The sequence below is a fragment of the Cavia porcellus genome, unplaced genomic scaffold, assembly GCF_034190915.1.
Source record: "Cavia porcellus strain 051 isolate PalLab524CR breed Dunkin Hartley unplaced genomic scaffold, mCavPor4.1 scaffold_30, whole genome shotgun sequence".
Lineage (NCBI taxonomy): Eukaryota > Metazoa > Chordata > Mammalia > Rodentia > Caviidae > Cavia > Cavia porcellus.
In genome coordinates, this window is record NW_026947513.1 from 15,508,451 (window position 1) to 15,580,539 (window position 72,089).

A 72,089-nucleotide genomic window follows, 5' to 3' on the forward strand; every position below is an offset into this window, starting at 1 on the left:
TTTTCAGAGAAAAATTTCTGCCAGAGAAATAGTAAGTCTAGATCAAACAGGATTTTATAAGAATATTTTGTCAGGGAATATAGTGCAATTGAATCCACGAGTATCTTATTAATGGGAAATTGTGTTAATTAACGTGATAAGCATATGATAACTTTGAAAGTGCTTATCTTTTCCTGACATGATTTTGTGGGTGAGTTAGTTCTTTCAGCGTTTTGTTCAGTGTGCATAGTGGATTTGATACTGTGATACAGAGAATGTGCGATTACATTTTGTGAGTTCATAAAGGTAATCTTAAAAAGTATCAGAATTTTTTTTTTTTTACCTAGTCATCCTCATGTTGAATAAGCTGAAACACGTCCAAGTATAGAAATATCCCCAAGGTAATCTTACCTATGCATCACTCCTATTTTATCTAGTTCATTAAAAAGTCTGTGATTCCTTATGATTGTGACATGGAAATATATTTCTAAAATACAGGAAAATGTAAAGAACATTTTACTAAGTAGTTGACTTAGTTTTCTGTTGCTGCAACAAAATACTCGAGGTTGGATAATTTACAAAGAAAGAGATTTATTATGACTCATTATTTGGAGACTGGGAAGTCTAGCAGGATGGCACTATAAGGGTCTTATGTCTCATCAAATCATGGCAGAAGCCTGAAGTGCAAGAGGGCATATTTGGAAGTGACAGAATACAAGGTGTGGCCTACTTGTGGCTTCTCTGTATGTCTTGATCCCTGTTCTCATAGCATTCAAAGAGAATGAAATTATTAATAAGTATTTCTAGAGCATGTAGTTTTAATACCAAAGAGGAGAAAAAATATATATCATCATTCTGACATTTTCTGTTGTTCGCAGATGTGTAACTTACCCAGACTCAAAAGAATGGAATGTAATATATCTCTCTTCTAAATGGCAAGCTAGAAAAAAACAAGACCTCTTAAATCTATAAACTGCAATTGGAAAAAAATAATAAATTTGAATGCCTGCACATATTTTCTTACAATAAGTTTTCACATCAATGTATTCCGCTGAACATGTACTTAACACAAATAATTACTTAAGCTGCCCAAACACACAGAAAGAATGGTTCATAATAACATTTTCTGTGAGAGAAAATGTAACATGTTTATCAATTGCAAAATTGATTTAAAAACTTTGGAATATTCACACAAAGGGTACAAAACATAGACTTGAACAGTCAATGAGAAACTATAAAGATAAATATAGGTTAAATTATTAATTAATAATAAATGAAAGGTCGTAGCAGAAGATGGCATTGTGTATAATTCCATTTTTATTAAGGGCAAAATTGAAAAACTATCTATTAGGTCATATGTTGATATAATGAATGAGTATGGATATTTGGGGTTAAGTTTCCTGTTCCTTTTAGTAAGTTCAAAGTTATGTTCAATTTGTAATTATACGTATACATACATATGTGAGTTTTAAATTTTTTCATTAGTGCCTGTTTACAGTACACCCTGATTTCATTCACTGTGGGAAGTCAGTACATGTACACGTATCTTAGGTCTTTTTACTTGCCCACTTCTGCCTGTTTCTTTTTTTATTTGTGTTGCACTGCAGTAACAAAGTCAGAAATATGAATACGAACGATGATTGCATATTAGCTTTGCTATGGCAGAGTAACATATACAGTACATCCTAACATAAGTTTGTTATAATATGGTTCTGGGGGTGAGCAATAGAAAATCAGTTCACTGGGCAAAAATAACTGTGTGGCCACGTAGAACTTTTTTTCTGGAGATTGTGGTAGAAAAATGTTTTCATTTGTTTTGGGTCTTTTTTTGTTGTTCCTGGAGGTTACCTGAGTCTTTTGGTACATGGCCGTCTTCCTCTATCTTTAATTATCAAAAATAGTTTTCAAACTTCACTGTCATTGGGAAGGTCCCGCTTTGTAATTAAATGCCACTTCCCAGAAAATCTAGCATAATCTTCTCACCTTATGGAGTGTAGGTTAATCAAATCTGCACAGCCCTTTAGCTAAGTAAAGCAATATTACATTTAGAGGGTGATTATTCTGCTACCACCTATATTTTTAACTCTAATTTATATCTATATCTTCTTTCTGGCTTCTTATCCCTTCCTATTTATAGTCTTTTTCTTGTACAGTAAAAGTTATGAATCCATTTCTTTTCTTATTTTTTAAGGTTCAGTTTATTAAGTGAGTCCTTATTAGAACTTTTTCTTCAGAATATTTTTTTGCTTATAGCAGACATAACTTACGAATGAATTGGTTATAATGTCATATTCAAAAATATGATGTTATTTTGTGTGCATTATCAAAATATATGACATGACAATGGGACCCTGTGTTTCCCAATATTCATCAAATAAGATAAACAAAACCCAGCTTAGCTTTTGAAGCAGGAAATATTGCAGTGAATGCAATGAGACACTCACGAAACTATTTTAAAAATAGTGCAGTGAGGTTCTTAATTGAATCTCAGGGACATAATCCTTTGAAAATCCAGATCATATCCACAAGAGTTATGAATAGTTCTAAGTTCCTCCTTATTGTTAAGCTGAATAGAGTCGAGTTTCACTGTAAACTCACTTCTTAGCTAATAGCAACTGCCAATAAACATAAGAGAAGAATCTGCCTCATTTGTGCTGTCCACATCGTATGAAGGAACATATAATTGAGAAGGTAGCGACTAATATGTCCAGGGAATGCATTTTTTACTTCCATTACCTTCCAACAGAAAAAGTTGAATAGCTATTTATTTCAGTGTATCAATCATAAGATGACTTCATTATTACTTTTCTAGGCTTTTTCCATCCAGGCTTTTCTCTAAGTTCCTGCTGTCATGCTCAGAACATAATTACAGTATGTGCCTTTACACTATTAAGATATTTATTTTCTTTAGCATTTTCAAAGAAATTACATTTATTACAGAGTCATCTTACTAGACCCATTGGAAGGAGGTTATATCTTCCATTCTGCTAAAAAATATATCTACTTTTAGCAAGTTCTATCTTTCAAAGGAAAGTTGATTAATTAACCGCAGAAGGTACCTCTTTATATTAATACTATTATTATGTTTTAACTTCAGGAAGAATTCAAACAAGGCTATAGTATTGTATATGGAGAAACTTCCATTACATTATAGATAGATATTACTCCTTTAAAGGAAAATAAACACTAGATATCAAACTGTTGAGATAACATTTATTCTTAGTTTAGAATGATATGACTTGACAGCATTCGTTTTATTGAATATTTGCTTTCTTTCTGTTAAATTCTGCATGGATTCATGTTATCTATCACATTTCTGAAGCTCAAAAATAGCAATCTTAGGAGGACATTTCCCTTTTGATTAAAATCTTTATCTTAAACAATTACTAATACTGCTTTTAAAAATATTTCTAATGATCCCCTTTATTTTCAGGTCCAAATTCAAGTGTAAAAACTTCTTGACAGGAATCAACGTTAACTGCAAAGAGGAATAAATGCTGGAATATAGACATTTACTGTGATCATATTTCAGAAAAATTTAATCCCATTTCTTTGATTCTAAGTGTCTTTGATTCTAGACACTCACCTTAGCAGCCACTTAGAGAATATGCTGTTAAAAGGTTTCGTATGTACATATAATCTAACAAGCCCTGAAACATTTTACTTTAAGTAAAAGACTTTGAGTTAAAAGAATAGCCTATAAATGAAACCAATATGTAGCACAAAACATGTAGCATGTTTTTATGAGTATATAATTTTTACTAATACATCTGTGTAGTACAGATTCAGATTCCGATTGGGCAATTGGTGCATATACATAATGCAACTGGAACTCTCTTTTTTCAGCCTCTTTCCCTTCCGTCCATTAATCTCTTGATCCCTTTTACATCTGTATAAATCTATCCTCTTCCCCAGTAATTTCACTTACAGAATTCTACCAAACGTGCACTGTGAAAGCCATGAAAATATATACATGCAAAGCTAGGTTTGGTGAACTCATTTGTAATAGCAAAACCCTGGTGAAAACTCAAATCTTCATAAATAAGAAATAGTTTATTGAATTCTTAAAATCTTTAGAATGTCAGGTGTGTAGCACATGCCTGTAATCCTGGCACTCAGGAGGCTCAAGCAGGAGAATCATTATTGGTTTGAAGCCAATCTGGGCTACATAGTGAATTCAAGGCTAGCCTGAACTATATAGTGAGACAGTATCTAAAAAGAAAAACAAAAAACAAAAACCTTTGGAGCTGTAAGCAACTAAGAAAGGGGAAATTAAGAGAAGTTAATTTCTACTTTATTAAGAAAAGAAAACCAGTATGACACTATCAGTATTTTGTTTGTTTGTTTGCTTGTTTACATTTGGTGATTATATAGAGTCAATCCCAGGCCAGACCAGGGCTCTACATGTAAGCTACATTTACAAGATTCAGGATATTAAAAATCACTAAGGAAGCTCACGCATACACATTTTGGTGGGTTGACAACCGGTGGTCAATTTGTAGCATGCAGCTGAACTGAATCAGTGTGGTGCTGGGTGTGGAAGACCATTAGAAGGAGAACTGGAGAGGAAGAGGGATGTACTTGGGACCCCTGGTTGTGGCTGATTCTCCTGCTGCCCTTTGGTCTCCTGGAGGAACTTGTCAAGCTTCTTTTGTGTTATGAATTTAGCTGTTCTCTTTGACGGAGGAACTCAGGACCTTGTTATTACTGAAAATGGCTGCAATTCACTTTGTGGGAGACCTGGTCTTTACTTTGAGCATCCCTCTTTGGCTCCAGAGGGGAAGATAGTGTGCAGTTCAGCCTCCTAGGGATGCTTGTCATGAGGGCTTCCTGATATGAACCCCACTATTCTCATCATCGGAGCTTGGGACATCTTTGTTGCTAAGGATGGCTGTGGTACTTTTGGGGAGCTCTGGTCCTTGTCTTGTGTGTTGCTTCCTGGATCCAGTGCAGATCCTTCAGCTTACTTTAATAATCCTTCATCCTGCTGGTACAGACTTTCTAGCTTCCACCACTGATGTTTGTATTTTGCTGGCAGAGATCTATGGAAGACTCACGTGAGATATTGTTGTGGGCCTCCAGTTGGACTCATGGGGACATTGTTATGGGCTCTGGGTCTCCACCTGGATTCATACAGGAAGATGTGAGATTCTGGCCCTCAGCTGGATTCTTTGGGGTCTCAGTGTATGGACAGATTTCCTGCCTTTTTTTTTTTTATTTGACTCTTTAGATGATTATTACAAAATATTCAATAAAGAATGTGTAATGTATTAAATTGTTTTCCTTGCAAACTCTGACTACAACACACATACATAAGTTTTCTTATTAAAATATCAAAGAAGGAGAATCATATTGTTTTAAACATTTGCTTATGGGGTAAAGAAGGGAATATATTGGAGAGGACAAGATTAAAACCTAGCTTTTTAGGAAAGTGTATAGCATCATATGTATGACTACGGAAGTATATAAATATTATGCGTGACTAGAAAATAAAATTAAATCCAAGAGACACAAATCTTAGAAATTGAAACAAACAAAACCATTTACAGTATCTTACCTCTTTTGGGATTTAACTTTCTCAAGATTTACTTACCTGCAGTCAACTTGAGTCTGAAAATATTAAATACATGATTTCAGAAATGAATAATTCACAAAGTTTAAACTGATGCCATTCTGAGCAGCAAGAGGAAATCTCACTTCATTGTGCTCCTTCTTGCCCTGGTGAGCCATTCTTTTACCCAGCATATTCACACTTCACCCACAGCAGGTAGTCACTTAGTAGGCATCTCAGTAATCAGATCAACTGTCATTAGTGTCTGAATGTTGGAATTCAAGTAATCCTTATTTGCCTTACAATACTCTCCACACTCCAGATTAGTGATGTTGGCAATTTTGATATAGCAAAGAGAAGATGTAAAGTGCTTACTTACTTCAAGTGAAAAGTAGAAATGTCTCTAAAAAAATCATTTCATGCTGACTTTGCTAAGATATGCAATAAGATTTTGAGAGAGGAAAAAAAGCAAACAAACAGACAGACAAAAAAAAAAAAAAATACAAGTGGTGAAGGCAGAGGGAATGTAAATTTGAACCTGGCCCAGGAAACATAATAAAGTCTATCACAAAATTTAAGAAAAATAAAATAAAATAAAATAAAATAAAATGAGTAACCTGAGTTCAAAGATCCTGGGTTCAATCCCCAGTACTGAAAAACAAGGAAAAACACATTGATATTGAAAGGATTTTGTGCCCTGGATGGGAAGCTGCAGCAGTGGGAGGCTGGGAGGCAGAAAGAGAGGCTCTATCTTGAGGTCATCTTTCCCCCCTAAGCAATTTAGCAACTTACTTGTGGTGCGAAATGAATTCCAATGGGCTACCTGTGCATCAGGAATGCCCCTCAGGCTCCACCCCAAACCTAAGCTACACGTATGCCCCCACACCACGTGTCAGACAGAGAGAATGCCAGACCCTGGAGGTCATGGAGTCTCTCTCCACATTCTTAAAATAAAGGCCACTTTTATTTCATACTTCTTATCTTTTTATCTTTTTAGCCGCCCTGAAAATTCTATCAGATATAACTTTTACTGTATTGTTGTAATTGACCATAAACAGTATAGTTTATTACATGTTAATCTCTTATTGTGCCCAATTAATAAATTGAAGATTTACTGTGTATATGAATTCATAAGAAAAAATGTATATACATACATTTGTGCATATGTTTGTGTGTGTATGTGTGTGTTTGTGTGTGTACATACACATATACACATACACACATTCACACACAGCTAAGTTATATCTTGGATTTCAGCCTCCCAATGAAAGCCTTAAATATATCCCTCAAAAATAAATGCGAAATATACTACACAATTATCAACCTGTGATATAACAACAGTATAGTGAGAGAGTCTAATTTACATTAAAATAATATAATTTGATTTTACACTCTGAAACAGTTCATCATAAAGATAAAGACATTCAAAACAAAACAATCATAGTTGCTCTTTAACTGTGTTATGTATAATGGAGTCATTTTGGGGGCTATTAAGTAGTAGGGCATAAAGCAATCAGATTCTTGCAACAAATAATTAAAGTTTTAGTGTGAAATAATAGAGATTGAAGGGAACCTACATTGAGATAAATTAGTTCTCATATAAGCTAGAAGTTAACTTAGAAATATTATTTCATTGTTTAAACATACATCTTTTCCAAGTCTCTTAGCTAAAAACCAAGAAATCTTGGCCTCATCTGTAGCCACGACCAGACTTACTACAACTTGGTCTCCCAAAACAAATTACCCTTAGAGGAGAAAAGTTCTTCGAACGAGAGCATAGGACAGAAGATGAATGGGAGTCAGATTCGCAGGAGATGAGTGTCTGGCACCGGCAGAGGTTGTTTGGGCCATATCAAAAGAACTCAAGGATGGGCCAGGATTTATTTAACTCAGAGGCACAATGCCTGCCTTGCAAGCCGAGGTCTTGAATTCGATTCCTGGAAAAAAAAAAAAAAAAAAAAAAACCTTCAAAGAACAAATATAGATGATTTGACCATCTTTGGGATACTATGGCTAATCATTGAAATAAACAAGCATATAAACCATGACTAAGAATGGTAAATAAAGGGAAAAATAGAAGTATTTAGTGTAACTTTGCTATACAAACTCTAAATCATAGTAATAAAAGCAGAAAGTTAAGAACATTATAGGAATATTGCAACTAATAGACAAAGCAAAATTACTTTAAATATTTCTATTTTGTAACTCCAATAAACTAATCTATATAGAAAACAGTTTTATCAAAAGTTAGATGAAGAGAAAATATTGTAGTTTCTGAAAGGTGTATAAACATCATTTTAACATATATTTTTATATATTGATCACCTATAGTGAAAACTATAAATCTAATGATTAATTTTTGAGAAATACAATGAAATGAGACAGACATTAATAATGTCATTGAGAAGTTACTGATATAATTCAGCAAAATTACAAAAGTTTAATAGAAAAATTCCAAAAAGTGAAATTATGAAGGAAGAAACCATAAATAGAGAAGTTGAGAATAAATTGAAAAATTACAATTACTTTTTTATTTATTCTTTTTTAGCTATGTAGAAAAGTAAGCAGTAGCCATGTGTGTTGATGCCTGCCTGTAATTCCCACATTCAGGGAGCTGAGGCAAGAGGATCATTGTAAGTTTGAGACCAGCCTGGGCTACAAAGTGAACTCGAGACTGATAGAACTGTGGGGGATCAGCGGCAGCTGGAAAGATAAGAAGTATGAAATATAAATGACCTTTATTTTGAGAATGCGGGGATAGAAACCCCCAGCCCCCTGGGGTGTGGCATCTCCACCCCAGGGCTGGATGGCTGGTTCACTGACTCTTAGATTTCAAAATAATGAGCAGAATTAAGAGATGTGTGTTACACCTCTGCAGAGGTTTAATAGGGAAACGTGCACAAGCCAAGGCTTATGGCATCTTGGCCTCAATGACAGTGTCAGTTTTCTTGGACTTTGGAATGAGCCTGTGAGTTAGTAGGAAAATAGACCCACCAAAGTCAGGCCAAGAGATCAGGGCGGGAAAAATCAAAGAACAAGCCATTGTAAGCATTCTCCTGGAGAGCAAAGATAGAATGGACCATTGTATACGCTTTTCAGAAGCTTTAGATTTTTGACCTGTGAAGCTTCTTGTGGGGGGTCTGGCTGCTTGTTCTTCCTGGATCTTGACCATTTAGGATATAGGCACTATGCAAGTGCAACAGTAGTCTCCACAAATGCTGGACAGAGAATGAGACATAGAGGGTTTACCTATGCTGCAAAGATTTGTTTGGTTTTGGTGTGTGACTGTGTGACTGTGTGTGTGTGCGCATGTGTATTTGGGACAAGGTTCCACTAGGTAGCCCAGTGTGGCCTTGAAATTTAAGCAATCCTCTTGCCTCAGTCTCCCAAATACTGCTATTACAGGAATGCACCACAATGCCCAGTTTGAAAATTTTCTTTTTGAAATGTTATTGCTATTAATATTATTAATGTTTTAAATTATATAAAATATGCACACTTCTTCTTCTGAAAATTCTGCTTCATATTTCCTGATTATTTTAATAAATATTTTTATAAATATTTATAAATAAATATTTATATAAATTTGAAGCAGGTTTGTGAAAGGTTGTCTTATGCACAGCTCAATAGCTTTAAATGCGACATTTATCACTCAAAACTTCTAGTTACCAAAGGCAGCAGACAAATGTGTACCTTCCCTATAGGGATTTCATCATACAACATGAAAAATGGCTGCAAACCATGTCTCTCTTTAGCTATAAAATAACAAGTTTGAGAGGCAAATACAGAAAAATTTAATTTGAAATTTTAAAAATACTAAAATGACATGATCTATATATGGTACTATTCCTTCATAATGTGTTTCTATATATAAATGTTGATATATTAAGTCACAAAAACCCTCAAGTCATTGTTATTAGAAAAAGTAACAAAGATTCCAATAACATACCATTAATATTAAACAATTTTTCTATTATAAGGTTATTTATTCTTATTCACATAAATACATGAATTTTGTGCCATAATTAATCATAGAATGTTTCTTTACTTCAATGGTAAATAAAAAACAAAAATATAGATATGTAATCTACTCTAATCAAGTGCCTAAAGGAAAAAGACATGCATATTGTATTCCTAAACTTGCTTTCAATATAGACTGCAGAAGAGATTCTTAAGCTTGAATTACAACAAATGAGGGGTGTATTATGAATAAGCACTTATTATTCTGAATAATGCAAAGTTTAGTGCATTTTGGAAACAAATTTTAGAGCATGGAAATTAATTGATGCACCTTATAAAACAAAATATATCACAGGTTGACCGTGAACTTGCTATATAGCCCATGATGGCCTCAAATTTGTGATCTTCATGCCTCAGCTTCTTGATTATTGAGACTGCAGGAATATGACATCAGATTAGGCTTTACATAAAATGTTCTACATACATAATCACGACTTTGTTGGTGATTTCTTTTGGTTTGCAAAAAGGTTAATTTGATATGATGCAATTTGCTAATTATTCATATTCTTTCTTGTTCAATTTGGATTCTGTTCACAATGCTTTCGTATGTCTTTGTCTTCAAGAAATTTACTTATTTTATCTTCTAGCACTTTGAATATTTCTGTTTTTACATTTTGATCTTTGATCCATACTAATTTTAGTTTAGTACGTGATGGGAGAGATGAGGCTAGATTAAATCTGAATGTGGGCAGCCAATTTTCTCAGCACCATTGTTAAAAGCACTATCTTTCTACCAGCCAGTGTTTTGGCATCTTTGACACAAATCAGACAGCTGAATGTCCCTGAGGTTGTTTCTGCGTGCTCTATCCTGTTTCATTGATCCACTGTTAGTTTTCTGTCAGCATCATGATGCTTTTGTCATTGTTTTCTTGTGATATCACCGAAGACTGGGACTGCAAGGCCTCCTGCTTTGCTCTGGTTGTCCTCCTGCACAAATATTATCAGTCTATTTTCATTTTTCTGCATGACTGTAGCATTATTTTACATAAATGCAATTATTATGGTATAGTTCAGCAAATATTAATTACAAAGTCAAGAGATACATTGTAATAGTGTTTCATTGATATATATTTTTGTTATAAGAATTTTTTTTCTTTTCTTCATACAATTATTATAGCATGTGTTTTACATTTTTTTTTTAAATTGCATAATGTCTGACATTTTGCAAGTTGTAGTTTTCAGTGTGTGTGCATATGTGTGTCTGTATGGGCTTCTGATTGATTGATCATTTTTATTTGTTGCAAGCATGCATCTACTGGAGGCTTTGTTCTTCAGGCAGCTCTGTTCGCTAGCCCTACTCCACAACACCGTTTGTATTTCCCTTAGGTTACATTCTTATTGATCAGTTTACTGCATTCCATTTTTCTATCCTATCAACTTCTTAGTTTTGTTAGAGAAATGACAAGCAATTTTTAAGAAGTGTCATTCTGAAATAAATTTTATGAGAGTATGTTACTTCATCAGTTGAAAAATAAAGTATTTTAAGAGCTCTGAAATGAAGATACATTTTTACAATCGGTGGTATCTTACAATCACTCTCAACCAAGCAACACATTTGATACAGGGACTATTATTGGTGTACACACAGAAATCCCTCCAAAAGCCATCTGTTGCTACATTCTTGTGGAAAACACTATTATCTCAGCTAAACTTACCTAACAGATAATGGTTGTTTTCCAGCATCATCATTATTTTGATGTTGTGGAAAACAGTACAGTGTAATAACTGTACTGTTGATACAGTACAGTGTAATAACTGTAAGACATTGATTAACATAGATATAGAAAAATCACACTCAAATTTTAATGGACTAGCCATTTTAATATTTGTCCAGGTTATTGTAGAAAAAATTTGTAGTTTTCACATTCCTATAATTTATTGCAATACATACTTGTCCATCATAAAAAGTCATAAAGATTGTTTTGCATCTCAGGATGTTATCTTGTGACTTTTGTCTTGCTTGAGTCTACCGCCAGAGTCCCTGGAAAGGTGGATAAAACAGAACTCACAGGACCTTACAACTATGTTGTTTTAGTGAAGTAGTCTTGGCCACAATAAACATAGGGACCACTAAAGTGCTAAGAGTTTAGGATGTGAATTGTTTTCTTTGCAGGAGTGATCCTACTGATGGAGATGATTAATAATGCTTATCATGATTATTCCCTGATTGTCAAATATTTGATTCATACTAAACAGATTGCCATGACATCCACTTTTCAAAATACAAACACCGAATCCCACTTATTTTCAATGTTAAGGTTAAAAAACAACAGTTCTCATATCCATTAATTTTGTATAATTCTCAAAAATAAGCAGTTTTTTAGACTATTAATTCTTTATGGCTCACAATAAAAAAATTGGAAAACCAAAAAGGTGATTCAGCTCCCATATCCCAAGTTCCAAAATCCACGAACCTATTCAGCAATTGGTCACATGAAAACAAACCAGTTATGGTCCATAGCATTCTGAAAACTTAATGTGCTATGAGTTTCTTACGCTAGGGAGAAAAATTCTCCTACTTTAACTCTGTGTAGCTTCCTCTATTGCTTCCAGAACTGTTGGTTATTCTCCTTGAGATGGTGTTTCCTTTCTCCTTACTGTCTTTCTCGGCCTATGTGAAGTAGACAATGGAAACTGTCCTCTGAGCACACTCAACTTTCTTTCTCTGCCTCCTGCTAAAATTGTTCTAGAATGCATTAGTCCAGTCAAGATTTCTTTTAAAATCCTCACTTTTATTGTACTCCTTTCTGTTTTTCTCTGTTTAATTGGGCGGACAATTTTAATCTTACTGAGGTTTTGGTGAAAGTTATGTCCTTAGGCACTTCTTTGTCCTGAGGCACTGCAAATTATTTAAAAGATTTATTAGGCACAACACTTCTATTTTATCTGTATTGCAGAGATTTGTTCATCTGAAAGACTCTATTGCATGCTTCCTTCTTATGTGCTTTCTCAAATTTATTATTTCCTCTTTAGGATAGAGGTCAATGCTTTTTACAAGTCTGCAAGTCCAGAAATGTCTAGTGTTTGTTTGAGTTTTTAAAAATTTTGTTTGTTTCTTCTTCTGATTTGTACTGATAAAGGCAAATTTTTACCAACTTACATTTATTCTCATAATGACTTTTAAGAAAACATGATGTTAAAAAGAGTATTAGCACTTCTTTCAAATGTTACCCACTTTCCATAGTTGTATGAGCAGTAATTTTATAAGATGCTTTGACTTCCCATAAATTTTATCAGTACCTCTGCAGCCATCATCTAGGTTCCTTTCTTATTTAATGCCCAACCATATATTTTGGAGTTTCTGTGAATTTTCCACAGTGTTGTGCTCATCTGTGTCATGGCACAGTGGCTTATAGTAGGCTACAGTAACATAATCAGTGATTCAATGCAACAGACATTTATTATCACTCATATCATTGATTTTACAAGCTTTGTTCACTTTCCAGGGCAACTATCTAATGTGTGGTAAAGCAGTGTTTCATTCGCACCTGTCCTGTGGTTCCAACATTGATTTATGTGAAGTTGCTATGGCAAGGGACAATTACGACTGGAATGTGGCATGTACATTTTTTCACTTCTTCAGAGAAGAAAGTACAAAATCTGCTGTATCATTCAATTTATAGTACAGCCAGTCCTCGCTGTTTGTGATGAAAATTCCTCTTTCACATATGCAGAAGTGGAGGATTAGCTGATGTTAGTATGTTTGGGAGATCTATGCTAGCATTAATTTATGCCACTTATATGTTCTCTTCAAAAATGAAAGAATCTATACTTAAATGATATTTAAAAATTTGTCAAGAGGTTCAACCTAAGCATTCTGTTAATAGTGTTTGTATCACAGCCATTCTAGCACTGTTTTCCTCTTAGTATACCATAAAAAAATTTTATAATAAGTGAAACATCTGATGAAATATAGATAGATGAAGATCTATTTAATATTTTATCTATAATTTACATGTGTATTAAATTTGTTGTAATGTAAATATTGATAAAAGTAGTAATGTTTTTAGTATATACATTTTTATATCTTGCTTATTAAAATTGGATTTATTAATCATTTACTATTTGTCAGTAATTATGTAGAATGATGATGAAAATAAATCTTTTCATTGTCATTTAGTAATATTCTGAAAACTTGCAGGCAATTAAAACAAAAACAATATTCTTGTACAATAAGGAAATTTTTTTCACTTGCGATGACGGAACTTTTGAACAATGCAGTATTTTAGACAGAATTGATTGAAATAATATAGAACTTCAAAATATAAAATTTCAAACACAATAATTGTCTGATTTACTTAGCATTTACTGCTAAACTGTGTGAATCACAAATATAGGGACTCATATTTACATACTTTTGAGGTAGCTATTAGAAAATGGAAATATGTTAATGTTATAATTAAAAAATGCTATAATGTTATAATCTAGGGCTGGGGATTTAGCTCAGCAGCATAAGCGCCTGCCTGGCAAGTATGAGGTTGTGAGTTTGATTCCCAGTACCAAAAACACACACACAAAAAAAACAAACTAACAAACATAAAAAGATAATCTGTTGAGTTTTCTATGATTTATTTGTAAAAAATAGTGGGGTTTGACTTTTTAAAAATGTTACAGATCTGTCAAGAGAAAAACTATATCTACCAGTATACTACAAGCCACAATGTCAAAAAATAATGAATGAACAAGGGTCTGAATTTTTTGATGGTTTTCATGCCTACATTGCATTTGAATCATAAAAAACTTCCTAAAAAGAAAAAAAAAATCATGAATTTCAAGTTAGAACAAAAATATTAGAATCTATGGAACCAGCATACAGAGACTTGAAATTTTCAAATGCTGTATATAATTGTAGTATAAATTCACTATCAAAGATAGCTAACATTAAAAAATCACAAAAAAGAAAAAAAATACTACTAATAAAAAAGTAACACTTGTAATAAAAAGAGCCTGAGATTAACTTTTTTTTTGCATTCTGGGAAAAATTGTCTAAATTATATAAGACAAATTTTCCTCTACTAAATAACTTCTATTAATAAAAATTATTCTGGATTTCGGTTTAATTAACATTACTTTCATGTAGAGAAGAAATCTGGACTCATGTTTACCAGAATCCTCTTCCCTTTATGATGCTTAATTAGAGCACTAATAAGATACATCATGTTAAAGTCTGTCAAAAGGAATGAAAATAAATTATCTGATTGCAGAGAAGTAGTGGCCAACAGGAAATTCACCCAGGGTTGTGGTTGTTTATCCTCCATCTTCTTTCGTGTGTGTGAAAGACAGGTTATGATAGATGAATCAGGAGTGTAACATGTTTCTTTCATCATCACGTGTTCCGGCACGTGAGGTTCATGCCTTTCATCTAACCTTCCTTGACTTGATTTCAGTTATCATGTTCTTCATTTGAGGTTTTCCTTTTGCTTTCCTATCTTCCTTTGGATACCCTACTGCTGTGTTGAAGCATTTCATTTTGTTTTACCTGCTGAAGGAAGACTAATATGGCATTATGGGTGAATTTAAAAAGATAGCATGTATAATATTGACCACTAATATTTACGTATAAGTCATCTGTTAGGGTGAAATGCATTCATCATCAAAATATGCTGATACACTGTCACCTGAAAAATGAACTAAAGAGTTTGTAGCTCTGTGAACATTTAACAAGGTATTCAGATCTTCTCAGTACTGCACCAGCTCCCTAGAAAAACCCACAAAATGGACGGCCTCAAATCCTGATGGCAGTATTAAAACCTTTATTAGATACATGCTTAAAAATGTATCTAAAATCATACTATGTTTACGCTTCATTATCATCGTAGCAAGAGCTAATAAAATTCTCTGTATTTTATATTATTCTGTTAATTATTGAAGCAAATACTATGCAAATTTGATCAAATCTGTTTCTTGTTTCACTTTGAATTAGCCCCTGCAGTCAATACTAAAGTTTCAAACATTACAGAATCATTTTTTTAAAGAAACAAAATTGTCATTCTGTTCCCAGAAATAGTGACATCATCAGACTGTGGATGACTTTTAACCTTCAAAATCTTATACTTTTCTATTTTATTAGTTACCTTGTTGTCTTGGATCTTGTACCTGGGATCTTTTACTGCAAGTGTGTGTGTGTGTGTGTGTGTGTGTGTGTGTGTGTGTGTGTGTATGTATATATGTTTATTTTTTTCTATTTTTTTTTTAACTGGGAATCAAACTCGGGACCTTGGGCCTGGCAGGCAAGGTAGAAAAAGAAAACAAAATGCTTTATTTCTTAGGTAAAACTCATGTGAATGTAGTGCAAAGCCTTATTTCTGTTTATTATTAGCTAAAATAAATATATTTACTAATTAGAATTAGTTGCAACTGGGTCCAACTAATGTCCAAGAAAATAGAAAACATATTCTGAAATCCTAACATTGAAGATTTCTGAAGAAAGCAGTACAGATAAGTTAAGAAGCTTCATTTTTTGAGAACTTCTTTGCCCAAATTTTAGAATGCAAATGTTTAACAGTTTGGGCTTAAGATGTATTTTTGTATAAATTATATAAACTCAGTTTTATATGTTTGGAAGTTATGAGTTATCTTATTGACTTCAGATCAAGGTAGAGAAATAAAAAATTAGGTGCTCCGTGAAGTTTCAAGGACAAATTATCCTGGGTTTTGGCTCACTCTTGAAATTCCTTCATCTACTATCTACTTATTTCTAATCTGATTGTGGGATGGTATAAATAAATAAATACTAAAAAGAGGAATTGCGAAGAACTTTGCTACACATAGTCCACCAGGGACCATGTCCTTCATGTCTCTGTGTGTTTGTCCCATGACCTCATATAAATACTGAGAGGACAGTAAGTTTGTGTCACATGGAATGAGGAAATGTGAGATAGGAAACTTGTTTTATGGTAGTCTTCAAACAACTTTTACCAAACAAACTTTTGCAAGCAACATTTGCTTTTGCATATATATCACTGTGCTATGATGTTTTTAATTTTCTGGAAACATACTCAGAAGGAGAATAGGTGGGTGGAATGTGACCACTAATCCTAGTTTTATTAAGGAATTTCCACATCAGTTTCCATACTGGCTCTACAGTCTACACTCCCACCAACAACAGAGAAGAGTTCCTTTTTTGACATATCCTCTACAGCATTTGTTACTGGTTGATTTCTTGATGGTAGTCATTCTTTCTGGGGTTAGATGGCATCTCAGTGTTATTTTAACTTGCATGTCTCAAGTGACCAGTGATGCTGAATATGTTTTCATATATTTATTTATCATTGTTTTTCATCTAAGAAGTGTGTATCCTTTCTTTGCCCATTTTTTGCATTCGGTCTTTGAATTTGGAAATGTCTCATTTTTTCCAACTCTTTGTATGTTCTAGATAGAAGTCTTTTTCTGAAGGACAATTGGCTAAAATATTTTTCCCACTCTGGATTATATTTTCAGTCTGTTGGTGGTTTCTTTTGCTGTGCAAATTCATTTTAATAACATGAGATTTCTGTTATTGATTCTTTAAAGTATTTCCTATGCAATCTGGTTTTATTAATGAGCTTTTTACCTACACTTATTCTATGATGGATTGACACTGGTGGCCAGCTTGTAACATCCAGCTGAACTGAATCAGTGTGGTGCTGGGTGTAGATGACCCACTTCAGAATTGCTGTCAACAACATAAAAAGGAGAACTGGAGAGGAAGAAGTGGTGTTTGTAGTTCTCCTCTTACCATGGGTCCTCTGGAGGAGCTTGTTGAGCTTCTTTCCTGACATGAACTTGACTGTTCTCATTGACATAGGAAGGTGGGATCTTGTTGTAGCTGAGAATGGCTGCAATTCACTTTGGGACAGTTCTGATCCTTACTTTGAGAATCGCATCCTGCCTCAGGAGGCAAAGATGGTGACTATTGAGTCTCCTTGAGAAGCTTTTCATGCTGACTTCCATTATGAACCCAGTTGGTCTCATCGTTGGAGAAGCTCAGAACCTTCTCACTGATGATGGCTGTGGTACTTATAGGGGGAGCTCTAGTATTCACTATGGGTTCACTTCCTGGCTCCAGTATAGATCCCTCTATACTGGTGGGAGCTGGCACAGATCTTTCATTATGTTGACGCAGACTTTCTAGTTTCCAGTGCTGATCTTTGGGGCTTTCCCAGTGCAGATACACAAAATAGACTTTTATGAATCATTTTCATTGACTCTACGCTTCCAGATGGACATGTCGAGGGAATTGTCATGGTATTGTGGTTTAAATGTCTGCCCAAAATCTTGGGTAAGCCATGGAGGTGGCTGAATCTAGCATTTGTGATTGGTTTGTTGTCTAACACTGGGATGGGCAGTGTGAGTGCTGCACTCACCCGGGGGTGGGAGGTGGCACACAATATAAGGGAGGGAATGAGGTGTGCTTTTCCCCTTTTTACCATGTTTGCTCTTGTTGTTTGCAGCCACCATGAACTGCGGCCTCTCAGCAACACCATGCTGTCTTGGAGCTCATTGAGTAGGGACTGAAACCTCCAAAAACTGTAAGCTAAATAATCCTTTCTTTGCTTCTCTTTGGGTATCAGGTATTTTGTCTCAACAATGAATAAAAAATAATCAACACACAAAGGTTCTAGGTCTTCAGCTGGATTGATGCAGGTCATTACCATGGGATCCAAGCCATCAGCGGGATTCTTGCATCTTAATATGTGGGCAGATTTCCAGCACATTTGTGTTTGGAATTTTTGGATGACTATTATATATTATAATATCTATAAATTATGTGTCCTATATTAGATTGTTTTCCTTGCAAATCCTTACTACAACATATGTCTTCAAGATTTCTGCCTACTTTTTTCTGATAGATTTAGTGTATCCGTTTTGACTTTAGTTTAGTGCATTTTGATAAACATAGGTCTAATTTTAGTTAGTTTAGTTGGCATTTGGAAAGCCAGTTTTTCCAACCCTATTTATTAAAAAGGCTATCTTTCTTCAGTGAGTGTTGGCCCCTTTGTCAAAGATAAGGTGGCTGAGTGTGTTTGTATTTGTGTCTGCATCTTCTATCCTGTTCCACTGATCCTCAGGTCTGTGAGTTTTTTTGTTAGTTTCTTTTTGTTTTTTGGATTTTGTTTGTTTTATAGTACCATGCTGATTTCATCAAAGTAACTTTTGTAGTATGATTTCAGGTCAGGAATTGTGATCCCTCCCTGGCTTGCCTTTGTTGCTCAGATTTGCTTTTCCTCTTCTAGATCTCTTCAGTTCCAAATGTAGGAATGTTTTCTCTAGTTATGTAAGGTAAGGTGAGGGAACTTTTATTGGGATTGCATTAAATGTATGTAACAATGTTGAATTATGGCCATTTTCAATATGTTGCTTCTTTCTATCCCTGAGTAAAAGGACATGTTTCCATTTTCTGATATCTTCTTTTTCAGAATAGAGAAATTTTCAATGTATAGATCTTTTACTTCCTTTGCTAGTTTCCTAATGCTTTTTTTCTTTCTTTCTTTTTTTCTTTTAGTTGGTTTTTTTTTTTTTTTTGGATGCTATTATAAATTATTTGTTTTCCTAAGTTCTCTCTTGTTGAGCTTATTGTTTGCATACAGAAAAGTTGTTTATTTTTGAATCTTTGATTTCATTCAGCTATGCTAACAAATTTGGTTAATAAATCTAGATACCCTTTTTGGAATTTTTGGTCCTTCTGTGTAGAATATTATGTCACTTGCTAATAACGATAATTCTTCTTCCTTTCCTATCTTTATTCATATCATTTCTCTCTCTTATCAATTTCTGAGGTAGATGTTTCTAGAACTATATTGAGTAGGAGTGGTAGTAGTGGACAACCTTGGCTTATTCCTGATTTTAGAGTGAAAGCTCTAAGTTTTTACCAATTTATTATGATGCTGGCTGTTGGTTTGCCATAAATAGCTTTTATCTGATTGTTATAAAGACCATATATTCTGATTTTTTGTAGGATTTTTTTAATCAAGAAAGACTATTCAGCTTTTCTGCACCTGTTGAGATGATAATGTGATTTCTTTTGCTTGGCTTTATTAATATGGTGTGTTCCATTTTTTGATTTGTGAACGATGAAATATTCCTGTATTCCTGGGATGAATTCCACTTGCCTATGATATATAATCTTCTTGATGATTTGTGCACTCTTTTTGCTACTATCTATTTGCATCTATATTCTTTAGGGAGACAGGCCTGTAGTTCTCTTTTTTGGTTGAGTCTTCTCTGATTTTTGGTTATAAGGGTAATACTTGCCTCAGGAATGAATTAGGGACTGCTGCTTACCTTTCAACTTCATTTAAGAATTTGAGGAGTATTGACATTCAATTTTCCCTGAATGTCTTGTAGAATGCAGCAGTGAATCCATTAGTATCTGGACATTTCTGTTTTGGTAAGTTTTAAATGACATGTTCTACATCATTGATATTGGGTTATTTCAAAATTTTATATAGTCTTGTTTCAGCTTTGGTAATTTATGCCTATCTAAACATCTGTTCACTTCCATGTGTTATGTTCTATGAGAATAAAGATTTTCAAAGTAGGTATTGATGATCTTCTGTATTTCCATAGGATTTTCACTCTTCATTACTTGAATTTGAATCTTTTCTTCCCTATTTGTGATAAGATTATCTAAGGTTTTCTCAATTTTGTTTATTATTTTAAAGAGCCAATTGCTTAATTCATTAATTCTTGTATTATTTTCTTAGTCTGAATAGCATGAATTTCTGCTCTTATCTTTATAATTTCCTCCCTTGTATGGACTTTGTGCTTGATTTCCCCTTATTTTTCTAGAAACCTGAGGCGTAACATTAGGTTGTTCATTTGTGCTTGTTTTGTTTCCTTGGGGTGAGAATTCATCACTATAAATTTTCTTTTTAGGACTGCTTTCATTATGTCCAATAGTATCTGCTATTTTTGTATGTGCATTTTTGTTCAACTGTAGATATTGTTTATATTATTACTTTCATCTGTGACCCAGTGGTTCTTTAGGAAGATTTTTTTTTTAATTTCCATGTTTGTATGGATAATTTACAGTTTCTTTGGCCATTAATGTCCAATTTCATTGCACTGTGGTCAAATATACATGGGATAATATAATTATTTTACATTTATTGAGTCATGTTCTATGAGCTAGTATATAGAAAACATCCCATGTGAATCTGAGCAGAATGTTCATTCTGATATTGCAGATTGGAACACTGTAAATATTTACTATATTCATTTGTTCACAAGTTTGGTTCAGTTCAGATATTTCTTTACTCATTTTTTTGTTGTCTTATGCATCTTTTTATGACAGTGGAATATTAAATTCCCCCATTACAAGTGTCTTATTATTTGATTTTTGATGTGCATTAATATTTGTCTTATATCATTGGGTACTCCTGTATTGGTACAAACATATTTATAATTATTATCTTTCCTCTAGAAATTTTCCTCTAACAAGTATATAGTGATATTCTTTTTCTTTTTTGATCATTTTTTTTTTTTAAAGTTCACATTGTCTACAAATAGAGTAGTTATTCCTGCTTTTTTATGGGTTTCCACTGCATGGAGTATTGTATTCCAGCCTTTGACTTTTAGTCTGTGAGATTTTCGTTAAATGTGTTTTTTATATCTAGTTTATTTTTGGATCCTGTTTTGTGATTCATTCTATCAAACTATTTCATTCCATTGGTGAATTGAAGCCGTTTACATTGATGGTTATAATTGATATATATTGGTTTATTTTTATCATGGTATTTTCCTACTGTTGTTCACTGCTTTTCCTTGCTGTTTAATTGCTTGTCCTGCTTGTCATTTTCTTTCTGTTGTTTTTCTTGGAATTATGGTAATTTTTATCTCTGTCTAGAATATCTATCTTTGTCATGTTTTTTGTTTTTGGTGGTCATGAATTTCTTAAATGGTTCTTTGTCATGGAAGTCGAATATTTCCATTAATTTTGGGAGACAATTTTTCATTGTGCATCAATCTGTGTTGGAAGTTGTTTTCTTTCAGGACTTCAAATACTTCCACCTTTTCTTGACTTAAGGGTTTGTGTTGAGAAGTCTGCTCTGATTCTATTGGGCTTTTCATTATGGGTGATCTGGTTTTTTTTGGTTTTTGGTAGTTGTTTTGTTTTATTTTCTCTGAGAGCTTGTAATGATAATTTCTTGTGCTTACTTTCTGGGATTTTGATTATTAAACATTTGGTTATAGATTTATTTTGGTATAGCAAACAAGGCTTTATGTGCTTTCCTTATCTAAGTGTCAGATTTTTTTAAACATGTTTGGGAAACTTTCTGCTATTACTTTTGCAAATAGTATTGTTATGTAATTTGTGTTGACACCTGCTTTTTCATTGACACCAGTCGGTCTTATATTATTTGTCTTTGGATTGTTTTGCAGCTATTGAACAATTATCTCCTGATCTTTTATTATGTTAAGAGATCTTTCCTTTCATGATTCCCTTTAGTTATCCTGTCTTCAAGTCTGTGTTCAGTTTTGTTCAAGTGGTTTTTTCAACCTTCCATGGAATTATTAATTTCCAAGATACCTGTTTGAATCTATTTCATGTATTCTGTTTCTTTCCTATATTGATCATTTAAGGTTCCCATCTTTTTCTTATCATCATCTATTTTTTTCTATCTCTTATCAAGATTTGCTGAGCAATTCATTCATGAATGTTGACATTTCTTTGTTTACCTGTGAGATTATTTCTGATCGATTTCCTCTGTAGCCTCATTCACTTTATATACCTTGGTTGCTATCATTCCAGAAATTTCAAGTATACATCTTCCACTTTCCTCTGTTTCATTATACTCAACTTGTTCTGGGTGGGCTAGAGGTTTTTAAAATTATTATTATTATTATTTTTACTTTGATACTTAAAATTTTTGTGTCTTTAAGATTCATCACTAGTATCAAGGCCATTCTATGTATGGTTTGCTCTTTAGGGATGCCTTCTTTGTTTGTTTGTTTGTTTGTTTGTTTGTTTAAATTTTATTTAAGGAGAAAAAAACCAGAAAATAGTTATACATAATTTCAAAAAGAATAAACAGTAGGAAATCACTAGTTAATAGATTACATATTGTCATCTTAGAAATAGTTGTTCAAGTTACAAACTTAAAGCATATAAAGTGGACATTCAAATAGTGAGACTGCAAACAGTTCTGTTCAATGAGCCAACAAAAACTCAATAATATGGTTATCCATCTTCTACACTTAAATATACATGCAGTTATATTGTTTAGAGCACTTTCTTTTCCTCTCTTTTTTACAATGACAATTACACATTTTGGGTTTTATTACTCCCACAGTTCTTGTTACTTTTTTTGAAGAGAATAAAACCAAATGTAACATAACAAAACAGTCAGTCAAATCAAAAGGAGTGACATAGTACATAATGAAAAATCAGAATACAAAGTGATCAACAATGGTTAGCATAATGCCTCTTGCTATCTTAAAAAGAATTGCCTATATCATCAGTTATAATAAAATTGAACAAAACAGTAAACAACAAAACCAATAAAACCAAAACATTGGAGACATTACAGGACTTCAAAAGAAGATAAGAGTCAAACCAAAATGGCCATCATAATGAATCTTATTGTCTTCACAGTTGTTGCCTATGCTCTCAAAGTTGGTAGTATCAAGCAAAACAGAATAGAGGAAAGTCAGTCAAAACAAGATGGTGAGAGCAACACAGGGTTTCAAATCAAGTTAATAGGAAATCAAAGTGGGTTACTATAATACAACCTGCTATTTTTTATTTATTTTACCCTTAATTAAAAAAGATAAAAATAAATAATAAATAGGAGATTGAGACAAAAGAGGACATAACAAAACAGCGCAAGTCAGAACATAAGCATTTAAGCAAAAAGTGTTTCACACAAAATATCTCGACATAAAAATAGTTACCATAGTGTCTCTTTCCTTGAAATCTTTGAATATAACTTTGTGTACTGTAGCATCAAATGTATCGAGACAATGTAAAACCATTCAAGAGAATGACAGTATTGCAGGGTATTTAGAACCAATTAACAGAAAATGAACAATGGTTTCTTGTATAATCTCCTTGTCTATAAAAGTTTTTGTTTATATTATCACATATAAAAAAACCCAATAGATACAACATGTTAAGACCAATGGAGACAGAAAAGCAAGAGCTTGATGGGACTTCAAAACAAGATGATATTAAATCATCACTAGCTATTACAATATCTTGTTTTCTCGAAAATAGCTGTTCATACCAACCTTCTCTGCCTAATTTCTGTTGAGCTCTTTTTCTGTCATTAGTTGTCAGTTTGTCTTCTTCATTTGATTTCTGCTCCATTCATTGTATCCTCTCTGCCTCTGTTTCTGGAATCTTGGTATTTTTCTTTTTTAGAATGTGCTGCAGTATTCTCTGTGGAGTTGAATTAGTGGTTGCAAATTCCCCTAGTTCTTCTTTATCCTGGAAGCACCTTGTTTTTCCTTCAACTTCTAGGGACAGTTGTGCAGGATATATCAATTTTAGCTGGAGGTTATTATCTTTCAAAGCTTGATTTATTTCCCCCCATGCTCTTCATGATTTGATGGTTTGTGCCGAAAAGTCTGCTGTAATTTCTGATGGGTGTTCCCTTGTAAGTGATCTGTTTCTTGTCTCGGACAGCTTTTAATATTGTGTTCTTATATTGGTTTTCTAGAATTTTGATTATTATATGCCTGGGTGTAGTTCTGTTTGGATTGTAGGTGGCTGGGGTCCTGTATGCCTCATATCTGAGTATCTTTACCTTTGCCCATATTATGGAAATTCTTGATTATTTCTGTGAATAGCCTTTGCAGTTCATTTGTTTGTATCCCTGATTCTTCCTTTGCATTCTTAATTCTTAATTCTTAATTTATAGATCCTCTTATCATCTTCTAGCCTTTGTATTTTTACTTATTATTTTTATTTTTCCTTATTATTATTATTTGTATTTTTCCTTATTATTTTTAAGAAGCTTTTCCTTTCATGCTCCCACATTACAAATCTGTCCTGCAGTTCAGATAATCTATCCTTATATTCTTTCAAGCTATTATACCAGCTTCAATAGAGTTTTTGGTTTTCTGGTAAACTCTTTGAACCTGCTTCATGTTTTCTATATTTTCTCTATTTTCTCCATCAAACAATTCTCCCCTTTTTTTCTGTTCTTCCGTTCCACCATCTGTTTTTTTCTTGGGAAGTGCTTAGCATTTCTTTAACTATTCTATTTATATCTTGTTTTACTTGGTTAAATACTTCACTTTTAAACTCATCTATGAGGTCCTGGAGATATCATTTTACGTCTATTGGTGCTGCGTCTGATATTTCATGTTCTCTGTGCTCATTCTCCTTTGCATTTACCTTTCCTAGATCAATGTTCTCAGGATTGGGGACTGAGGACCCTTTCTTGTTGTTCCCTCTTCCCATACTTTTTGTTCCATCCATACAAGTCTATATAGGAAGCCCAGTTTCTTTCTTTGTCAGTTACAGTTTCTTTGAATCATGCCAGCTAGGTGTTCCCGCCCACTGCAGTGTACTAGGGAGACACAGACCTGGGCAGCCTATGCTGGGCCCGCCCTTCCAGGTCAGTCAACCTGCTGAAAGTTTCATTGTATTAGGGTGCACTGCCAGGCCCAGAGACGTGGTTTGGGCTCTCCTACTGGGTCTTAGTCTGCAGCATCACCCAGGTCAAGTGCTCCCCACCAATCCCATTTGAGAGGGGGATATGTGACTGAAGTCACTGCAGTGTCCTGTTCCAGCTAGTCTGCCCAGTCCCAGAATGCCCTCTGTTGGAGCCTCCTAGTCTATGGAAGGGTCCTCATTTCTCTCACTCACAGCAGGTCAATGCAGGGCTCCCCACCAGCTCTGCTCTCAATTTGGTTCACTGATTCCCACTCTCAGAGCTTTTGTGTCTTTATCCTTGCTGTGCCAATTCAGATGCAGTGACAGCAGTGGCAGCAGGAAATTCAAGCCTTGGTTTTCAGAGGTGCAGGTCCCAGCTTCAGCACTGAGACTTTAGCTATTCCAGTCGTAGCACCAGGATTGCATTTCCAGTTGGTTTCTCTCAGCTTAGTTTGTTCCTGGGTTGGCAGGGTATGTCTCCCTTGCTTAGGACTCCCCACACTGCACCATTCCTGGAATCTAAGCTGACTATCTCAGAGATCCTCCATAGCTGCTGTTATCTATCACCATGTTTTCCCAGAAGTCCCTGGAGCAATGATCTTAACACAGTCTCCTGGGCTGCAGATAGAGAGCTGACTCACCCCAGGCCCCAGCTGAGTTTCCTGGTTCCGAGTTCCAGAAAAGTTTGCTGGGTGTGTCCTGGGCAGGCCTGAAACCTTCCAGGTGAGCACAGCCTAGTGTGGCTGGGTTCTGGGCCAGCCCTTGAGCTCTGAGAGCAATGATCTTAACACAGTTTCCTGGGCTCTGGATAGGGAGCTGACTCACCCCAGCCCGGGATGCCTTCTTTGTATAGGACATTCTTAATTTTCTCAAATTTTCCAAGATCCTACATTTCCAACTTATTAAGATTGAGATGTTTGTATCTGGCTTTAGTTCCTAGTCATTTGGTGATGGACTGTGGTTAGACTGTTACCCCAGAACTTCCCAGTATTGTTACAAAAGTGAGAAAAATTGATTATAACAGATATGGCATTCTAGATAAATTAGTATATTTGGCAGTAACAATAGCACCTATCACAGAGTAGAAACTGAGAAACTGTGGTACTGTTAGTTTTGGACTTTTAACCATAGAAGCAAAATCTACAGTTATATAACAGAAACAATCATAAATTGAGGACTTATAGATAAAGTATTTCCCCTTAGTATAGAGGTTTTACCCTGTGTGTGTGTGCACAGGGAAATTTAAACTGGATAGTGGCTAGAGATAAGTGAAAAGAAATAGAGTAAACCAGGCTGGAGGATGAAGAATGACCACGCAAGCCTTGAGAAGGTAGAGGACAGATCAGAAGAGAAAGAATAAATGAGTAAGAAAGGGATTATTGAAATTGGCCAGAAAAGTTAGAGACTATTCACTCATATGAAAATATAATAAATTCTAAAGAGACAAATTGAGGAAAAGGGGAAAGAAGATGAATATATTAGAGCAAAAATATGGGTGAATAGCCCAAACAGGGAAAAAGAAAGGGAAATGAATCAGCAAAAAGGAAACAAAATAAAATGAAATAAATTACCACTGCCAAGCTTGCAACAGAGGTTGTGCAGCACTTGAGGCTGATCTTGACCTCTAATTTTGAATGCCTGGGTCCAGAGTTTTCAACCAGTACTTTCAGTGGGTCCCTTAGTGGCCTCATACTTACCCTGATTCTCTTGGTGGATTCTCCCTCTCAGTTGTTGTGCTATGTTCAAACAGAGACTGTGGAATTTTCTCAGTCCCATGTACTGTCAGCTCCTTTTTGTCCTTGCTCAAACTTCTGTGTTCCTCTTGCACTGGTGAGTCTCTGTCCTCTCAAGTCATTTATTTTGGGGGGAGGAGGATGCTGTCATGGGGTCTGGTACTGTCCTTCTGTTGCATTCCAAGACTGTTGAGTCCTAATTCTTACTCCTCTCCTAAGATAGGGTGCTATCTTCACATTCATTGCTTTATAAATTCCATGTCACTGTCACTCACCTCTGCTGTGATCTGTAACCTCTTCAGGTGAGATGGTGGTGCTGTGGGGTGCCCTTCTGACCCCACATCTGGCAGCACGGAGTCAGCCTGGGGCTGCACAGTCCTGATGTATAAGAAGGTTTAATTCTGTATTAAACACAGGTCACAGGGGAGGGCTCTTCCATTTACTACACAAACCTGTAGTCTTTAATCTTATTCCTGATAGTTGCAGATAATGATTTGGTGTACAAAAAAAGAAGAAAAGAAAAGGAGAAGAAAATAAAGAAGGAAAAAAGGAAAGAAAAGAAAACATAGAAAAAAGAAAAAAACCAGGCAATTGTCATAGAGGGAGCACCTGTGTTGGCAGAATTTACAACTTCTTCCATGTGGAAGAAGGCAAAAGAGGCAGAGGACCCTATATCCCAAGTCTACCCTGTATGGCTCAATTTAGCCACACTGTTTTAGTTCATCCTGTTCCTCCTACTCCTCCGCCTACATCTTCTTCTTCCTCCTCCTCCTCCTTCTCCTCCTCCTTCTTGTTCTTTTTCTCCTTCTCCTCCTCCTTCTTCTTCTTGTTGTTCTTTTTCCCCTTCCTGTTCCTTCTTTTCTTCTTTTTTTCTTCTTCTTCTTTTCCTTTTCCTTCTCCTCCTCCTCCTCTTCCCCCTCCCCCCTCCTAATTCTACTTCTTCTCCTTCTCCTCCTTCTCCTTCTCCTTCTCCTTCTCCTTCTCCTTCTCCTTCTCCTTCTTCTTCTTCTTCTTCTTCTGTATGATGGGTCATCTTCCAGATCCAGTGACCCACCAGCGGCCAAGTAGACTGCCTGATCATTTTATTAATTCAGATTGATTTTAGTTTCTGCATGTAAGTCCCTCCCCTTTCTTCAGTTACCTGTGTTTTAGTTGAATTTTTCTAGTAGCTCAAAATAAGGCTCCTCATTCTATCCAGCCATGTTGTATCCTTAAGTGCATGCTCATTTTATTGCTAAACAGACATTTCATTGAATATGGATTAAGTGAAAACTATTATCAATCATATAAGAAAGAGTTTATCCTACCATGTGAGTCTTTAAATATTAAAATAAAGGAAGATAGATAGATGCAAGGAAAAACGAAATTAATAAATGAAGAAAGGAGTCCAATTAATTCAATGCAGTTGCCCATTCATATTTAACATTAAATGAATTATTGACATGTAATTCTATTAAGAGGGAGATTAGAAATACTTAAATTGAAATTTTAGAAAAAAAAATCTGCTGCTTCACTTCTCAGTCACAGAACTATGTGCCTCTGATTATATGGATAGAGTAAGTTTGGCTTCTATACTGATGGGTGTGGATCGTAAAAGAAGAAATTCCCTCTGTCAAAAGAAGAGGTTTGAAGAATGCTTGATGATCAACATGAGGACAAATTGCTATTCTGCATTTCTATTCATATGAAACTCTCTGAGTTTAATTTGATAGCTGTCATGAGATGGGTGTGAAACGTTACCTTTGGTATAGAGAATTCCTACTTTTCACCTTTCTCAGGGTTGTCAACCGGTCTTTGCTAGAACCAATACCTAGGAGACAGTTTGGTTCCTTCATTAGTATAAAGATACACAGATGCTGCTACATTGACTCAGCTGTTTAAATATACATTTTCAAACAAAATATTTGCAGCACAGATGCCAAATTCCTGACATTCACAATAATATTAAATTGGACTCAACCAAACAAGAGTGACAAATTTGAAAACAAAGTTTCATCTAGGCTTTATCTGGTTTAATGTTCCCTTTCAGTTTTAAACATTTTCTTTTGGTTTTTCAGTCTGAAAAAGAATTTGAACACATGATTGAAGTTGCACAGCCATTAAATAGAAAAGTCATGTTACTACTATTTAAAGCATCTTTTAGCTTAATGCTAAATTGTCCTTAAAGCAGTTTGAGTTTAAGCCTGCAAAAATCTTTACAATGTGCTCAGTCTCTTGTAGAATATTTTCTTGGAGGTTGACTATAAATTACTATGACAATGTCTTCAATATTACTTAAATAAAATTTTGAAATCTCATGGAATATTTTTAGTGCATGTACTTTTCTGTTATGTTATATTTATGACTTAAAAAGATGAAAGAGTTTTTTTTTTTAAATTAGGCTCACCTCAATGTAACTCTTTTAAATAACCACATAGAGAAGATATATTAATAAAAAATTCAAGTGATACTATTAAAACTTTCTTTCTCTCTGATTGTATTTACCTACTTCAGAGCTATCAGACAATAAATTTCATTCTTTTATACGTAGATATTCCCTCTGACTTCTTTGTTTATGCCTGTTTTTATATTTGCTTCCTGTAACATAGTAAATATGTCCTAAATTTTATAGGATTTTTATAAACATAAAAGGAAAAATAATACACCAAAGATAACACAATGGCAGGAAAGTATGAAGAAAGTATGAAAAAGTATGAAGAAATAATTGCATGTTTTAATATTTTAATGGTCATGCCATGGCCACAATGAATGTACTATGTTGAGCTAATGAAATGAACTGTTATTCAAATTATAAACCTGTGGCATATAGCACTACGCAGCATTTATACATCCATACTGAAACTGAAGAATTGATAAATGCATACTGTCTGTTTTTATGGAAAATGGATCTACTCATTGATTTAATTCATAATCTTATGAATGTGATTAAAATTATTAGAAACTATAAAATTTATGAAGAAATCGGGCATTTGATATAATGATCAGAAATAAAAAGTGCAACATGATAATGATTCTCTGTGTGAAATGGAATCAAGATTAAAATGCTTGAGCTCAAATAGTAGTTATATTTCTTCTTTGCTAGATGACTTTAGAAATGTTACCCAATTGTTATATAAATATTTTATTCCTTTTGTATAAAATTTCCCCCATGTAACACAATTTATAAATGATGATGAAGGTGAAATTAAAAATCAAAGAATTGATGACAAACATTTAATGTAATAATTGAAAACTTGTTTTCTTTATAACTTTAATACTATCTAGTTTTATCAATTTAGACTCACTTATTTTTATGATGTCAAAATAGGGAGCTTCTGGGAGTGTAAAATGATGTTTATACTTCAAAGTACAGATAGAAAACATAGAACAAAGAAATAGAATTTATTTATATGTTATAACTAAATAAATGTTCACTTGTTACCTGCTTTCTTTCATTTATTTTCTCATTATATAGAATACGTTACTGAAATAAATGACAATAGTATTTACCATATAAAGGTTTAACCATAAAGACAAGAAACTGAAAGTTACTAGTTAATGTAGTGTGTGTATATATATATATATATATATATATATATATATATTAAAATTTTCAGATGGAATAGACATAAACTGCAGGAGATTTAGAGTGTTCAATTTGGGAGAGAAATTTGTAGTTTTAAGTAAGCTAGACTAGTGTATTGGTCAGATTTCCCGTCACTAGAACAAAGTATGTAAGAAACACAACATAAAGGTGGAGAGATTTATTTGACTTTCATTTTCAGAAGGTTTAGTCCAAGGATGACTGACTCCAAAAAACAAATCATATGCAGAAAGAAATGATAGAGATAGACATAGAGGCAGAAACAGAAACAGAGGAAGGGAGGGAGAAAGGGAGGGACAGAGAGAGAGAGAGAGAGAGAGAGAGAGAGAGAGAGAGAGAGAGACAGAGAGAGACAGACAGACAGACAGACAGAGAGATAGGGAGGAACAGAGAAGAACAGGGCAGAAGAATACATCCTTCCTAGTCACGGCATCAATGAATCTCTTGCTCCAATAAGGCCTCACTTCCTCACGGCTCATTCAGCTAAATAATCAACACTGAATAATCTACTCATAATATACCAACACCCTACTTCAATCACATTTCTAAAAACTTGAAAATATGAGATTTGGGGAACATCTAAATCTAAAACATAAAAGCACAAGCATAAAAGGTGGTTTCATATTTAAAGAAAATACTGGAGTTAGCCACCTGAATAGTTTGTCTAACAAGGGTATAATCAAAGGAAATGCTCACGGAAGACCCATTAAGGTGGCTATATTCTTACTGTATTTTACATTATGGAAGAAAACCAATATCAATGGATATAAGCAATAAATAAACTTAAGTGATGAAGTCAGATATTAATAACAAGTTGACTCCTCCAAAATAATGCAAGAATTGTAGAAGGATATTTTAGGCCATTTTAATGACTGAGATCTGTGGAATGAAATACTTTTTGAGACCCTGACCAGAAAAAAAGAATGACTCACTTACTCTTCCTGAATCATCAAGTTCTATCTTGATCAAATTGAGTTTGAGATATACAATAGTTGTCCACATAATACAAATGCATTCTGATATTTGAGAGAAGTGTTTTATTTGACCCCTTGTCCAAATTAAAAGATCAACCTTTTTTTACGTACATGGAATAGAATTTAGGAAACTGCAGTTTCCAGACAGGCATTGTGCTTCTTAGCTATATCCCAGGCCCAAGGACAAACTTTAGATAAAACTATGGATAGTTAGCCGCAAAGGAAGTGTTAGTAGATAATTATGTGTAAGTATGTGGATATGATCATGAGAGTCCATGCCATGGAGTTGCTTTCAATTCTCCAAATGTTGTAATCAGGCTTTATAAAGGAAAATGTTTAATACAGGACACATAATTTATAGAATTATTTTATAGTGGTAACACAAATATTCAAAAGCAATGGAGTGCAGATAATCTTTCCATGTAGTAGAGACACAAAGAATCCAAGTGGAGGGCCTGGATCCCATGGCAGTGTCCTACGTGAATCAAACTGACACTTGTAACCCATGACAGTGTCCTCAACAAGGCCATCCAGACATTTAGAGGCCATGATAAAGTTTCAAGCATGGTTGTATCAAGGATATGCAATGGGAAGGTCCAAGGGTCAGTGGTAGGTGCTGTACCAGCTGGATGAAGTATCTGTGCCAGCAGGCTGAGGAATCTATACTGGAACAAGGAAGCAATGTTCAAGGTAGCATAACACCCCCAAAGAAAACCACAGCCATCTTAGCTACCACAAATACCAGATCTCCTCCAATAATGAGAACAGTTAAGTTCATGACTGGAAAATCAGTCCTAGTTGACCATTAGTTAATCCATCACACCCACTAAACTATTAAGCAAAGACATCAGGAAGATGAGAATGTTGAAGGAAATATTGAGTTATAGATACCAAGGAAACTGAAATAGTGATTATTGATAGGGAGAGAATAAATGAAATAAGAAGCATAGCTTGAGAATAAGGAAGCATATAGGATTAACACATCTATTAAATAAGAACCAGTATATCTGCTTGTCTGTGCCTCTTTTTGTCCTGTTGACTTCTATAGGAGAAAACATAAAATAGACAGAACTTAATATTTAAGGGTTTTGGTTTGTTCAAGATATGCCAAAACATGTTTTGACAAAAAATTTAATCAAGAGAGGAACCATAATAATGATCAACTATAAAATTTATACCAGGTGAAAAGCAAATGATGTCAATGACCAAGATATACTGGTTTGGAAGAAATTTCATCTGTACACACATTAACTTTTCTCTCTATCTCTGTGTATTTCTCAATGTCTATTTTTATGTTGGTATCTATATTATCTGTATCTAACCACAGGATCATAGAACATAATTTTTTAAAGTGACAAAGTAGAGTACCCCACGGTTGATCACTCACACATAATTCTTTTTCCATAATGGCTGAGCTAAATCATGGCAAAGATCACAGCAGACCCATGAGACAAGAACATCCACACCTCTGTACCTGAGGTGTCCAGGAATATCTCCTTTTCCATAGAGCCTTGGAAATCACCATACCACTCAGAGTGAAAAATCCTCAATATACTCAATACATCAAAGCAGATACATCTTGGTGAGGTTCTGTGCAGTATACTGAATTTACTCTTACTCACTGTGGCATAAAGGTAGGAAGATTAACTTTAGGCACCAAATTTAATCATCATAATCAAAATGAAACTCCTTCACATTGCTAAATATTTAAGAAAGTGAGTGAAAAGGAGCTTTGGACCCCAGAGTCTAAGAAGATAACTCTGTACCAACAAAACCCTGAATTTCATTATCAATTACTACAAAGTTCTATAAATTATATTATGTAAGCCTTTGGTAGTTGAGGTATAATGAAATTGAGTTTTTGCTATGAAAATAATCTGTTTTTAAAATAAAACATATTTGGGGCTGGGGATTTAGCTCAGGGGCATAAGTGCCTGCCTTGCAAGTGTTTGGTCGTGAGTTCGATCCCCAGTACCGATAAAAAAAGAAAAAGACAACAACAACAACAACAACAAAAAAAAACATGTTTATAATATAAAAATGAAAATTAAATAATCTTATATAACTTCATTTATAGAATAAAATTCATATCCATCACAGATATTGCAAAGTGTGTCTATGGTACATAATTGTTAATGCTTATTAATGTGAGAGATTAGATTATGAACCAGTGATAATTAACAACTTTGTAAAGTTTTTTTTTTTTTTTTTTTTTTTTTTTAAGAATATTGACTAGGGGCTGGGGATTTAGCTCAGCAGCATAAGCGCTTTCCTTGCAAGTGTGAGGTCATGAGTTCGATCCCAGGTACCGATAATAATGAAAAAGACAAAAAAAATATTAAATAAATGCATACAGATCAGTATGTTTCTGTTTTCAGTATTGTAGAGTATTGTAGGCTACTCTTTATTTTTTTTCATTTTCCAGGAATAAAAGTATTCACAAAATGCACAATCTTTCCGTATCACCATGCACAATTATTTAGGGAAAAATAAGTAAAGAAATTGAATTTTTATTCTATTACTCAAAAAGAGGACAAAGAAAACATAAAAGTCAAATCTCCAAAAGAAAAAAAAAAATATTTCTGATGAAACATAGTATCATTCATAGTAATAATTAAGTATTTAGACATCATTGTAGTCAGTGTTTTCACAATTGATGTCTAAGTATTCTTTGGAGAAAGAAAATGAATAGGAAAGATTTTAAAGAAGACAGAATAATTTAAAGGTATTATTTCTTACCACCTAGGGGCTAACAGCCGGAAATGTAGGTGAGCTGGTGGTTCAGTCTTGATTCTGAAGGCTCAAAACTATGCTTCATTGTCTGAAGGTAAAATTTCTTTTGGAAAACGTCATCTTTTAAGTCTTTCATCTAAAGCAGTTTGCTTAAAAGGAAATTATTCAGTGTTAAAACTTCACATAACACCTATACTATGTGTTTTCCTATACATTCTTATCTAGGATAAATTTCATTTTTTAAATGTCACAATAAAAATGTAACAATAATAAAATAGAAAAATTATGACAACATGCTATAAGAAAGCAATATAAATGTGATAACTTTCTTACATTATAATGTGTTCACATTTTCGATGATCAGAGATGATACAACGCATATGTCATAAGAAGAGATGAATGAGTAGATTTTGTGATATAGCATTAAACTGTTATGATAAGTATTGTGCAAATACAATCACTGAGACACTGTGACAATTTATCCGATTACCAAATTAGCTAATACTAAATGACTAATAGTGTTATGGTTTGTGTCTAGATGTCCCCTAAAAGTCTCATACAGTCAAGGGGTCCAGGCTTTTCATAAGTGGCTGAATCTAGAGTTTGTGATTTATTTATGGTCAACGCTGGGATTGTGGAAGTCCTATGTCTGTCCCAGGATGGGTATTCTGTATACAAATAAGGAATAGAGAGAAGCTGGCCCTAGTTATTATCTCTATTATTGCTTTTTCTGTCTTCTACCACCGTGAACTGTTGCCCCTCTAATATGTGCCACCCTGCCTTGGAGCCACCCAACTATCACCTGACACTTCCACAAACTGTAAGCTACTACTCAGCTATAAACAATGATTACATTGAGATATTTATAAATAAATGGATGTAACTTGTGACCATACTCATAAGCAAAATAAATCAAACTCACATGTACAAATACTGTATAGTTTCCTTAGTGTAAGAAATGGTAAGGGTACATAAGATTTTATGGTAATCACGATTCCCCATTACATTGTTTGAAGACTTGCAATGTTTCATTCATTAGTTGGAATGGTTTTATCCTGGTTTGTTTCATTTTATTATGTGTGATGGTATGAACAGCTATTTTGAAGAAAACAAGACATTAAGGCAGCCATTGTGATTTAATATTATCTTGTTTTGAAGTCCTACCATGCTTTTGTTCTTCCATTTCTGTTGGTTCTATCATGTTGTATCTTAATGGATTTTAATATGTGTGATAGTATAAATAATTTTTATGGCAAATGAGATATAGTAGCCATTGCTTATTTTCTGTTACTTGGTTCTGAATGTCCTGTAATACTTTCATTCTCTTGAATGGTATTATACTATTTTGTTATGTTTGATACTATTGTATTTGAAGGTATGCTCAACTAATTCAAAGGAAGACACATTATGGTGGCTACTGTTAAGATTGGGTTGTCTTGTGGTGAAGTACTGTGTTGCTTACATTGTTCTGCTCTGATCTGCTTTCTCCTGTCCTCTTTTGTTTTCATCTCTAAAAAAATAATGAAATAAACCTTTCACTTTTTAAATTTGAGTGTCAGGTATTTTATGTCAGCAACAAGTACCTAAGACAAATAGGCAGGTAAACAGTAGAATATGGATATTCTAGACAAAGGGAAAATTTAAGACCTGGACAGAAGAGAGAAGGACCATGGAGTTTCATCACACTACTAAGAATAGTGCGGAATTTAAAATTCAGCAATTATTTGTTTTGGTAATTTTTTCCATTTAATAGTTTCAGACTGTGGTTAACCATAGATAGGTAACTGAAACTATGGAACATAAAGCTGTGGAGAAGAATGTTTATGTTATAGATGATGCTTTGCTTAACTGATTGGAGAATAAAAGTTATTAAAAACATTAAGCTTGAGAGGAAGTATTTTGATGAGGACTAATGGCAATGCGTCTGCTACTGTGGTAATTTTTAAAATTTTAAATTCCATGCTTTTCAAGCACAACTCATGTTATTTCTTCTGTCTGAACTACAATAATCAGTCCCTTCTATTCCTGTTTTACTTTACCTGGAAAAATAGTGAGGTAAATTCTGTAAAGTAAGAAAGTTTAAGTGTCATTTGATCTAATAGACCATGCATGTTGTCTGCTATTATTCTACTTCAGTCTGACTTACTCTTAGTTCAGAGACAAAAAAAAAGAAAAATGTTTGATTTGCCAAGAAAAGTGTTGGTTTTAGGAAAGAAAATATCCAGTAAAGTTAATAATATTAATTAGAAATAATCATAAGTGATGTGGTTCTGTCAAAGACATTTTCTTATTCAACCTTCATTTTAAAAATTTTTATCAAATATACTGGAGTTATTTTGCCATATGCTGTGCCATTACATAAGAAAAATTTTAGGAAGAAAACTGAAAATAAAGAGGTCCTTTTTGATGAGAAAATTAAGTTGAATGACAATACTTTCCATGCATTCAAATCTAAAGAAACATTTTCATTATTTTGATTGCTATAACTTATGTTGTCTGACAACATTTTACTGTAGCAGAATCAAATAGTTGATTTCAAACTAAAAATAGCATCTAATACTGATCTGAGGTTTAAGTGTTGTTCAATTTCTTCCTATGTTCCCAAAAAACATTAAATGATACCGTTTCACTACTCTTTTTTCTAAATCAGAAAAGACTCATGGATTTTCTTTGTTCTAATGTGTGAACCACATGAAGAACTGAAGATTGAGCCATTGATTTTTTGTATTGACGAACATTTATGAATAAATGGAAACACTTCCTAAAGACCCTGCTGCCTCTAACAGTTCTACCAAATGGTTCCATTGTAACAAAAGAATTGCAAATGCTTTGCGATGTCTTGTACTATTTAGTAAGATCTTGAAAACTGGTTGTCTAAGTATATACGGCCATGATTTACCTGTTTCTTTTTAAAGACTTCCTCTTCTTGCTTTGCCTAAGGTTGTACATTACAGGGCTGTTTGCTCTCTGTCCAGTGGTAAGACCTGGAAGGACAGAACAGTTCTGATGGAGATATAGGGAAAAAATAAAGCTATTCCCCTCCTTTTCTCTCTCCTGTCTCTCTCTTTCTTCTAACTGCTTCACTTGCATCCTGTATTTCTTCTCCTTACCGCAGTCGCACTGTGCAGCCCTTGTCTGTGGTCTCACTTCCTGCTTTGGCTTTTAGCCCTCCCCATAGAGTAACTCCGGGCTCTCTTTACATCATGTCTTTCAAGTGTCCAGGGCCTGGGAGTGGTGATGCTTCCTGCTGATTCTAATCTCTTTCTTACTTTCTCATACATTGAATTCCTTTGGCTTTCAGTCACCCATGCAACCAATTCCTGCTGTTGCATTTTCTCTCATTGAAACACCTAGAGGGTTTTAAGCGTCTCTTCATACAAATAAAGTGTTGTTTCTTCTTTAGGCATAAGGAAAGACTCAAGAAACTATAAAGGAGTGTTTTTTTCTGCTCATGGAAAAAGCAGTAATGTTTGGTAAGGCAGTATCCCCAATTTATCCCTCAAAGAAGGATTGCAATTGAATATGAATAGGAATTCATAGAAATTGAAAAAAAATATTTCTTTGTATTTCATATGTAAACATCTACAAAAAACTTTTCATCACTGTAGCCTTTGATAACACTTGATATTTTTTTTCTTTTAGATGTGTAAAAATTTTAAAACCAATGGTCTTCAACTAATACATTTCTAGTGCTTTTTATGCACTTTATAAACAGCCATTCTGTTTGCCGGAATTCAAGAATATAAAAGACAGTTTCTGTCTTCAAGGATGTAGTGGAGAGAAACATGTTAATGTAAAGTTAGAAAAACAGAGTATTGGATGGAATAGACACATACATATGTAATATATTAGGCACAATAGCTAGAAGTGGCTAAGGAAGGCCTTAAAACTTCAGTGAATGCTGGGAACCTAAGTCTACTTTTGTAATCAGTATCTATAGCCTAAAAGTCCTATGTATCCATATCTATTATAAGAAAATAAAATCCTGTATTTTAAAACCTGATACAAATTCCAATGCTTTCTACTGACACTAACAGTCTTTCCTCATTAAAGAATTTGTTCACATATTAATATTCTGTATATTTTCTTTTCTTCACTGGGTATCCAACTCAGAACCTTGTACTGCCAGGCTGGTGCTGTGTTACTGAGTTATGTCCCAGCTATTCTGTATATTTTCTTTGCATCTTTACTTCTTAGTGTTGCCATTGATTTATAATACATTTTCTTGAAGTCTTTCTATGTGAAAATTTTATTTTGCTCCCCCCCCCCGCACATGCCTGAGTCTTGGGATATTAAGTTGGAGTAGATTCTACTTACTTTACCTAATGATATTTTCTCAATTTATTATATGGTGATACTTATATAACAACTTACACTATTTCTTTCTTCTGCTACCTCATTCTTATCATTGTATGTTAGATCTGAGAAGGGGAGGATGGAGAAGGAAGGAAGGAGTGGAAAGAGTAGAGTGGAGTGGACGGTCGTGAAAGGAGTGGACGGTGGTGGCTGCAAAGATAAGAAATATAAAATATAAGTAACCTTTATTTCGGGAATGCGGGGAAAGACCCCCCGGCCCTGGGGTGCAGCATCTCCACCCCGGGGCTGGCGGTCTCTCTCTGGAACACTCACACACACGTGGAGTGAGGCCCTAAGTAGCCTCTGTCTGGGGTGGACCCCAAGGGGCATTAGGGATGCACAGGTAGCCCATTGGCACACGTTTGGCGCCAGAGGCAGGTTCTTAGGGGTGGGGGTATAGGGTTACAGGTAAATCTCTAAGGGGCGGGGCAGGCAGGAGCTCCTTAATTTGGCTGAGGCTTCTCCTGGTTAAAGTGTCCGGTCTGGGCCAGCAAGTCTTTCAGTAGACACACGCTTTTGTATTTTTAGATTTTTAAATGCCTCCAGGCACTCTATTTCCTTAAGCTACATTTAAGCTGCTTCACAGAGATGAATTGAAGAAACTATCCACAAGTGTATGTCCTTTTTTCTTATCTTACTTATGTCTTAATATTTCTTCATTCAAATTTGATCTCTTCTGTTGGAGACTTGTCCATCTTTCCCACATTTCTAGTTATCTAAACTCTATGATCACATTTGCTCCCATGTGTTATTTTTTTTTTATCACTCATATATATTTGGGGAAATTAACGGTATAGTTTTTATCTTCCTTTACACTTCCAGAGGTTTTCTATTTTACATATTTTCCTCCTCTCTTTGGTTATGCTCTCCTTTATTAGTCAGTTGTCTGGGATGAAATACCTGGTATTAACAGCTTATGAGAAGGGAAATTTGATTTGGCTTATAATTTTAGAGGTTTCAGTACATGGTAAATTACCCCTGTAACATGGAGCAAGTGGAAAGTCAGTGTCTCATGCTAAGTAGCGACTGGTGGAGTAAAGATGCTCTGCAAATGATGGGATGGAAACACGGGAGAAAAAGGAAGGGGATGATGCCCGAAACGCCTCTTTCAGGATGCAGGCCTAATCAGGCAACTTGCTTCCACTATGCTTTTCAGCCTAAAGATTCTCTTCCTTCTCAATATTGCACAATCTGATCATAGTTTTTTAACTCTCAAGTCTCAGGGGTATACTTCAGATCGAAACTACACTCCCTCTCTTCAGCTAGAAATTCAGATCAATTTTAATGTGTTTTTTTCTGTTACTATATCTATAAACTCTACAGGGAGACTCATTTAAGCTCCTAGATTTAAAAGCAACTGTAATCTTAGCAACAATAGGCAATTTACAATTAATTATAATCTATTGTTCTGTAATTCTAAATCACAATGACATTCTCACTCTTCAGCACTGGTTAAATTTTCAATAAATTTACTTACTTGCATATTCAGATACTAACTTCTGATCTTAGATTGCTAATAGATGTCTCAAACTTAAATGGCCCTGAAACAATTGTTGATTATTTTTCCAATATATATATACCTCTCCAGTGTAAGAATGCTCTTTCTTCTAAAATAAAACTCCATCAGGATTTATATTATTCTTCAAGCCATAAGTGTTTCCACAAGAAAAATGTAAATTCTTCTCTGACATTAATATATCAGCAATTTATTTAGTCTGAAATTCCACAAAATATCTGAAATTCATTCAATTAAATCTATGAATCCCTCTTACAATGGCGAGCTCCTCTATTTAATCCTAATTTCTTTCCATAGTTAGGTATCACTTTCGAAAGTAAGGCTTCAACATATGAATTTTAAGGAGACATAACTTTTTAACTTATAAAACATTTATATGAATAAAACATATATTTCTCATTTTTCCCATTGTATTGTAAGTTACGAGAGAAAAAATATTTAGTCCTATATGTATATATATTTAGAGCTGGATAAACATCTGTTGAATAAATGCATAATTCAGTGAGCCATCAGAACAATTCATATGTGCAGAATTAGAGATTGAAACTACAAATTAAAATTGAAGTTATTGTTAATACATGTATAATTCTTACAAGAAGAAGGAAACATCATAAAACATATTATAGTGATATAAAATGAGAACCATGAGTCCACAGACTCAAGGATATAGTGAATTTTGTTTTCATCCCTGAAAGAATTAAAATTATCAGATTACAGTGATACAATTATACACTGGTTTTTAGGAGCTCAATTTATAATATCTAAATCTTGAAAATGTCTCATATGCCCATAAATAGGAAATCGGTAAAGAAAATTTAGTATTTGTACAATGGAATACCATTCTGTCATAATGGAAGATAAACTTGGGACATTCATATGTAAGTGAATGCACCTTGAGAAGATAATATTAAGTGAAGTAAATCAGACCCACAAGATTAAATACCAATGGCTTACATTATATTATATGAGAAATCCAAAATGTAAATACAGACTAAAATAAAAGATAGGTGATGGGAAATAGGGAAATCTTTCTCAAATGAGAAGTACAAGAAATGGAGTGGGAGAAAGGTAGAGGGAATTATAAAAAAGAACTAGAGTTTTTGCAAATGGAAAGGGAACTGAGAAATTCAAGAAGCAGGGAAGGATGTGGGATATGAAAGATGAAAAAGAACTAAGATGTGCTATGTCCACGTACCAACTCCTCACAGTAAATGCAACTTTTATGTTGGAAACAAATACTAATAAAAAATAAAATAAAAATCAGGAACAGGCAAAAAGAAGTAATAGCCTCTTATGTTTTATGTGAAACGTTTTTAGTGTTCTGGCCTATTGAGTCAATAATTAAGTAGTAACAGTTAATGAATGGAGAGAAAACCCAACTCATTTTAAGTGTCTTAATTTATTTCAAATCACCTGGAATAAATCAATGGATGATGCTTATCATCAATCTTATCTATGTGAAGAACAGAAAACAAAAGAAAAACAAAAACCTCAATGGTTTTCATGAGCATCTATATTTTGGTTTTGATTTCCATTATTCTAACAGGTTTTCAAAGTTGAAAATAACTCAGTCTATTTTTACTTCAGGTTGCAGTGCAGTTTTGGTATTTATCTCTAGGCTGTTGTCTATTAGTTGCTTTTGCAACCTGAGACCTAGATTAGAAATAACCCCAGGGGCTTTTAGTCTTTGTAAGGATTTATTTTTCTCAGCAATGTTAATTGCTGCAGTTGCAAACTGTGTCAAAAGAAAAAACACATGTACACATCATATAAAATTACATCTATTTGGAGTTTTATTTTAGTTACCAACATTTTACAAACATCTTCTAGCAAAACATTTAGTAAGCAGAAATGTCATTTCAATGTGTAACTTAAAATCACAATTATGTCAAAAATCAATAAGAATTTATGATTTTGCAGCAGGTCGGGGGTCAGGGAGAATTCTGATGTGGCAGATGATTTTCTGTTTACGTGAACAGAGAATCATTGTTTAACAATGCTAATATTGTACCAGTAAAATATTACATGGATCAAAATAAAAGAACCATCATTGTTCTAGAGTGTAGGAACCTATAGAGGTACAAAAATGAAATATTATTCAATGGGCATTGTCATGCATTTGCAAATATCCTCCAAAATCCTGATACATATATCTGTTAACCAAAGTGGGTTTCAGCAGCCAGTTAATTACATAACTTCATCCATTCAGAATCTCCTTTGTCCTCTGCGAGCTGCCTAACCCAAGGTCATTTCTCCTTGTGCAGCCAGCCAAAGGTCAATGTCCTAATGGAGAATAAATAATATCCACAAAGACTGTGAAATAATTGAACGACCTCAGGTCCTTCTATTGAGATTCACTGAGGCCTCAGCTACACTGTTGGATAAATACTTGCCAGTTTTTCTTCAGTTTCTTAGAGGTGCATCTTTCCTCAGAAGAGTTTCATTATGAAGATGTTCATTTCAGATTGTTTTCAGGAAAAAATCAAAGTAATAAAGCATCAGAAACATTCTTCATTTAGTAACCTGTTCTCATAGTTGAAAGGATGAAATATAAACCTGTGGAAAGTTTAAATATATTTTAATATACAGTAAAAACATTTGTAGGTGAAAGAAAAATGTAAACAAAAATCAAATATACGTAGAAAATTGTTAAAATAATTTGAATTACATTTTACCAAAAATCAAAAAAAAAAGGAAATGAGTTGCAGAATTATGGATTACTGTCTCAAATTTTTCCAAAAATTTTTCCACAATTTTTCCAAAAATTATAAAAATTAGGCATCAATCTAAGAATGAGGAATTTTAATAAGCTCTAAAAAAGATGAGTACAGAAAACAGAAAATCTAATGACTTAATCCTTTAAAATAAAAGCAAAAAAATTTAGATATTTCCAGAAAAGTGAATAGCAAGATGAAGAACTGATACCTAAGTATATCGATAATTAAAACATACAGATTTTCACATTTGACAGTATTTTATTCTTGATACAAAAAACACAATGTACCTACAAAAAACATAAATGATGTAAATGAAATACAATCGTGCTAACACCAGTCAAAATAATTATCAGGAAAAGTACATTTTTCAAGCAAGGGATAGTACAAGAAATTGATCCATGTGTCACACCAATGGTTAAGAATTTAATTCAACCAAATGAATTATACCATGGAAATTTACTTCATTTAATATCAGAAATGTAGAATAAGTCAAGAGAGTCTGGCAAGGAAAGGTAAGTATGCAATTATCCAAGATTCTAGCAACTCTTTTTACAAACTATTTACACCAAGTCAGCAAGGTTTTTAACATTAACAACAACTAAATCTATTAACATTTATAGAATGAATTATTAAAAAGTAGATTACACATTCTTTTAAAAGTGCACATTGTGCTTTTAACATGATAGAACACCCACTGAGATGTACTACAAGTCTAAATAAGTTGAACCATATTCAAGTCACGCAAAGCATGTTGTCTCACAGCCCCATAATTAAATTAGATCTAAATAACTAAAAATACATCTGCACAATACACAAATATTTAGAAATTCAATACCAAAATTCTAAGTAATCAATGGATGAAAGGTTAAGTCCAAAGAAAGTTTGTAATTTTTAGATAAAAGAAAACAAAGAAAGAGGATATCAATATTTTTGTAACACAGCTACAGCTGCAAAGAATGTTTTAATATTTGTCTTAGTATAGCACAATAAATATAAATTGAATAATACAAAAACAACAATTTTTATTCCGGTACATTTACGGAGGACAGGAAGTCCAAGACCAAGGAGACAACACAGTCACTGTCTGGTGAGATCTCTTGCCATTTCCAAGGGGATGCCTTCTGGTTATGTCCTCCAGAGATAACTAGTGCTGGCTCCTCATTAGCTTTTAGACTACACATTTCATAGATATGTTACTCGCATTTCCTGTTAGGTGAGAAAACTCATAAGCCTTGAGGATATGGAAGTGTCAACCAAAACAGAATACAAAAAGATAGTAAGGTGAACTTTATTCCCCATCTACTGATGAATAATGCTATAGTTGGGGATTCCCAGAAGTTTTGCCATCATAACAAATACCTGTTCCAGGAAGTGATCTCCATCACTACAAGGGAGGAGAGGATTCCAGTAAACAGTTTGGTCCTCAAAAGCCTCCTTGTGTGCACAAGTTTAACATATCTGTCACCTAGAAGGTAGTTGTTGACTACCATATTGAATGATTACAACTAGAACAAATAATCCAATAAGGAGGTGTCCTATTCCTCTATAGTCAGGAGGAATTCTACAAAAACACCCTTAGCCAAAGAAGTATCATTGTTCTTATGGACTTTGAAATTCCCTACCAAAAATGTTTCTTAAAGACAGAGTCTGGGGAAATCTCTTTATCCCTTTACCTGTGACCAGTAGAGATGAATGGGAACATCACTGTCACTACATAAGTCAGAGAGACTGTAAGGTCCTGGCCACAGCTCTTATAATTAATCTTTTGAATTCTAGTCAATATTAGTGTGATAAAAGACATTAAAATAGGACCCACAATCTTGTAGCAATAGAACGATTATACAACTGACATTTATTTTTTCAACCAAGAACAAAGTAAATCATAATTTACATGAGAAAAAGTAGTAAATGATGTGACCAGAAGAAAGATGTTATACAATCATGTGACAACCATGTTTATAAAGTCATGAAAAGATACTATAAATTTTAATTGAACATTACCTTAAGCTTAATTTTACCAAGATGTCAGCAATGAAATAGAAGTTATTGAGTACCAAATTAAACTTGCTGAAAAAATGGGAAAATAATAAATTTAGCAATGAAATAGAATCTATTTAGCATAGCAAATGGAATTTGTAGGACTAATACTTTATAAGATTATGTTTAAATTTCAAAAATCATTTTTAAATAGGATGAGTAGAAATTAAATAGAATAGCATTATTAAACTTGAGGAAAGATAACCTAAAGCCATGAAAAATGAAAAAGAGAGAAGATCGAAGAAAAATAGAAACAAAGGGAAAATTTGCCCATTTTTCATCTGAACAAGGAATACGTATCAAAATAAAGTATGTATTGGTTCACAAACCAAGTCTCAAAAATTTTAAGTTAATTAAAATCATGTGGAGAATATTCTCTGACCACATTGGAATGAATCTAGATATCAATAACAAAAAACAAAGGCACACTTTAGCATGGAAACATAAAAACTTTTAAACAATTTATAGGTCAAAAGAATTACCAAACCAATTAAAAATATACATAGTATTTAATGAAAAGGAACACATCAAAGTATCAAAGTATGTGTAATGTATATAATTATTTGTGTCTTTTTTTTTTTTTTTGGTCTTTTTCTTTTTTATCGGTACCAGGGATCGAACTCATGACTGCCTGCTTGCAAGGCAGACGCTTATGCCGCTGAGCTAAATCCCCAGCCCCTAGATGCTTACCTTATCAAGAGAAGTCTTCAAATATAAAAATCAGTTTCCTTCACTCAAGAAACTGGAAACCTGTGAGTAAAATAAATCAGAACACACAAATAAAACAAGTCCAGAAATCAATAAAATACAGAAATATATGAAATAAAAACCGACTTTTGAAAAATAACAAAGTTCTAGCAAATCTGACAAAAATTTATAAGGAAAAAAGACACCGTTGCTTTCACTGGGAATTAGTGCACTTGAATATCCAGTCAAAATAAGTGAACATATATTTTTCCAAAAATTCTGTAAGCTGCAGTTTCATTCATCAGCTCTACAAACTCAGATAACGTTATACAGGCTCATGAATACGCAAAGTTTGGTCTCCACATATGATAGAATACTCCTGAACCATACAAAAAAAGAAAATTTGGTCACACAGCATTTCCCATGAATCGTAATGTTATTAAACTTAGTGGAAGAAATCCCAAGGTTTGTATCCCGTACTCACATGCAGCATGTGAAGCATTTTGTCTCACTACATCGTAATTAAATTAGAACTGAATAACTAAAAAATTTCTGAACAATAAACAGATATTTAGAAATTAAATAGCAAACTTCTGTGTCAAAAGTTAAGTCCAATGAAATTTCGTAATTTTTAGATAAAGAAAACGAAAAGAGAGATGGTGAATTGGTTTGGGAGTTCCTGGATTTGAAAGAAAAGATTCCGTTTGTGTGGTATTAAAAGAATAACAATTTGTAAAAAAAAAAAATTAAAAGGGCTGGAGGTTTAGCTCAGCGGCATAAGCACCTGCCTTGCAAGCAGGCGGTCGTGAGTTCAATCCCCGGTACCGATAAAAATGAAAAAGACAAATATATATATATATATATATATATATATATATATATATATAACAATTTGTAAAATTATGGAGATGGATCAACGCAATATTATCATTGTGATGCTGAATACATGAGCATATATATATATATATATATATATATATATATATGGATCAACGCAATATTATCATTGTGATGCTGAATACATGAGCATATATATATATATATCATAAGGTATAGAATACTATACCCACACTCAGATATGCAAAAATCAAAATAAAAGGAGATAACAAAATTCTATCAAGGTCAATATTCTGAACAAATATTATACTATAATTCTATGAACTGTTTTAGATGGGAGAAAATTTTACAAACTATACTCAGTATCTCTGTGTATTTTTGGTAAAAATTTTACGTGAATCTACAGTGAACCCATATTTTGATTAAGCATGAGGAATATAAAATGTGATATAAAATATTTTAAAAATTAATAACCAAATGTACTTTTTCTGGCCATATGCATTTTTTTTGTCTGTAATTTAGATAAACCTATACAGACGGAATAATGAATTTTTAAAAAGGCACAAGCAAACAATGTCAAGAATAAGAAGTGACAACTACAGATTCAGTAGATATTGAAAAACAATTAAAGAATTTTAAAGTAATAATACTAGATACACAGAGAAAATATAGTGGTCTGAAAGGAAAAAGAAAAAAAACCTTAAAATATATTTTTCGTGTGTGGGCTAGTAACGGAAGAAATGATGACAATACATTTACGTCAAGTGCTATTTTTGCCGTGTCATGGCATTAACAATAAAAATAGTCAACTCTAAGTTTAGATGCCAACTAGAATACCGATACGTAAACAAATATACACAACTATTTTTAACTATGCATCCTGAAACAAAATTATATCTTGAATTATCACAAAAATCCTGTAAAAATAAGAAAAGTCTTTAGAACTGGAGAGCTGATGGTGTGTACCTTAGTCTGAATTAGAAGGTACAAGACCCAGGAGCACTGATTTCCATGAAGAGAAAAAGATGTATATCTCAGCTCCAAAGGGAAGATAAATTTCATGCATTTTTGTCTTTTTGTTTCTCGGACACACTGTACTCTTTGGGGTCTCAATGGATTGTGTATTGCTCACCTTAGTTTGAGGAGTATTTTTTTGTTTTAATTCAGTCTATTAACTCAAAGCATAATCTCTCTCTGAAACACTATTACAGACACAAGAAGATACAAAGTCTGCCTATCTTTATGGACATCCTCCAGATCAGACTACCTGATAAAATTAAGTTCAACAAGCCTACTCTTGCTACCAGAGTATTTAAATTATACATTTCCTTTTCAAGTGTTTATGATATCCAAACAAAGACAAATATAAGGCAATAAATTCGCTAAAAATGATGTCATAGTGGGTACATGTAAGACTTTGAGTAGGACTTTTGATTCCTTTTAATTTTAGGATAGACTTGAAATATCTCACTGGCTTTACTAGGTGTCCATGGTACAGATGCAAGGGTGTAACTTCTCAGCTTCCACAATGAGGTAGGTCAGATTCTTATAGTTCTTATATAACTTATAATTCTTATATAACTAAACTTCACAGGTCTGATTCTTATAGTTTATTAATATTGTTAACTTGGATATCCCTAATACATATCAGTATCTGTCTTAATGGCATTAGCTGTATTTTAAAATAAAACAAAAAAACATTACTAGAACAATATACTGGTATAACTACAATTATAATAGTCCTGCAAGCTCCCTTGGGGACATAATAGAAGACAAGATTCAGAATAATTTCATTATATAGTAGTTTATATCAGAATCCCATGATCCTTTACTTGGAGTACATCTCAGTAATCTAAAGTAGAGACTCCTGTTGCTATGCAAGTTCATGTCTATCAAGAATTGGCAGCAATGAAGGCATTAATAGTTACATGATACTGTGTTGGGAGCCGCGGCCGAGCCCGGTCGCCTTACTTGGCGGACGTGAGGCCTGTAGGAAAGAGCAAAGCCTGAGCTAGATTACCCCTCCCATCGAGTGTGCTAAGATGGCGCTTATCTCCTGCTTCCTGCTTGGTAAACAACCCGCCCTGTAAGATCTCCTGCTTCCTGCTTGGTAAACAACCCGCCCTGTAAGATCTCCTGCTTCCTGCTTGGTAAACAACCCGCCCTGTAAGATCTCCTGCTTCACAACCCGCCCCGTAAGATAGTCTGCCTAGCAACAACTGATGTTAGCCAATCAGCCCGCATCGCGCGCTTTGAACTGATTGGCCACTGTAACCCTATAAAAGTGAGTGCCTCTCCCGCCACGAAAGAAGAAGCAGAAGAAGCACAGAAGGAGCCGCGGAGAGCGGACCGGTAGAGGCTTCGGGACAGACTGTAGGAAGAAGCACACAAGGAGCCGCGGAGAGCGGACCAGTAGAGGCTTCGGGACAGACTGTAGGGAGAAGCACGCAAGGAGCCGCGGGGAGCGGACCAACAGAGGCTTCGGCCAGGAGGATTCCCGGGGCAGGCTGTACGGAGAAGGAAAATAAAAGAAAAGGTTGTCCACTGCCAGACTTTGTTGTGTGTCCTTCCTGCCGGCCGGGAGTGACACCGACAATACTGTATAATATAAGAGAGCCTCTTCGGCTCTGTCAACTCTACATTCTTCTTGTGTATTCCTTTACCCCTGTGTGCTCACGTCCATCCTTGTAAATGTTAAATAAGTGTATGTAACCAAATCCTAGATGATAATAGCCAGTATTTCAATATATTCACTTTTTCAAGTAGAGTGGGAATGTTAGTATGACCTCAAGATATAAAAGAAATTGGTTTGAAATAGAGCTAAAATATCCTAAAGATACTGATAGCATTTGCATATAAAAACATGGAGTCTCTTCCCCAAAGCATATTAGACTAAAAGCTTATCTTATGTAGTGCAAATTTCATAAGTACTTTTTAGGAAAAAGAATGAAGCATATTTAATTACAAGAGCAGCAACAGAAAAAGAAATCAATTTGGAACGTTGGTGGTAAAGACATGTCTCCAAGAAAATAAGAAATGCAAGACCATACAAAAGCAATATATCAATCAATGATTTTTTTCTTTTGATACAAATATACTACATTAATCATTTCTATAATTTAGATGTTATGAAAAATCCTTTTAAATAGTTATTGTCTAAACTACTTAAACTGATTTATTATTTAAGTTAATTACACTATCAACAAATAGTAATGGTTCAGGCTATTTGGAATAACAATTATAAGAGTGTTTAAATTGTAAACCTCATATCGCCCTCTAAGGCAGCTGGTGGAATAGTACATTATATAGGAAAATTAAGCAACTTTCTCCAAAATTATACTCCTTGTAAGGGGCTGCTTTGAGATTGAAACCCAGAGGTAGTTTGACAATTTCAAGAGTACTGTACTCTGCCCTTATTCTAAAAAATGAAGCAGAAATTAAGCATACATCAGAAAAGTAGTCATAACTTCTGTATGATAAATATAAATACGCTATGCAAGAACCATTAAAAACATAATGCAATAAAATAGATATTAAAAATAGCATACATATAAATTGGTGCTGAGACATTAAGCATTTGCATGACATTAAGTGATTATAAATCTGAGAAAAGTTAATCTGAGCTAATGAAATAGAGTGGATAAGTACCTTAATGAGTCTAATTCCAGAAAAACATTAAGCCTTTGTAAAAGAGAATATACTTGGAAAGAAAAATAAATATTAACTGTAAACATATCTACTATTTTTAAGGTCCTATTTTTAAGGTTCATCATCAAAGCATTCTAGAACAAGTCATAATACAGTCAATAAAAGACAGGTTGAATAAGAATTTGAATTTAACCCAACACTTCATGATACAAATGGAAACATAGATACATGAAAGCCAAACAACTTCTCCACTTCCCCAGATCTTCTCATTAATTATGTACAAAGCTACTAAAAACAGCCAGAAAGTCTAACCCTGACTGATTTTAATGTTAAGCCTCCAGAAGAGAGATAGCGCCTTATATTTTTTCCCTTTTGGATGCATGAATATGTGAATGAATGAATACATTTATGTGATTAGTGTAAATGAGGTAAGACAGTCTTTTATAGTAAAGTTTTAGTAAATATTAGTTTATCATATTTTTACTATGAAACCTTTTAGACAATTAAGACCAGGATTAATATGAAACTGATTTTATTTTTAACTTACAAAATATGTGATTTGTTCATATACCTATTTGCATAACAAATGTGGTATAAAATTGGTAACCTATCAAAACTTATTTTAATATATCACAAAAACTGGCATTGATACAGTCATGGCAAAGACAGGCACCACTGTGGGGATGAGAAACCAGGCAAAACGCTGCCTCTTTTCTACTTATTAAAAATGTAGTTGGTGAACTAACTGGTGGTCAACCTGTGACACCCAGGTGAACTGAATCAGTGTGGTTCTGGGTGTGGACGGCCCACCTGAGGACTGTTTCTGAAGTATAAAAGCAAAATTGGAAGGGAAGATTATGTTCTGTTGAATTTCCTGGAGAAATTCGTAACGCTAGTTTTTATGATATGAACTTAGCTGTTCTCATTATCAGTAAAGCCAAGGGCCTCGCTGTCACTGAAGATGGTTGTGATTTTCTTTGGAGGAGCTCTGGTCCTTACCATTGAGCACTGCTTCCCGCTTCTAGTGCAGATCTCTTAGCCTCCTGGCACAAATCCTTCATCCCTATGCCGTGGACTTTCTAGATTCCACCTCTGACCTTAGGAAAAGATCTTTTGCACTCTTCTGGATTTGACTTTTTGGGTAACTATTATAAAGTAATCCTATATTATCTGTCTAGTATTAAATCTATTCCCTGATTATAGCAGCATGATTTGTGTTTTCTTCTGAGATAGAGATTTAAAAACCATCTTTGTTGTTTACAATGACTCTTCACTTGAGCCAATAGGTGCTCAATACTGGTAACTAAAAGGAGAATGAAGTTCGATCTTTATTTTATATCATTTCTTAATATAAATCATGGGTCAGAAATCTCAGTTCTGGACAGAGGTATTTTGGTGGACAGGGTCGTTAGTTCTAGATTTATAAGAGCTTATCTTCTTTTGATACTGGGGCATTAGGAATAAAAAAGATTTATAGGGACATTCAGCTACAACCAAGGAGCCTAGAGCCATTGTTTCAAATCTAGTCACTTGGATTTCAGAGAAGCTGGGGTTCAATATGCCTGAGAGCATTACAGACTGAGGCAGTCTTTCCTAGAAGAGAAACCATCCCTCTGCCATAACTTTTGTAGAACTATGACATGAGTACTGAGATAATGATCATGGAATCCCAGCCCAAGAGCTGATCCTCGAAAGCTGGCTTCCCGCCTTTGCAGATGGTACAGTCCACTACACCTAATGGGGTTTGCCCACTCCTGTGTGCAGTGGAATAGACCCACATAATCGGGCTCTTGTCAGGTGTTCACCCAGTGGTAAGTAGCAGGTGGCTATTTATTGAAATCATGGGAAGTCATGCTCAGGGTAAATAGTACCAACAAAAGATATAGTGCAGACTAAAAAAAGGTTCAAAGGTAACAGAAAAACACAGCACACAGGTCAAAGCAAAGATAATAGCAATAATAATAAAATAAACTAGCACCAGCAACACATCAACAAAAAGCATGGGTAAATCAGGCTTTTGGAATTTGAAGGCTGAGTACCTCTGTTTAGGTGCTTCTCACTGAATTCTAGGTGTGATTGATAGGAAAGATTGACATAGTGCTGAGTCATCTGGCTTGCCTCATGCTGCTATTATTCTTAATTATATTTATGAACTGCAGCACATATTTATGAATCTGTAGTGAGAGTAGAAGTGATTGGAAAATCAGATGAGGTCTAACATGCATTTGCTTTTGGTAAGAACCTCAAAGATCTCCTATTATTTTATTTCACTTTATTTTATTTTATTTTATTTTATTTTATTTTATTTTATTTTATTTTATTTTATTTTATTTTATTATTTTCTACCCTTCTTGGGACAGTGGAAGCTGTAAGCAACCATATGATACTGTATAGAACTAAATATAGGGATGGAATCAACTATTTCAGCTCCATTGCTACTAACTATAACATTCGCCTCTGAAAGCCCTGGTCCCCAAAAATCTTTAAGGAAGCCCCACCTACTGTGGCTACTTGTGGTGAAATAAGTGTGTTGGCCTCACCTGTGAGGAGACCAAACACTCAAATTCTATCTGGTCTTGAATTCCAAGGACCTGAGTTCTTCCTCTGAGGATTTCTTGATAAACCATGACTGTTGAGGTAGGTTCTGACCTTGCAATAGGACTTTCAGTAGTTGGAAGACTACTGAAGAAACAAATTTGGCTAAGAGATTATGTAAAATCTACACAGTATGGTCACAAAAGGCATTAATAAAGGCCATGTTGCTTTCATTGTTTTGACTGTCTAATCATTTTTCTCATGCCCATGTCTTGTCTGAACAACTGCTTTAAAGATAACAGTTCACAATATACTAACAAATGTGAACCTCCTGTTATTTTTTTTTTTAATTCTGCATCATCATTTTTATTCTTTTGTTTTTTTTTTTGGGGGGGGGTCTTTTTGTTTGTTTGCTTGGTAGCCAACCTGGTGCTTGCCAGGCAAGCACGTGTTTGACTGAACTAAATCCCCAGCATACCCTCTTTGCTTGTTTGTTTGTTTTTAAGATTAAAAAAGGAAAGGCCATGTCCAAGACAATAGGCAACATTTCCAACTCTGGTTATTTGATCAAGAATTCCATAACTCAAATCGTGGATCCTGGAAGTACATGATCAGCCAATGTCTGTGCTGTGGCTCTACCTATTTTAAAACTATTGACATAGGAACTACATTCTTCTTATACAAACAAACCTAATGCCTCTACTGCAGTCAGTAGGAGATATAGTCCCCTGATATTAGTTGGCCACCACTGCTAGTGAGTCTATATGGTCTTGAAGGACAGTAATACTCTGGGCAAGTTTGTTGAAGTTCTCTGGAGAGTTCTCATGTAAAGTTCTTATGTCTTATTAAAGACATAAGAGAGATGTGATTAGCTTTAAGGTTTCACATAATTAAGCACTGACAATTATGTCTATTAGAAGTCCCAAAAGAAATAGAAAAAAAATTAAAAAGAAGTCATGTTATGATCTAGAATAGGGACTCTAAGTGTAGTAAGAAGGAGAGTAATAATATTATTTCCACAATTTACTTTGAGAAAGACAAATCTTTTACTTGTCAGGTTCAACAGAGTGGTTCATGTTGTCATTTCTAAAAAACAAATAAATACATAAACAAAAACTTGAGATTGTCTACTGGTTCACAGATGTAGGAGGTTTGTGTTTCCTCTTATCTTTTGGTGTCTCAGGCAGCTTGGGCTTTAGTAGAAGAGGTAAACCCAATCATCTATTCCTTATACATTATGACAGAAGGAGCAGTAAATAGAGGTACATAGGGTCTTTCCATTTTGTGTGAATTGGTCCTAAGGTCCATTCTCTTTCCAGGTCCTGATTAGAACATGGTTACCAGGGCATATTTTGGCTGACAGTCATTGTTAGTCCCTCTGAGTGGAAGAAGCTTAATTCCATATTCCTAGGGGGGCTGTTGGTAAGTTTCCCAGATGAGTTATGTGTTGAAGGAGCTGCAAATTTCAGAGTCAGTAAGAATGCAAGATGTCAAAAAAATCCCCCTGCAAAGCATCTCAAATGGCAGAGCTTAAGTTTGGGCTTGGAAGCTGTGAAGTCTTATTAAGATAATTAAAAGGATATCTAGCCACTTAAGGTAGAGTTCTTGATGTAAGACTTTAAGGTTCATTTGATAGTGTGATTTTCTGTCTGACCTTCCTTGATGACTGGGGTATCCACCCAGTGTGGTGATGAAACTTAATTCTTAGGCATTTGAAAGGCCCTGTGTGATTTGTGATATGGAGTGTCCCTTACCACTCTGAATAGAGGTGGCCCATACTTAGGAATTATTTTTTTAATGAAGGCTTTACCACTTCCCAAACCAATTCTGGCCTTGTTTACTGCCCTAATATCCCTCCTGGGAGTGCTATCATAACGCGCTTGAGGACTAACTCTCCACAAAGACATTGGACCCCATGAGGTCACATGGCCTGATTCCCTAGCAACTAGCACAGAATTTGCCAGAGTTCTGAATGACTGTGTGGCTCTGAGTACAAAGAATATACCTATATCTTCTAATGACTGGTATGAGGCACTCCAATGTCACCATAAAGTCAGCTTGTAAAAGAAATCATCCAAATGGTAGTTCACAGTGCGGGTAAAGAAAGCTGTACAGTTAAATTTCTCAATGTCCACAACAAGTTTAGAATGAGATGAAAGCTTACCCTAATAAGAATCTAGAAATGAAGAAGTCACACCAGTATCAATAAGAAACATAGTTTTCCCACTATGTCTAGAGTCACATAAATTTCCTGTAAGTTATTTGTAATTTTGCTGAACATCAGTATCACCACTTGATGTTTTGGGGCTTTTGTTCCTATCATGGTGAAGGATGATCCCATCCCTCTCTGAGAACAAGGGCACTGCTACTGTCAGTCTCAAGGGTCTTCTTCCATGTTCTGACAGACCTGAAAAGGATTAGGTGGCTTCTAAGGCATTCCTTTGCCCAGGGCCTCATTCACCTGCACTCGAAGCACTCTGGCTTGTTTCCATAATTTTTTGGACTCCTTGGTTTTTCTTAAGCCTGTAGGCTTTGTCACACAGTTTATCAAATAGAATAAGCATGCTTTAGTTAGTCTCTTCTGTTTCTATATTCGGCTCTCGTTTATTTTCCATTGCGTCACAGTTACTAAAGACTGAATAAGTGTCATTGACCAACTGGCTTATTTTAGTCTATGGGTCCAGTTGGAGTTTCTGGAACTTTTTTCTAGTATGTAGAGGCGCTTAACTAATTAACTGTCACCTTAGAATAATCTGGTCTTCTCTAGACTCAGAGATAATTAGTGTATCCAAGAGTGATGTTTCAAGACAAAGTTGAACTGGGTTCTCATCATGGCCTTGACTAATAGACCTGAGATTATTGTAATTCATAGGTTTGGATATCCATTATGCACACCAACTAAATGGCTTTAATGTACAACTCTTGAGTGTCTCTTTACACCCTGTGCAATAATGCCACTCAGGCCCATCTTGAGACCCAAATATCACAGTAATTTTAAGCATCAGAGAATAAATTTGTGAAGCATCCAATAGTCTGTTTGCAATCTTTATAATCTTTTTCCTTTATTCTGCTATGCAACAAAACCCAGAATGAATTGGACATCTTGCCTATCAGATCAAAAGTCATTGTTAGGGTATGGAAACTGTCCCCACACATTTCAGTATTTCCAGAAAATCCACCCAACTTTTCCTTGCACTGTTACATATCTCAACTGAAAAAGGGACTAGAATCTGGACAGTATTGGCGAATACCACCTCTTGAAGAGGCAGAGCAGTGGTTGCCTTAGATATTGAGTTCCCTGAATGTGGGGCCTTATGATAGATAGACTCAGGATTAGTATGCTGTGGATTTGGGATATGGTCTTTTTCTCTTGAAGGTGCTGGCTGAGAAGGTTATTGGGGAGGTGCCATCTGGGGAGGAGAATCTGACAAGTGGGAGACTTCAAAAGTATTATCTTCTAAGGCAGGATTACCCCTGGGGTTCTGCTCAATCCTTTGGTTGGGGGCCATTAATACCAGAACATAAAGCACCTCTGATCTTTTTCATGTTATTTTCAGTAAAGATATAACTAAAATATGGCAGTATGTTTGAGGTTTTCAAGGATTGGCCATGTCTCATTTTCTTCCAGTGCATACGCAGGCCATTTTTTTAATTACACAAGGTTATACGATGACATCTTTGAAGGACTTTAGGGTGGAACTCTTTCCAAAGGTTGAGAAGACATCTGAGCAAGTTCTGGGAAGGAATAAATGATACTGTTCCCATTGGCAGATACGAAAAGTAAAACAGGTTTAAGAATTCTACAACCCCTGTCTCTGAGCCAGTCCCCAACCTATTACTGGTGACCTGATAGGACATTTAATGACAGTTCTTGAGCCTTTCACTCCCAAGCCATTACCTGATAAGGTGAAATTCCTTTGGGTAAGATCATAGAAGACTTATTGTTCTTTCTCCTGTGTTAGTTTTTATACAGAAACCAGACAAGACTTCCTATAGATTATCTACAACTCATTTCATCTCTTAGTAAAGTGTTCCATGATAAAAGTGAACTGACTGACTGGACATGTCCAGCACTGTGTGGGCACATTGCACCACTTTTCCTTTTGAACCATAGAGACTGTCCACAAAGAGTACAAAATAGTGTCCAGAGCTAGGAAGCCTCATTAGCGATATATATCTCAGTCAGATTTGAAAACAACTATGTCCTGTTTGAGGAGATAGTAATTGCCTTGCTCAACATGAATCCCAAAACACAGACAATTTTCTCAATCTCTCTGATGGAGAAAAAGGCATTTTTCAGATGATATTCCACTAAGTACCAATCTAAAGAAGAACTAATACTAGGGCCCAGAAGAAACTTCATCAGTTGTTGTAGTCAGGGTTTATACAGAAAAAGATTTAATATGAGGCACATAATTTATATGACTATTTTATATTAATCACCCAAAAAGTCAAATACAGAAGCATGTAGATCTGCCAAACCCTAGAAACTGAAAGGATGCAGCTAAAGGCCTGGACCCCACAATAATGTCTTCATGAATCCAGTGAAGACCTAAAGAACATGGCAGTATCCTCCATAAGACCATCTGGAGGCCTAGAGACAATGTCCCATGCAAATCTTTATAAAGGATCTGCACTGGGAAGGCCCAACCATCAGCAGTGGAAGTTAGAAAGTCTGTACTAGCAGGAAACAGGATCTGCATGGCCAGGAAGTAGTTCCCAAGGTAAACACCAGAGCTCCTCTACGTAGAAACACAGTCATTATCAGTGACAGCGAAGACCCGAGCTCCTCCAAAGATGAGAACGGCTGAGTTTATATCAGTTAAACCAGCACAAGTTTTCCCTGGAGAATCAACAGCACATCATTTTCCCCTCATGTTCTCTTTTTATTCTGTTGACAACAATTCTCAGGTGGGCCTTCCACACTGATTTTCCTTAAGCCAAATCCAGTAACAGATTTATGAGATGATCACATGTCTTGGTCTATTCAGATTTAAATTAATATGACAATTACATATATACAATTCTTATGGCATTCATTTTCACATCAAAAGAAAAATATTTAAAGGGTCCTCATAATTCAAGGTTAAATCCACAACGTTTTGCCTAATTACACTGGTTACAAACAAGTATCTATGAACTGCATTAAAATCATATTAAGAAAGATATTACAATTACAATCCTTGCTGCCCATTAATTTTAATAATAATTCATGGCAACAGTAAGACACAGAAATGTCCTGCATTTCAAATTCATGCATGCCTTCTAGTACAAGGCCTTAGATCATTTTTCATTGTCCTGTTCCTTTTCAGCAACCACATTTTCTTGTTTTTCATCCTTGCAATCCACAGTGCCACTGGAGCCTTTCCTCTGGTCAAATGCTTCAAATCCTCCTGTTGGTTTGCCACTGTTAATTTCAAACATACATTCAGCCCAAAGCTCTCCACAGTAACCATGCCACAATGCAGACTGAATTGAAAATTTTCCACCACCTAGGAAATACCTCTAAACACAAGCAAAATGCAGACCAACTTTCTGCCAAAGCACAAAGAAATACCACCTGGGATCCAGCATCCAACGCAACCCTTCTCAATAGAAGCCTGCTGTGCCTCATCTTAACTGGAAGAGTTTCTATCGGAGTTTCAATTTTCCAGACTCTTAGCAGAGTCTCCCATGTAGTTTATAGCACAAGGGGCTGCCTCTTTGACCAGTCCTTCTAAACCTTTCCAAATTAATTCCAAAGGCTCTTAAACCACATGGCCATGCAACATCACAGCAATGGCCCCATTGTCCTGGTACCAATTTTGCTGTAGTCATTGTTTGCGCAGCAAAAGATTTAATACAGGACACACAATTTATAGAATTACCTTATAATCGTCACCCATAGAGTCAAACACTAGAAACTTCAAAAATCGAGTGAAGGCCTGAATCAAATGGCAATGTCCAGCCTAGATTTCATGGCACTGTGCTCCATGAGCCAACTAGAGGCCTACAAGCCTTGACAATGTCTCAGGCAAGACTATGTCCACTATCTGAAGTGGTAAAGCCCAAAGGTCAGTGGTGGAAGGTAGAAAGTCTGCACCAGAGGGATGAAGGATCTGTGGCAGCAGGCTGAATTTATCTGCACTGGAGCAGTGATGATCAAGGTAGGGAGCAGAGCTCCCCATAAAAGAACAACAGCCATTTTCAGTGACAGCAAGGACCCTCGCTCCTTGAAAGATGAGAATAGCTGAGTTCATGAAAGGAAAACCAATGTGACAAGCTTCTGCGGGAGAATCAACAGCACACCCCCTTCCCCTCCAATTTTGCTTTTGTGCTGTTGGTAATAACCTGTAGATGGGCCTTCCACACTCCGAACCACACTGATTCAGTTGGATTTGGTGTTACAAGTTAACCATTAGTTTATCCATCACACTTGCTGATGACACAAGGTACACATTTCCAGTGATAACATTTCAAAATATAAGTGAGGTGCTATACAAGTTTAGTCACAGTTATTGAAGCAAAAATTAAACCATGTGAAAAGTAAAGCTCAAATGTTATCATACAACCTAAGAGAAGGCAGCTATAAAAGAGCTTTAGGATCCAGTATGAATCTACCCAAAGAGAGTGGACTGGGATGCCACTTTCTGCTTCTCATGGCTGGCAGCCACAGATAGAAGCCATAGAACCTTTTAAATAAACAAAATTACTGTTCCAGTATGGGAAGATATTGTACTTTGAAATTTTATGTTTTTTCTGACTTATTTGCTGTCAATGAGTAATAACTTGAATACCCTGATAGGTGAAAACCGGAGGTGAGTGTGTGAGGGGAAGGGGAAGGGAGTAGAATTTCACAAGAGAGAGGCAAATCATCCTTGGAAAGAAAACATTTACTTGCCATGACACCCAAGCAGCCTTTACACTAGCCAAATGCAAATGGCGGCTCCAATGTATAGGGGGAGAGAACACTGACAGGTGCACTGCCAAAGAAAAACAACCAGAGCAGGTTGGCCAGATCCAAGAGAAACTTCAAGAAAGTTGCCCATAGGCTAAGACAAAGCAATTCATTCTAGTGTGGACTAGAATGTCCTCCTGTTTAAACGGTAGCACTTGCCTACCAGAGGCTCCTCCCCTCAGTTCAGTTCAGGTTCATCCCTGCAGGGGAGCACAGTCACTGACTGACATTCCATAAACCAACAACAAATTCAAGCCCAATGGATCAGCAGGAGTTTTTGCTCCATGTAAAGGCCAAAGCCTTCTGTTTTACAACCATGCCATATCCAGTTGGCAATGTGGTCAGCTTCTTATCCTGAGAATCTGCCCAGGGCCCAGGAAAGGGAAAGCAAAGCAAGATGGTCTCATGAGGGAGCATGAAGTTTCCTTCCTTGCTACATGGCTTCATTTGATTTGCTGGCTGCTGAGGTCTCTGAAGCTCTGTGGATGTCCCCCTGGCTGGCTTGCCAATGGAATAAGCCAGTATAAACCAGGCTCTAGAGTATGGTAAGATAGAATGGTGGAATTTACACCTAGTAGTAAGTAGCAAGCAGCTACATTTACTAAAGATTAGAGGAAGTTGTGCTTAGTATAAATAATGCCAACAAAAGATATAGCACAACCAGTAAAAAATGATAGAGGAGCAGAAAAACACTGTACACAGGTCAAAGCATACAAAATAGTCACAATAACAAAACAACATAAGAGCATAGTATATCAAGCTTTTGGAATATTGATATCAGTTCCCTCTCCTCAGGTGCATCCCACTGACTCTAGGTGTGAGTAAGAAAAAAGACTGACGTGGCCCTGAGTCATCTTAGGGACTCTCAACACACATGCCTGTCTCACAAAGCACTCTGACCTTAACTGTAACATGTAATACACATTTATAAACCTGTAATGAAGTGTAATGAGGTGGTCAGAAGTGACTAGAAGGTCAGGCCCAGAGATCCAACATGCATGTTCTCTCAGCTAGAGCAGCAGAGATCGCCTAGATTTTTGTTATTATCTTTTCTACCCTTCTTAGGACCGTGGAAGCAGGAATAATCATAGGGTACTGTTTTTAATTAAATGGAATGACTGCTGCAGCTCCATTGTTTCTAATTGTACTACCAGGAGCTAAGCCATAATTCTTTTCTATTTCCCTTCTAATTTTCCATTTAATATTTTCATTCACTGTACATTTCTACCTTAGTTTTAATATCCATTATTACTATACATAGGGATCCATGCTAGCTGATACTTGAGAAAAAAGATTTGAGAACTTAGAAAGTTTGCAGACTTAGATAAATATAAGCATACATAAATATGTCTACTCTATAACCACGCAATTTTAACTCATTAATTTTATGTGTGGTGTTAGTGTATTTAATTAACTAGCAACTTATACTACTATCATTGTATCTCTGTTTTGATGACACATATAGTTATACCTATGGAGATAAACTCTTCCCCATTATTATCTCTGATTAATAAATTTAGACTCTTTGATACTAGAATTTAGGAACTATATCTTGAACCCTACTCTCTTAAATAATTAAAAAATAGGTTAAAGATTACTTAACAGTGAGCCATACAGTTTTGCATGAAATTGTGTGAAATTTGCATCTTAAAGAGGTAGATAATTGTACAAGCATATTGCATAGCGTACATAAGTAGAGCCCTGGAGGTCAAAAAGTAGAAGCAAACCAATTAAGCTAAGTATCCACTAAATTGTTTTTCATTGTCTAATTGAAAAGTGATCACAAGGAAACAGAAAGTTTCAAATTGAAACAGCTTTTGGTTTAAATCTGACTATAAGCCAATCTTATTTAAATGTTGTAAATAGTGCATTCTGGAAGGAACTTTCCTACAAATTCAAAATTACATTTGTATGTACATTTAAATGTTTCTGGAGTTTTCTCCATATTATTTAATCATGTCTCTCAGCTTTTGGTTAAAGAAAAATAGCATACTTTTTATATCAAATGTAACTTTAGAATATTAGTTTGAAAATTTTATCTTAATAGATATGTTTCTAGAGAAATAAATTAATCTATTCAATCACAACATTTGCTGAATAATTTGATCACTTAAGATAGACATGAAATATTGTCCTAAATACTTTTATCCATTCATTCTTTGCTTTTGGTGAATAGTTAAGAACTTTTAAAACAAACTGTCTAACATCAATTGATCAATTTCATTTGCTAAAAGATTTCATCAGCGATCAATGTTACGTATTACTGCAAATTTATAGAGAAATTTCATTACCATGTTGATTCTGTATAGTAATGTTACACTTCAGACATTGATCTAATAAAACGTGGCAACAAAAGTATAAGAAAAGTATTTTCACTTTTTTAAAAAAATGCGTTTTCAAGGACTTATTCAAGGGACCAAACCCATACTTTGTCCTTCTGTGAACCGTACGTTTCAAGCACTGGAACAGCCCTTAAAATACAGCAATGTAAGATCAAGAGGCACCATGCATGGCTTCATCAAAAGCAGCATGTGTTCAAACTCAGCTTCTCCCTAGGCCTAAATGCATTCCCTTTATGAGACTTCAACTTTCAAATCGGCTTTAAAAGGACTGTTCTGTCTTTGGATAAATGGAATAGGGCAGAAAAGACTACTTTCTGTTGCTCCAGTTCTTTGGATACCTGATTCTTTGCAACCTTTAGAACACACTAGAGAATGCTGGATCCTGAGGTGCCTGGCTGCAGACAGAAGATGAGCCTCCTAAGCCTGAAGCAATGAACCTCCCATTGCATGCACACACCCCACACAGATTGTGCTCTCTCAGTGTTTCTGGAATAATTCCACAAGGCCCTATTAGGAGTTTGCTTCATCAGAGGAAATATCAAAGCATTTAATTGTTTGAAATTCTTCTGAAGTTGCAGAAACCAACAGCCAATTAGCACTCAAACTTCTCTTTTCAGAATGGAGACTAATCTCTTTTTATTAGAAACTTTCCCTACTCTTTATTTTTATTTTTTTTTTTGTGAAAACATTTACAACCAAATCCCATTTAGAATACAATGAAACAGAATATGAAATGATATTTTTCTGCAAACTATCATCTTTTCTGGTTCATTTTCAGGATCTTTGATATTTACATATGACCTTTCCATTTTTATTAACAGTTTATTGGATTTTTGCATTCTAGCCTGCAGAAGAGAAAGGTAATTTACAGAAAGATTTGACAGTTATACACACAGCTATAAACTTCAGTCCATTAACTTATTTCTCATGTAACCTTTAGTCAATTCTACCAAAACATCCATATAAGCATATGCCTACTTCCCTTAATGTTAAAAAGCTCTCATTATGGAGCCCTATTTATAGAATGTCAAATGAAAGGAAAACATTTCATCATGTCTCTTTATGGTTTACAGATGGTTATGACTCCTACATTTTAAGGCACAGAAGTGGAAGTCACAGATATTTGTGTTTTACTTAGGTTTCTATTAAAAGTAAATAGATACTTGACATTTTTCATTCATTTAGTTAAAGTGATTACATTGTCTTGAAGCAATATACAACTCTATTTTTAAATGAAGCTTAGGAAATTCCCTTTAAAAGTTTGTGTGATGAGTCATTTGAATGGTTACTACCAAGGTCTAAAAACAGAAGAAGGAGAGATGGGGAAAGTTTATTAATGTGTACTCAAGAGTTAGGAGAAAAAGAGAGAAAAAAATAGTTGGTATTCTATGGAACAGCAGGTTAATTATAGATAATGATAAGAAAATGTATTTTTTAAATAACTAAAATAAATGATTTTGAAAGTTTCCACTTTAAAGAAGTAGTAAACATTTCAGCACATTGCTAAATTTACCATACTTGAACATTATATAATTGCATACATGTAAGAAAAAATATCATGATAGACTGTAAAATCTGGATTCTATGTTATTAGTGTTATTAGGGTAAAATATAATATTTGAGTCATAACTTTGCCAAGATTTGCCTTAAATGATAATCTTTTTGGCTAGTTTCTTAAAACAGTGAAATTGATAGACTTTTGAATAAATATAAGGACAAAATTGAATTGCAGAAAATGGAAATGCTTTATATAATTTGGTTCATATAGAATTGATGTTTCTAATTGAATATTAATATTTGAATTCAGAGCATAGCAATCCAAATTGGCATATACCACTATGCGAATTCATTCCCTTTTTAAAAAAGAAGAGAAACTGTTGTGTGAAAAAGGGAATCAGAACAAAAGAAAAGTATACTTTCTTCACAACTCTCATTTTAACATTCATGAAATTTCATATTTTTTCATATAATGCTATTTTCAGTGCAGTAGAAAACCAAACCCTATAATGATAATGAGTTTTACTATCGAGAAAAGTAAAAAAAAATAAAAATAAAAATAAAAAATGATGAAAAATATACGAAGTGGAATTAATAGTCAGAATGTTTCCATATCCTTTGCAGATATGAAGAAGCATTATATAAATGTACTGATTAATCTTCTAAGGTTACACATGGTTAAGTTAGAGTCAGTGTAGCTAAATGCATTTAAGTAATTATTAGCAATTGTGCTATGTTTTTCCTGTTGCAAAAAAAAAAGCAATTTTACAATTTTATGGGTTTATATAAATTTGGTATTGTGGATATTAGAGGCATATATAAATTATGTCCAAAAAATAAGGTAAGCTCAAGACATTTTGAATTTTTTAAGGAAACACTGTTTTCGTGTGTGTGTGTGTGTGTGTGTGTGTGTGTATTTTTATAGAGTTGTATAGAGGAAGCAAGTTAGACTGATATATTTCTGTTTTTCTGTTTTATGTATTAACCAATAATGCCAGCTGGCCTTTGCAAACAGAAATGATATACAAATTTACTCAATAACACTTTTTCCTCTGTACTTCTTTATCCTTTGCCTCCTAGGGAAATAGAAAAGTTCCATATTGCCATCTGCTGTCAATTAAGAGAACGGCTTTCTTCAAGTAGTGATTATAAGAGTATTCCTTTTTGCAGTAAGCTAAATTGCTATTCTTAAAAGACAAAAATGAGTTAACTCTGATTATGTAATATATATTTATATTCACCTTTACCCTATCCTGTTCTTCTAGCTGAATTAAATTTTTGTTTTTCTCCAGGGAACAATGTGTATATGTAGTATTTTATATTTATGACTTATTTTAAACACATTATTTATATTATAAAGAATATGTCTATAAATCCCTTATTGATGCATTTTAAACTATTAAAAATTTATAATTTAAGAATAAATTCCTTTAAATCTCATACATTAACCTAAATTGTTATTATGCTATGGTAACTTACGAACAAAAAATGAATAACATTAGTGCCATATCTCTTTTTTTTGCAAAGTTTGATGTGTGTGTAAATATTTGAATTAGAAAATCAGAGACAAATCCATGAAACATTATACAGTTACAGTGAATTGTACTTTTTCAATCATGTAACTCTTGTTCATTCTGATTTCATTATATTATATTGTTGCTAGTACATATCCATTGTTATCTTTTATGAAAATTGGAATAATTTGTTCTGCTCTAAATCCATATTACACTGAAGTTTTGCTTGATGTTAAACCCTCTGCTTTCCATATTTTGTGTGCCATGCAAGATCTTATTCTTCATTGCTTTCTGTATCTCCAATTACTTGAAGGCATTACTCTACATTCTGTCACTTTCTATAATATATATATATATATATATATATATATATATATATATATTGCTTTTCCAAATTAAATGAATGAATATGACTAATCCAAGTTTTTGAGGGTTCTTTAAAGAATAATTTTTGCTTTGTGTGTTTATTTTGACAGATCGCACTAGTACCAATCTCTTTAAATCTATACAAAATAGAATGCCAAAATCCTGCACCTTAATATTTAAAAACACTTGATCAAGCCTTATGTTTCAAAACACTTGTAACACTACTTTTCTCCTAATATCATAGAAATTTTTCTCTGTGCATAATGTATCTGACTCTTCATCACTTTTGAGGAAACTGTACAATGTTTAATCATTATTTGCATCACATCCCTGTGTGTTAAGAAGTTCTGAGAAGAACAATATTCAAGAATATCATTAAGAGCAGCATATCACATTTTACAGGCTCAACATGTTTTCAGAATTATCGATTCCTTCTGGATTGGCTTGTGTCCTATTGCTCCTTAAAGATGAGCTGACTACAGTATCACCATTTTCACCTTTCCCTGAATATAGAAAGAAACTACTATGGTTTATTTTGTGATGTTGCTCAGGTAGACTATATCTGAGGTTAGAATCACAACTGACTGTTTCTTTCAAAATTAAACCTCACAAACCATGTGTTTCCTCCATTAGTATTGTGTACAAATCTTATATAATTCTGACCTACTAAAATCCTGATACCCAATAAGTCGATGATAGCTCATGGAAATATGGGGCTAAGGAAGGTACAAACGCTTTTTTAAAATTTCTTTTTCTAAACATACATGGCTGGCCTAATCATGCCAATGAACAAGCACCACACAAAAAGAAAATACCTAAAAATAAACAATTATATAATAATGTGTGGTTTATACTCAAAAATTAATTATATATCATTAAAGATGAATGATTTAAATAAGTTAAGAAAATGTTTTCTACAATACTCAATTAAAAGTATGTCTTGAATACTGCATTGAAATAGAGATATGGTCAAGTGGTCACCTATGCTCCATTAGGGTTGGGGTGATGTCAAATGACCAGAATGCACAGAGGGCACCTAAAAACCTTATGACAACCAGCCAGCTACAGTCCAAAGTTAGTGTCTCTACATTTAAAATATCTCCTCTTTATATATATTTTAATAAGAAATATTAGTTGGAAACATTTTGCCACTTAACCACTTTTGTGCATATGGACTGTAAAGTTATTTCCATCTTATTAACCTGAATACAAGAGAAAATAAGCACTTGACCTAGAGGTACAGTGAAAAGAAATTCTTAGAGTCAAACTACATTTAATAGTAATCTAGAAGTCAGCCGTGGTGGACAAAGGCGGTGAATACTACAACAGGCCAGAGGTAATGGAAGAGTAACCTCTGTTACCAAGTAGAATTCTAGAGTTTATTGAATGACACAGTCATGTCAGAATAAATCTTAAAACAAATCTCTGAAACAATTACTTAAGGGCATTAATTGAATCATCAATTAGTATGAATATTAGTATTAAATTAAGACAAAATAAGTAAGTTATGGATCCCTGCCAAAGTTGTATTTTTGAAAAATAATAAAGTATGAATGATTGTCGATGGTATTTTCTTGATGACACTGAGAGTAAAACAACTATTTCTAAGCCTGTGCTAATGCTAGATATGGAACAAAATATTAGCAATGGAAAAAATAAAGTATTGGTTCAAGAAAAAAATCTGAGGTTTTTATATTTTGATGCTCAGGATTGAAAATTAAGACTATATGTTAATGCAAGAGGAACTACAATAATTCACTTTAATACATAATATATTTTAACACCTTGAATCCACTGATACAATGTACTAAACAATGAGAAAGCAAGACTGGTACATAATTATCATTATATTTATCGTATGCAAATACAAAATCTTGTTAGTAATATGCATCTGGGTTGATTTGAAACATATTTATAAGGCAGCACAACTTATCAGTGTATGTATATTAAAAAGCAGAATCTGGGTCTTTGTCTGCTTCAATTGATAAAGTGTTTGTCTCAAAGGGAAGTGTAATTCTAATATTTTCATGATGGAGTACTTGGTTTCTCTGCAGCTCTTTCCTGATTGGAAATATAAAAGTGACAAATGATAACTCTCAAATCAGAGAGTTTAGCTGTATATTTACAGTGATAGGGAGATTTCAGAAATGTTTCCAAGTGACTTGGGATGGTAAAAAGGCAGAATGCATTTCTATGTCTATTTTCTGTTACCTGAAGATTATCAACTGAAGTGACAGCTGTCTATAGAATCTGGCAAACTAAACTTCATCACTCTCCTCTGGCCTATCTTTGCTAAAATAATTCAAGCTGGAGTTATTCATCCAAGAAATCATTTACATACTTAGACTTTCTGAGTGAATACTCATGTATAATCAACCTAATTCCTAAGAATATTTCAAAGGTACTATGATATTGAGTATTTCAAACTAAATCATAATGCTGTACCATGTTGCAATACTTTAGCACCTTTGAAATTAGATTTGAGGGTCACTAAAATTCATTATTTAAGATTAGATGCCTCTATCATAAGTCAGCATTTTATATATGAAGATATTCTGTCAATCTAAAAAAAGAAGCTTATTTAAAATTATTGAACACTGAAAACCAAGAAAAAAAGTGTATTGATACTTTTGGGAATTATATCTGTCATTCAAAATGTATTTATAATGGATTATCTATTAATTTTTCAAATGAAGAATAATTTTCGATCACATTTGCGGCTTTCTCCAGGAACTACACCTGCCATCCTCACCTGGTTAGCACACTTCGTTTATTACCTCTGCAGTTTAACCTCTTGCCATGCTCCTGTGTTTCAGAGTTCTCCCCACTGTTGGAGACTCCATCTGTTGATTATGCGTGGTTTGCCTCTGAATTGTTTTCTTTGATAGCCAACTTCCACATTTTTTAACTTAAATTAGTATTTATATATTATCATTAAGGAACATTTCTTTGCAACCTGGCCCCAAACCAGGTTATACAAACTTCTGAAATGAAAAATTATCCCAATCTGTCCCTTTGATAAAAACAAACATCTTTAGTTGGGATCATTTTATTTCCTTTGATTATAGTAGTTGAAGAAGAAATTTTGTTTTATTAATACTAGTTGTAGGAATACATACAAATAACTGAGCAATCTCAAAAGCTGCACAAAAGTATAATGCTTTTTTTTTTCAGTAGTCTTTCCTTTATCTCTTTTGTTTTCTGCTCTTAAGCTGGAGCAGAATAGGATCTGAAACTGCGCTGACTGCTTAAAGTTAAAAAGGATTGAGCCTAGTATTTGTGCATTTTGCTCTTTGAGGCAGAATCTACAGAAAGTTTCAATGTTATATGAGGCCATAGCAGATTCATAGAAGCCACTGATATTCCACAAAAGTTCATTCTACATTACATAAAAATATCAAGAAAGTTAAAGATGTATGTTAAAATTTCAATAGAGCTGCTACTAAGTAGCACCTACCTTCCCTGTCTGAAATTAGGATAGTTCAGAGACAGTTACAAAAATTAGATCTCTAGGGCTGAAAAAATTGCTTCCTGTATCAGAGAACTCTTGTAAATTAAGCTTTAGTGCCCATGAATATAGCAAATGTAATTACCCGGCAAAGATAAGTGCTGTTTTTTAAGACTAGTTAGGAGGTCACTATATATATATATATATATATATATATATATATATATATATATATATATGTCTAGGCTAAATATTGACTAAGAAACAATGGAAATGTAGATTTCTTCTGGGAAGATTTAATTGCAAAAGAATCTGGGGTTTTGAGCTACACATATTTCATTCTCTCAACATGTTCAGCCAGTATTCCTTCCTCAAGAAGGACTGACAAGGAAAACCGCTTTCCAGAAACTTTTGAAGATATTGGATTTCTCTCTTCATTGAAATGTCAAGTTTAAACTCCACAAATAATCCATGTTAGTATGGTTCATACACAGAACACATCTAAGGCACACATACTGTTTGTCTGACTGTGGTTATTGATTCATTTTTTTTGGTTCAAATTATTAAGAGGGAAATGAGTGGTTTGAAGACTATTCTACGATGTTCTTTATTATGCATATTTACATTGTATATACCTTGCTTCATGGTAGGATCGAGCTACTTGTACCTATTTGAAATTCTCATGATTCTTTCATATTACAATGATTGTGCAGTAGCGCATACCTACTGCTAATGTGTTTTTTGTTACTATGTTTTCGGATTATGTAGTGATTAGATTCAGCTTGGAGGTTTAATACCTGTACATCTCACATCTTGATCTTTTATACTCCCCACACCCCTGTCCTCCACTTTTCCTTTTTTCCAACTTTTCCAAACTCTCTTTCTGTCTCTGCTCCCTTTGAACAGTTTGGGCCAATTTGACTCTAGATTTTGTTTTTTGTATACTTCTTTGGTCTGTTGAACGTTTTCCATCTTCGTATTCTACTGTCTCACTTACTTTCCTCACATGATTTCATACTTTAGCAATGCTTAATTTTAGACAAAATTTTCCTTACTGCCCTTTTTTGCCATATAATGGAGGCTACTTAAATACATGCGTCAACATACTACCCAACATACATCTTCCATTAAACAAAAAGATCTGGTTCAGAATAAACTTATTCTGAGTTTATTTTGAATTCACAATAAATTTTTGAATTACGATATGAGGTAAGAGAATCTCTTGAGATTATCTAGCTTTATTTTTCAACTTGCAAATAAAGAAAACTGGGCAGAGAGAGAATAAATGTTTTCCAAATGAATTGGCTACTTTGTATTAATACTAATATTTGTATATATTTCTGGAACATGTAACTGACTAAAATATGCAACTAACTAGAATATACTTGTATAAGTTTGTTCTTGTCTTTTACTTTTTCATAATTTAAAATGAACTCTAAATACCCAACATTACTAAAATATACTCTTGTGCACATACTCTCGCTGCCTCCTTTAAGAGACTCTTCAGAAATACATTAAAATGTGCGCTGAAATTTCCATGGTTTATCAGCTGAGAACTTTTGGGGTTCTGCTAGATTTTGTTTATTGATGCCAGTGACAAAATATTTTCCCTTACACAGTTGATCAACACAAAGAATCTTAGTTTTTATCAGTCACTATGGCTCAATTGTATTACACTAAGTACAAAGTCTGCTCTGATAATCATATCAATTCTTCTGCAATTCTGGTACAGTTTGAATGGACTTCTGCATGAAATTATTTGCATTATGTTATTTATTCAAAGTTAAATCCTTTTATTACACCTCAAGATCGCTAGAAAGGAATACTAAATTTTTGCAAAATTCTAATCAGTTTGTCTTCATTTTGTTTTCCTCATTAGTGATCACATAAATAAAGAGAGTAAGTGACTTAGAAAAACACCACCAGTAACTGGTGCTGCATGAAGTCAACTTTAAGCACTCATCACTTTACTATATCACATCGTAAGCAGAATGATACAGTGGGAACTATAGCACTGATGTTCACATAATTCCATATATGAATATCCCTACTGTAAATACTACTGCATTTGAAAACATTTTTTTTATAAATAAGATACAATTAATCATAGATAAAACTTTACATCCTAGCACTTCTGCCCCATGGTACGTTTTTATCTTTATTTCTAGGCACAATCACTTAAGTTTCTGTTTGGAATTAATAAATAATGGCAGGAAAGAACAAAAAGGCTTGGTCTCTGCCTGCAGTCATGTTAGATATTATGTGAATAATTATCAAATGAAGATAATCCACATCATCAACATTTTTCCAGTTCATATCCTATTCTGCTTCCAGCAATATAACTGTTTTGTGAAATCACATACCCCATAAGGACATTATTTTCAATGACATACCCCAAATACTACACCTATAACACTGTAGGATTAAATTGTCTAGTGATATAGATGTCTCAGCTTCTTTATGCACATACTAGGATGTTCACATAATGACAAATTGTCTAATAATGAATTTCTCATAACACTGTGTAGTCATTCTTAAGGGATGTATGACTCTACTCTAAGGCAAATTGTCTTTTATCTTTCTCCTTCTAGGCTTTTCTGGAATTTTCATTTGTGCTTTCTCGCAACCATCTCATAGAAAACGCTCTGACAGAGTTTATAAAAACATCTATGTTGCTAATTCCAATGGCAAAGCCAAAGTCCTTGAAGCCTTCATCAGTAGTACTCGATAGAGGTGATCTCTTTTTACCATGTTTTCTTGAATTGGATTCCTAGAAAGATAACATACCTTATTAGATCTTCCATATATCATTTATTGTTCCTTCTCTGCTTGTTATTACTGGCCCTGCATGATAACATTATTTCTATTTAAATGGAACCCAATGGCTCAGGACAGCTACCTCTTTTCTAATTTCTCTAACTTTGCTACTCTATTGCTTTTCACATCATCTACTATTAGGTGCTGATGATTCTCAAATTTATTTATCTCATGAAGTCTTTTTCTTTCATCTCTAGAACCGTATGTTTATTAAGTAAAGAATTTATCTGCACTTCAATTACTAAAAACTTTAGCTGGCTAGCATCAAGTACTTTGTCCACATTGCTTAAAAATCTTTCCACATTTTTCTGAAACTCAGTAAGTGGTAATGTCAATATTTATAAAGAAAAAAATTTGAGAAATTATCCTTGGTTATGCACCTATTTTGTTTCACATATTGTACACTTTTCCAGAAAAAAATGTGCATTCTCTACATTCAAAATACAAGTTACAATCAAAATATATGGTGATTATCTAAATTCTGAAGTTTTACTAAAGGTATTTGGGAGACATGGCGCATACCTGTAAACCTAGCATTCAGGAAGCTGAAGTAGAAATACTGCTGTGAGTTCGGGGCCAGCTTGGACTACATACAGAGTTCAAGGACAGACTGTCCTGTATATTAAGACCTTGTCTCAAAAAATAAATAAAATAAAATAAAACAAAATAAAATTGGATG